A 72,089-nucleotide genomic window follows, 5' to 3' on the forward strand; every position below is an offset into this window, starting at 1 on the left:
GGTTAGATCTAACCCTGCACGGAAAATGTTAGTAACCTGCAAACCAGAGTTAGACCACAACAGATATATTAGAAGGTTAAGTTTGACAGTCATCGAACTGTCCGGTTCTGACTTTGGATTTCCAACCGGAAGCCCTAGGTCGAACCGACGCCTACTGTTCCCTCTTCCGGGGAACGCGTCCTCACCTACTCCGCTCAGGAGAAGTTACCTTTTGCCAATTCGGTCCTCCAGACCGACTGGACCTTTGCTTGGCGCCCGAATCTTCTGGTCTTCATGCTGGATGCCCGTTCCATGACTCGTCTAGACTTCCACCTGGTTCGCGACACCAGGATTTCCACCTAGGGTTTCCGCCCCCTAGGATTTTTGCCCGAAGCTCTGATCCGCCAAGACTTTCCGCATAGGGTTACCGCCCCCTATGACCTAGGGTTACCACCCCCTAGGGTTTTCCACCTGCCTAACCGCAGCTAGGACTTTTGCCTAAGTACGCTTAGGTGATCTTTTCCTACAAACTCATTCTAACTATTTAGATAACAAATAATCTTAACTTTGAACCCTTTGCCATTATCAAAACTCGGGTTTGATCGTCGAATGCTTCCTGCACCAACAGTTTAACCTGGAAGCCAATCTTTGAAATAAATATTTAATTAACTTCTATAATATGGTTTAACTTAGGAGGATCACATCGGTTAAACTTGGAGTAAAAATGTTAAGTATCGTTTCCAATCCAAGTTTAACTTCTGAAGAGCAACTTGGATTAATAATGTTAAGCATCGTTTGCAATCCAAGTTTAACTTCAGTAGAGCACATGGGTAGCTAGGTTAAGTTCTGTGCTTGTACAAATTTTTGTACAGGGAAACTAAAATGATATTTCGAGTAACAACCAACACTAGCTGTGCCACTTGTTGTTTATGTTGGTTAGTCCTAGGAAGATCGTACCTGTTCTACTGTATAAAAATTTTGTACAAGTGTTGAACCTGTCCTAAATAACCTATTGTGTTCTTTAGAAGTTAAATTAGGAATCGCAGACGGAACTTAACATCATTGATTCCAAATTTAACTTATTTGTTCTTAATGGTTTAGATTTGGATCGTAAGCGGAAGTTAACACTATTGATCCAAATCCACCTATGTTATAAATTTAATTTTATAAATTTAATTAAATATTAATTTTCAAAATTAGCTTCCAGGACTGCATGGCGAGGCACATGGCCTTCTTGGGTATAGTGTGATGACCCCACCCTCCTCCTACTGGTCTGTGGGAGTGTGGTCGTTACTTGACTATTAACTTTACTTAACTAATCTTGCTCACATGTTGATAGTTATACTTATAACTCTTTTACAAACTTGAAACATGCGATAAGTAACAGCTGAAAACATAAATAACTCATCTATACATTCTACTCAAGCATTTGTTCTCAACTAAAACTATATATCAATCTGAACATGCATGAAACAATAATACAACTCAAATAATTGAACTAATGTGCATAGCAATTTAAGCGGCAAAATTCTAAATACAAAATCTTAATGAATTCTTAAGCAAAATCCCAAGGCTTCCATAGTCCAGATATTACACATCCATCCACACCTCCTTGTCGCCTCTCTTCACTATAACTTTCCTTTTCCTTTATCTGCAGTAAGAGGAAAATGCAACTATAAGCAGAATGCTTAGTAAGCGCTATCTAACTCACAAAACTCGAATATGCGGGTGTATAAAAAGGAATCTAGGAACTGAATGCTTTAAAAGAAAACTTCTCATGTTCATCTAATAGCAAAGGAATTAAACACACTGAAATGCTAAACATGTAAAGATGCTCAACTAATAGCAGTAAGAACAATCTAAACAACATGCTAGCATAAAAAAAAAAAACTAAACTTGCTGATTTTTAAACTTATGTGAAACTTATTTCACTTGTTAAAAAACTTATACTTTTATACTTCAAAATAATAATAAACTCTCTCTTGGGCCCAGGCGTAGTACCAAAGCGCGCTCCCTAATAGAAACTGAGGTGGCGAGCCACCAGTCCTACGAGGGTAAAGACCTTGGTCTTACCAGGGCCGAGACCTCAGAAACGGTCACCTGGATTTATTTAACAACAACCTCGGAAGTCGGGTACTAGCCTCTTCAAGTAAAATATTTATTACTTGTTAATACTTCTAATAAAAGAATGCCTCGGCAAAACTGCAATACTTAAACAAATTATAAACCGTCACGCTTAAACAATTCTAAAATTGTAATACTTAACAAAATTTGCACTATGATACTTAACAAAATCTGCACTGTAAGCTTAACAAAATCTGCACTATAATACTTAACAAAATCTGCACTGTAAGCTTGACAAAAATCTGCACTATAAGCTTAACAAAAATCTGCACTATAAGCTCTAAAGGGGTTGTTCGTGCCCCCTTTACAGCACAAAATAAAATTGAAACTTGTTGGAATTAAAGCCTATGTGAAGCTTGTTGGAATTTCAAACAAAACCCACAACATAGCACAAAACCGAATTACACAGAAAACTCAAAAGAAAGCTACTCGTGCCCTTTCACAGCACAAAAATCGGATTGCACAGAAAACTCAAAGGAAAGCTACTCGTGCCCTTTCACAGCACAAAAATCCAAATTGCACATAAAGGTCTAAAATCTCATGCTTGAGTCAAACAAAAAGATTTAAACTGAAATACTAAAACTATAAGCACAAACTGAAAACTAGGGTTCGGATTATAACACTTGGAGCAATCAATCACACACACATGCTAGGGTTCCACGGCTACCACAACCTTTGCAACATCAAGGAAAAAAACAATCTCAGAACTACTCTTACTGTAGGTGAGAGCACTTACCTTCTTCTTGGACTTACAACCGAACAAAAAGGGACTTCTAGGGTTTCGGAGATTGCAAGTTTCGGCCTCTTCTTCGTGCCCTCAGGTTCTCCTTGACGAGAGAATCGTGAGGATGTGAAGAACTCACGAAATCAAACCTTGGCCGGCCACCGGAGAGGAACCCTAGTTCCGGCTTGTTTCCGCCCGAGCAGAGACACCGTCGCACGCGAGAGAGGAGAGGAAATTTAGGTCTCGGCAATTAAAAGCCTAAGCTGCTCTCTTATCTCCCTTTATAATACCTAGATATTTCTGTTATCTATTACTGCTTAAATTAATTTCGCCCGATATTTGCTCAGCATGGCCCGCTTGGCCGCTTGGCCATCGTGCTTCGCTTAAGTCTTGGACCGGGTCGGAGGTCGCGGGTTCGAACCTCGGCAGAAACTATTTTTACCTAAGTATTTTTTGTTATTTATTACTGCTTAAGTTTATTTCGCTATCTATTTGATCAGCACGACCCTGTTGGGTTCCTGGTCATCCCAAACAATTTAAGACTTTGTTTAACTAGAGGTCTCCGGTTCGATCCTCGGTCGAACCTCTTTATTTTTTACAACTTCTTTCTTGTGGTAAAAATACCAAACGAACTCCGAAAATTACATAAAAATATTCTAAAAATCTCTAGAATATTTCTAAAGCATTTCTAATTATTTATAAGTACTATTAGGACTCGTAATGAGAAATTTGGGTTGTTACATATAGGAGCAACCACTACCGCCTAGATAAAACCTTTTAAGGAAAGCTAATATTTAATTTCCTTATATAACTCTAGGTTTAACCAAAAAGAACAATCGAATCACAAATTTGAAAAATAAAGAAAACACAAACATGAATTACTAATTCGAAAAACTAGATCTAATGCCTCTTGTGTTTGGAATTTATACAAAGAAAAATAACTAGTATGATACGGAAGAAAATTACTAGTTATACCTTCTCTTTGTATGCTAATGACCTCAAGATCTTCGACCGTATTTCTCGCCTCACCTTGGATGTCGTGTGGGTGACGATCCTCCAAGATGAACACCACCCAAAGAGTTTTCTTCTTCCTCCTCTAATATTCGGCCACCACCACCACCAAGGAGCAAAAGAGAGCAAAGGGAAAAGAGAAGGAGAGAGGGGGCCGGCCACCAAGAGGAACTCCACCAAGGGAATAAGAATTGTTATCTTATGAGGCCTCCCCACCCTTTCTTTTATATTACTTGCTCAAGGTAAATAAGGAAAGACTTTTTATAAAAATTAAAATCTTCCTTAAGTTTTTCCTTTTCCCTTTTAATTTTTCCTTTTCTTTCCTCTTGATTGAATCAATCACCAATCAAGGATCAATTTGATTGGATTTAATTTAGCCGGCCCCTTGCTTGGGCACCAAGCAAGGGTGACCGACCACTATAAGGAAAGAAATAAATCTCTTGTAAAAATTTTAAAAGCATAGAAGGAATGCTCTTATAAAATTTTACAAGCTCTCTTTTGATTTCCTAAAGTGGATGTTAAAAAAGAAAAATTTTAAAAATTAAAACCAAGTTTTAAAATTTAAAACATCTCTTCTAAAAGTTTCCTTTTTTAACATGGTAACAAAAAAAAGGAAAGTTTCAAAGATTAGAACCAAGTTTTAAAATTTAAAACTTCTCTTCTAAAATTTCCTTTTTTAACATGGTAACAAAAAAAGGAAAATTTTAAAGATTAGAACCAAGTTTTAAAATTTAAAACTTCTCTTATAAAATTTTCTTTTTAAACATGGTTACAAAAATTGAAAATTTAAATTAAAACTTCTCTTCCTTTTTTTCTTAAAACCATGAGGATGGTTAAAAAAGGAAAGTTTTAAAACTTTTAAACTTTCTATTAAACCATGTGGCCTAATTCAAATAAGGAAAGTTTTTAAATTTAAAATCTCTCTTTTAAAACTTGTAGTTTTCTATAAAGAGAAGATTTTAAAAATTCAAAACACCCCTCCTTGTTTGAATTAATATGGTCGGCCCCCTCTGTTGGGACTAAATATGTAGCTAGAGGGGGGGGGGGTGAATAGCTCGGTGCGCTCGTCGTGCTCTTCATTGCTTGTTTCTTCAAAGATATGCAGCGGAAAATACAAAGAAGACAAACACAACGCTAACACTAAGGATTTACTTGGTATCCACCTCAAGAAGAGGTGACTAATCCAAGGATTCACACACTCACGCACCCTCCACTAATAAAAACCCTCCTTTACGGTAACTACCGAAGGCGGAGAAGCCCTACAAGTTGACACTACAAGAAGAAAGGGAAATGAAACAAAATACAAGCAAAAGCTTACAAGTTTGCATAAGAAAATCCTAACCTTAGCTTTCTTCTTCTTATTGTAGATCCGCCTCTTGACTTGGAAAAACCTCCAAGAACTTCAAGAATTGGCGGTGAGAACTCTATCGAGTGGCTGTGGAAGCGCTGTGAAGATCTGAGATGAAAATCGTGAGCTCTGCCGAAGGAATCGCACGCCAACGGCTAAAAACGACGCCAACGGTCGAATCCCAATCGATTGGATTGCTGCCAATCGATTGTGGAGGCTTTGGATCGATCAACCGATTGATCCAGAGTGCCTCTGTGCTCTCGGGAAAACACCTGGATTGATCGGCTGATCGATCCAGGGCTTATCGCGTAGAATCGCACCTCCCAATCGATCACCCGATTGATTGGAGGCTCCCAATCGATCGGCTGATCGATTGGGAGGCTTTCTGTTCGCGCGACACTTCTCCCCAATCAATCCACTAATCGATTGGGAGGAGACTTGTCGCGGGGACTCACCCAATCGATCAGCCGATCGATTGGGCATGAGGCAATCGATCGGCTGATCAATCCAGCTTAGGTTTTTTGTCCAAAACCAAGTCCAAAGTCCCCTAAACCAACATCCGGTCAACCATGACCTGTTGGTACATCATTCCTAGCATCCGGTCACCCTTGACCTGCTAGGACTCCCTCACCAAGTGTCCGGTTAATCCCTTTGACCCACTTAGACTTCCACCAGATGTCTGGTCAACCTTGACCCATCTGGATTTCCTCGTGCCAAGTATCCAGTCAATCCCTTTAACCTACTTGGACTTCTCAACACCAGATGTCCGATCAGCCTTGATCCATCTGGATTTCCTGTACCTGGCTTCACTCACCAGGTCTTTCCATTGTCCGGCTTCACTCATCGGGACTTTCCCCTGCCTGGCTTCACTCACCAGGACTTCCCTTCTGCCCAGCTTCACTCAGTAGGACTTCTCATTTGTCTGGCTTCACTCACCAGGACTTTCCTCCTGCCTAGCTTCACTCACTAGGACTTTCACCTGGCTTCACTCACCAAGATTTTCTTCCTGCCTAGCTTCACTCACTAGGACTTTCACCTGGCTTCACTCACCAGGAATTTCTTCTTACCTAGCTTCACTCACTAGGTCTTTCACCTCTGCCTAGCTTCACTCACTAGGACTTTCACATCAAGTATCCAGTCAGCCTTGACCTACTTGACAACACTCTTCCCACATGAACAATTGCACTTGCAATCTCCATGTATTGTCTTCATATATTGTCAAACATCGAAACCCAAACATCAAGACTCGAGCTTGACTCAATTCAAGCTCAGTCAACTAGGTCAACCTTGACCTAGGGAATATTGCACCAACACCCTCTTGCTTGGGCACCAAGCAAGGGGTCGACCCCTTAAGAGGACAATGTGCCCAGCCCTTGCTTGGTCACCAAGCATTGGGTCGGCCCCTTTCTTGGACACCAAGATGGGCTTATATTTGGATGGACTTGAGGCTTTAATGAGGCTACGATAGGGACCTAGAGGAGAAATTGTTTTGGCCTTCCGATGAGCTCAAGTATCCCGTGTTCACCCCGAACACACAACTCAAGTTCATCGATAATAACTCATTCCACTAGAGAGTTACTATCGCACTACCGCACCAATCCCAAATTACATTATGGGCTCCTTCTTATCATGAGTGTGTTAGTCTCCCTGTGTTTAAGATTACGAATGTCCATTAATTTAATGAGTTACTAACAATTTATTTTAATTAATATCTATCTCCGAGAGTAGTACCACTCAACTTTATCGTCATGTTGGACTAAGTCCACCTGCAGGGTTTAACATGACAATCCTTATGAGCCCCTCTTGGGGACATTCTCAACCTAGATAACTAGGACACAGTTTCCCTCTATAATAAACAACACACACTATAAGTAATAGCATTTCCTAACTTATCGGACCTATTGATTTATTGAGCTAAATCTCACCCTTTGATAAGTCAAAGAAATAAATATTAAATATATGTGTTTGTTATTATATTAGGATTAAGAGCACACACTTCCTTAATAACTAAGGTCTAGTTCTTTTATTAAGTCAGTATAAAAAGAACTTTCCTTAGATGATCCTGCTCAATACACTCAGAGTGTACTAGTGTAATTTATTAGTCAAGATAAACTAATACCTAATTACACTACGACTATTCCAATGGTTTGTTCCTTTCCATCTTAGTCGTGAGCTACTGTTTATAATTTATAAAGAAATGATAACATGATCTTCTGTGTGTGACACCACACACCATGTTATCTACTATATAAATTAATTGAACAATTATATTTAACAAATAAATACAGATATTGACCATTGTGATTCTTTATTTCTAAATAAATGTTTATACAAAAGCTAGGTTTTTAGTATACACTCTAACAATCTTCCACTTATACTAAAAGACTATGCTGCCATATATCCTGCCATACATCTGATTCCCTACCTTTCTGTTGGAGTGTATACTGAAAGCCTAAGCTTTTGTAAACAATTGTTTTAAATAAAGAATCACATTTGGTCAAATTATCTACATTTGTTTGTAGTTGTTCAATTAATTTATATTGTAGATAACATAGTATGTGGTGTCACATACAGAAGATGATGTTATCAGTACCTTATAAATTATAAACAGTAGCTCACAACCAAAATGGAAAGGAACAAACCATTGGAAGGTCGTAGTGTAATTAGGAATTAGTTTATCTTAACTATTTAATTACACTAGTACACTTAGAGTGTATTGAGTAGGACCATTAGAGGTCGTTTCTTTTATACTGACTTTATAAAGAAATAAAGACCTCAGTTATTATGGAAGTGTGTGCTCTTAATCCTAATATAATAACAAGCACATATATTTGATATTTATTTCTTTAATTTATCAATGGGTGAGATTTAGTTCGATAAATCAATAAGCCCGATAAGTTGGGAAATGATATCACTTATAGTGTGTGTTGTTGATTATAGAAGGAAACTGTGTCCTAGTTATCTAGGTTGATAATGTCCCCAAGATGAGCTCATAAAGATTGTCATGTTAAACCCTGCAGGTGGACTTAGTCCGACATGATGATAAGGTTGAGTGGTACTATTCTTGGACTAAGATATTAATTAAATGAGTTGTAAGTAACTCACTTAATTAGTGGACATTCAATATCTTAAACACAGGGAGACTAACACACTCATAATAAGAAGGAGCCCAAAAATGTAATTTGGGATTGGTGCGATAGTTCAATGATAGTTCTCTAGTGGAATGAATTATCATTGATAAAATTAAGTTGTGTGTTCGGGGCGAACACGAGATGCTTAATTTTATCGGGAGACCAAAACCAATTCCTCTTCTCGGTCCTTATCGTAGCCTCTTATTTATAGAGTACTATACCCACCTATACCCACCTTCTATACCCACCTAATGTGGTCAGCCAAGATAGCTTGGGAATCAAGCTAGGGCCGGCCTAAGCATGGCTTGTGGGTGGCCGGCCCTAGCTTGAACCCAAGCTAGAGGGGCCGGCCATATTTAATTAAAAAGAAATTTTAATTTTAATTTTTATTATGTGGAAGATATAATTTATTAAAGAGAATTAAAATTAAAATGTCTTTCTTAAAAGGATCTACAAAAGATTAAAAGAAAGAGATTAGATCACTTTCCTTATTTGTAGATTGGAGAGAGATTTTATTTTCTCTTTAAAAATTATTCACATGTTGAGAAATTAAAATTATGGAAATTTCTTTTGATCAACCATGAAGGAATTATTATGGAAAAATTTTATTTTAACTTTTTCCGGAAGCAAATAAGGAAACTTTAATTTTTCTTGTGGAAAAAAATTTCCTTATTTGCTCTATTGATGTGGCCGGCCATAACATCTTTATTAAGGAAAGTTTGTTTAATTTTTCTTAATTAATTGTTGTCAAGGAAAATTAAGGAAATTTTATTGTGATTAAATTTCCTAATTTACCAAGACTAAGGAATATAAAAGAGGGGGTTGTGGTGCCTTCATGAGATATAACCTCTATTATTTTTCCTCCCTCTCTTATTCCTTGTTGTGGTCGGCCATCATCATCTTCCCCTCTCTTCCTCTTTGTGGTGGCCGAAACCCTCTATTGCTTGGAGCTTTTGTGGAGGCCGAATACCACTTGAAGAAGAAGAAGAAGAAGGAGAGATAGTCTTCATCCCTTGAAGCTTGGTTGGTGTTTTTCTTCTTCCTTGGTGAAGCTCTCTTGTTTTGGCCGAACCTAGCTAGGAGGAGAAGAAGGTGGTTGGTGGTTTCTCATCTCGGAAGATCGTTGCCCACACAACGTCCGAGGTTAGAAGAGGAATACGGTAGAAGATCAAGAGGTCTTTCTAAAAGGTATAACTAGTAATTTACTTTTCCGCATCATGCTAGTTATTTTTGGAAATAATACCAAATACAAGAGGCTTACGATTCTAGTATTTCGAATATATTTTTCGATGTTGTGTTCTTTTGTTTTATTTTTTCCTTGTGATTTGATTGTTCCTTTCGGTTAACCTAAAGTTATTTTAGGAAATTAAATATTAGCTTTCCATAAGAGGTTTTGTCTAGTCGGTGGTGGTTGCTCCCATATCCAAGAAGGTCATGTGCCTCGCCACGTATGTACTGGGAACCAATTATGGAAATTAATATTTAACGGAATTAATAACTTAGGTGATTTGGATCAAACGTGTTAAGTTCCGCAGGAGATCCAAGTCTAAACCTAAAAGAACAAATAGATTAAGTTTTGGATCAAACGTGTTAAGTTCCGCAGGCGATCCAAAATTTAATTTAAAAGAACACATGGTAGCTAGGAAAAGGTTCATACCTTTGTACAAAATTTTTGTACAGTGGAACCTCTAGGTTTTCCAAGTAGCAACCAACAATTGGTATCAGAGCTAGGGTTTTGCCTCTGTGTATTTGGTATTTAGAATTATTATGCACATGTCATACATAATTTAGGCAGGTTAATAGTAGGATGTGCTAACTTTGTGGATGCAGGATCCAACTATTATGGCTTTTAGTTATTATGTGTGTGATTGGACCCTTGGACATGTCAAGGGCATTTATATGTGTGTGCATGATTGTATTATAAAATACAGCAGGAGCTGTATTTAGTTTTATTAGGATTTTATTTTGATCTAGATACATGTACATTCCTTTTATGGAATATAGGATCAAAATTGTAAAATTCTATTTATGTCGCGGATCGAATCTTGTAAAGCGTGGAACCTTCGAAGGACCAGAGACACAGCGGAATAAGGAGCAAGATAGATGCGACAGCTAGACCCGGTGGTGGTGGCCAAATATGGCAGCAGCTTGGGATGACAACACACGGAGGACAACCAAAGATAAAAGCCATAATAGTTGAAAATTAGTGCATGGTTCTGTGGCCGAAAGGTCCAGGGGTCGATCCCTGGGGTGTCACTGCCTGGGGTTAACGTCTCCGCCATGCACTTTCCACCTGCATTTACCTCCCTCCATATCCATGGGACCGGCTCTAGGGGGGTCGCTGATGTGGCGGTTCCACATAATAGTTGAAAATTAGATTTTTCTATTTATTGCTTTTATATTGTGATGTGTGTGCATGTTAGTATACTTGTTTAGTAGGCTAGCATAGTTAAAATTCCTCATTTATAAATAACTAAGTGGGAGAGGGATTTTTGAATAAATCCCATGGTCTCCATTACTGGTTTGTAAGTGATGCAAACAAGCTTGCGCTTGGCTCTGAGTGCCTTCCTCCATATCGGAGGAGCTTGTTTATGGATCACTAGAACAGACTTCCATTTTGGATGACTATAGGAAGTTAATTAAGAGCGTGTGTTCTTCCCCAACGGAAGGGGCATAATCTTATTAATGAACTTAGTGTCAAGTAATGGTATACACTTAGACACATCTAATAGTTTCCTCCCCATCGGAGCCACTGCTATTATTTGTGTGACCAAAAGACACCAACTATTAATTTTATTTGTCAAAAAGTTAGGTTGACAAGATAATAAAATTAATGGGTTTAAACCCTCCTTTTACAAATGTTGAATTTGTATACGTCCACACTAACGTGACATACAAAATTCACGGTGTTTTGAGGTGTTGGTTAATTTAAAATAGTATTGTTTGAGGAATCAATATTATTCTAAATTTAGAGTCCTGACCAAAAGTTATTTGTGATTCTTAGGATGACTTTCAACCCACTGTCCATCATACTACAACAGAATAGACTTACTGGTCCTAACTACATAGATTGGAAAAGAAACCTAGATATTATTCTTACTGCTGAAAGCTATAAATTTGTACTGACTGAGACTTGCCCTGATGCACCCAATGGTGAATCTACCCAAGAGGAGATTGAATATCATAAGAAATGGGTAAAAGCAGATGAGATGGCGCGGTGTTACATTTTGGCTTCAATGTCAAATGTATTGCAACATCAGCATCAAGATTTACCAACAACTTATGATATCATGAACAATCTCAAGGAACTCTTTGGTCATCATGACAGGGCTTCTAGGCAAGAAGCCATGAGAAAGATAATGACAGCCACCATGCAAGAGGGTACTCCTATGAGGGATCATATCCTAAAGATGATGGCTTATCTGAACGAAATACAAATCCTTGGAGGTGAAATTGATGGGGAAACCTAGATCAATATGATCCTCCAAACACTACCGAGAAGTTTTGAGCAGTTCCGCCTGAACTATAATATGAATAAGAGGATATATTCATTAGCGGAACTACTGACAGAACTCCAGGCAGTAGAAGGATTATTTCGTCATAATTCTCAGATTCACTATGCTGAAAATGGTTCTACTTCTAAACCGAAAGGAAAGAAGAAGAAGAAACAAGTTGGCTCAGCAAAGAAGGTGAATAAATCTCAGAGTATAGGATTTAAAGCTGGAGTGAAGAAGCTGAAGGGCAAGTGCTTCATCTGCAAGCAGTCAGGACATTGGAAGGCGGACTGTCTTCGTAGGAATCAAAACAAAGGTATATCTCATGCTCTAGTTGTTGAAACATGTTTAGCGGTGTTATCTACCAGCACCTGGTGTGTAGATACGGGAGCCACTGATCATGTCTGCAATTCCTTGCAGGGGTTCCAGGAAACCCGACGACTATCTGAAGGAGACATTACCGTCCATATGGGCAATGCTACTAAAGTGGCAGCTGTTGCAGTGGGAGACGTCTACTTATCTTTTAGTAGAAATAGAAATTTGGTTTTAAGAAATTGTCTTTATGTACCCAGTTTTAGAAAGAATTTAATTTCAGTTCTAAACTATTTTTAGATGGATATTCAGTTTCTTTTAGTAACGATGTAGTTATTAAAAGAAATAAAGTGATTATCTGTTATGGTGCATTAGTTGGAAATTTGTATACATTAAATCTAATTTCTCCCACAAAGCAAAATAAGGAAATTTATAACTCATCTTCTAATTCAAATAAGAGAAAAGAACCTTCAGAAATGAATCAAGCATATCTTTGGCATCTAAGGCTAGGTCATATTAACTTAAGCAGGATTCAGAGGCTTATAGCCGATGGACATTTGGGTTCATTAGAGTTGGAAAATTTTCCAACTTGTGAATCTTGCTTGGAAGGTAAAATGACTAAGAGGTCGTTCAAGGCCAAGGGGTATAGAGCCAAAGAAGTGTTAGAATTGGTTCATTCTGATTTGTGTGGTCCTATGTCTATCCAGGCAAGAGGTGGTTTTGAATATTTCGTCTCTTTTATAGATGATTATTCAAGATACGGATACATTTACCTAATGCGCCGCAAGTCCGAGTGCTTTGATAAGTTCAAAGAATACAAGGCTGATGTGGAGAAACGACTAGGTAAAAGTATCAAGACACTACGGTCTGATCGTGGTGGCGAATACCTCTTAGGAGAGTTTAGGAATTACTTATCAGAGGTCAGGATTCAATCCCAATTATCTGCACCTGGAACACCCCAACAGAATGGTGTGGCAGAACGAAGGAATAGGCCTCTTATGGAGATGGTTAGATCGATGATGAGTTATTCAGAATTACCAAATTGCTTTGGCTATATGCTCCAGCAACGCACATTCCGAACTTAGTACCTTCTAAATCGCTTTCTACTCCCATGCAATGTGGAATGAGCGAAAATCCGCCTAAGACATATTCGATTTGGTAGTCCAACATGTGCGAAACCAGATCTCGATAAGTTAGAATCTCATCAGAAGTTCTGTTTGCAGGATATCCCAAAGGAACGAAAGGTGGTTTATTTTATAGTCCTAAAGACCGAAGGTCATTGTTAGCACCAATGCCCAGCTTTTTAGAAGAAGACTATATAATGGATCACAAGCCCAAGAGCAAAGTTGTTTTAGAAGAACTAAGAGAGGACACGCCTACCTTAGTACCAACAAGACAAGATGAAGTACCACAAGAGACCGCAACACGTGTCACACATGATACACAACCACGGACTGTGCCTCGTCAGAGTGGGAGGGTTGTAAGGCAACTGATAGATTCATGTTTTTGGGAGAGTCTTGGACTTGGTCCTGGTAAACATGAACTTGATCCCGATCATATGATGAAGCACTCCAAGATATAGATCGAGATCTTGGCAAAAGGCGATGAATACTGAAATAGAGTCTATGTACTCTAATAAGGTCCGAGCTTGTAGAACCACCGATGGTGTAAAAGCCTTGGATGCAAGTGGATTTACAAAAGGAAAAGAGGGATGATGGAAGGTAGAAACCTCAAAGCTAGGCTTGTTGCGAAAGGGTATACTCGTAAAGAGGGAATCGATTATGAGGAAACATTTTCACCCAGTAGCTATGCTTAAGTCTATCCGATACTCTTATCCATTTGCTCATATGGATTATGAGATTTGGCAAATGGATGTCAAGACCTTTCCTTAATGGAAGTCTTGAAGAGAACATCGATATGAAGCAACCGTAAGGGTTCATTGAAAAGGCAAAGAGCATCTAGTGTGCAAGCTCAATCGGTCCATTTATGGATCAAGCAAGCTTCAAGATCTTGGAACATCCGGTTTAATGAAGTGATCCAGTTATGGATTTATTCAAAGTCCGGATGAGTCTTGTATATATAGAAGTGTAATGTAAACGTGGTGGTATTTCTTGTACTATACGATGATATTTTGTTAATTGGCAACAATGTCAAGGTATTATCGACGTAAGGGTATGGTTGTCCAAACAATTTGATATAAAGGACATAGGAGAGTGTGCACATTCTTGGGATCAAAGTAATAAGGGATCGCAAGAAAAGAATGTTGTGTCTGTCCCAAGCTTTGTATATAGATACAATCCTTGCTCGTTTGCAGGATTCCAAGAAAGATTTCTTACCTTTTAGGCATGGAATAGCTCTATCTAAAGAGATGTCTCCAAAGACATCAAAGGAGATAGAAGACATGAAAGCAGTTCCTTATGCTTCATCGTAGGAAGCCTTATGTATGCAATGCTATGTACGAGACCCGATAGTTGTTTTGTCGTAGGCATGGTCACAGATATCGAGTAACCTCGGACAAAGACATTGACATGTAAAACATATAAAAGTACCCGAGAAGGACTAGAGATTATATGCTAGTTTGCCATGCATTGATTTACTCCCTGGGTTACACGATCTGATTTCCAATCGATAGGGACAACAGAAGTCTACATCAAGCTATGTGTTTACTTTAGGAGGTGGAGCCATTTCATGGAGGAGTGTTAAGCGAAATGCTTTCGGACTCAACCATGGAAGTCGAGTATGTAGCAGCCTCGAGGCGCCTAGAAGCAGTATGGCTCAGAAACTTTCTAATGGACTTAGATGTGATTCCTGGTTTGCCCAAAATCATCACAATTTATTGTGATAATAGCGGTGCAGTTGCAAACTCGAAGGAACCACGAGCTCATAAGGCAAGTAAAGATATAGAGCGCAAGTACCACCTGATACGAGATATCGTGAAGCGAGGAGAAGTTGTCATCGCCAAGATTGCATCAGCTGATAACCTGGCAGATCCTTTCACTAAGGCCCTTCCGGCGAAAGCTTTCGATCGGCATGTGGAGGGAATGGGAATCAGATGTATGGCAGAAGATATGGCAGCTTAGTCATTAGTATAAGTGGGAGATTGTTGGAGTGTATACTGAAAGCCTAAGCTTTTGTAAACATTAATTTGTTTTAAATAAAGAATCAAATTTGGTCAAATTATCTACATTTGTTTGTAGTTATTCAATTAATTTATATTGTAGATAACATAGTATGTGGTGTCACATACAAAAGATGATGTTATCAGTACCTTATAAATTATAAACAGTAGCTCACGACCAAAATGGAAAGGAACAAACCATTGGAAGGTCGTAGTGTAATTAGGAATTAGTTTATCTTAACTATTTAATTACACTAGTACACTTAGAGTATATTGAGTAGGACCATTAGAGGTCGTTTCTTTTATATTGACTTTATAAAGAAACAAAGACCTCAGTTATTATGGAAGTGTGTGCTCTTAATCCTAATATAATAACAAGCACATATATTTGATATTTATTTCTTTAATTTATCAATGGGTGAGATTTAGTTCGATAAATCAATAAGCCCGATAAGTTGGGAAATGATATCACTTATAGTGTGTGTTGTTGATTATAGAAGGAAATTATGCACTACAACAAAAACCCTCATAGACATCGGTTTTCCACCGGTGTCTATTTCATTTTCGACCGATGTCTATGAAGCCGATGTAAAAGGTCTGTCATTTTAGACATCGGGTTAAAACCGGTGTAGTATCACTTAACGACATCGGTCTTCGAATCGGTTATTAACCGGTGTAGTATCACTTAACGACACCGTTTCATCAACGGTGTAAAACCGATGTAATATTGTATGTTAACAACACCAGTTTTGGCAGCGGTAAATGACCAATGTAATATTAGTTAATAACACCGATTTTGCAACGGTTGAAAATTGATGTAATATCAGTATTTTTTAACAGCGCAAATTTGATTTTCGAAACAATGAAAAACCGACAGTAACAAAAAAAATACACAAATATTCACAAATTACACAAATATTCTTCATTCAACAGTATTCATAAAATACACAAATATTCACAAATTACATAAATATTTTTCTTACAACATTATCCATAAAATACACAAATATTCTTTTTACATCAAAAGCTAATAGATATCAGAATCAAGGTAGAACATTGTTTTAACAACACATCAAGGTAGACATCGTGAGTCAAAAATCAAGCTGAGGCTACATTAAATTATGAGAATCAGAATATGTTCAACTTGCTATCCTGCTCCATTCTTCTTGCGCCTTTCATTTCCCTAATCTCGCCGCTTTTCACCTTCAAATGCCTAGTTTTCTAAGTTAAAACATCCACTACTGTTCTAATCTGTCAAACAAAAGTATCATTTGGTCTACTTAACTACAGCAAAAAACAAAAACAAAAGAATTATACATGCTGCAGAGTAAGGCCATATTGATAACAGGTAGTCAAAGATTGTAAACCTCAAATTTCATTCCCATGCTCTGATGAATCAAGGTATAGCAAGATTTTAAGATTTACGAATTACTAAACAAAAATATCATGAGGAAGAATCTATAGAAGTACCTGGACAACATGGGAAAATTCATTAAGGAATACATTTTGTGTGGCTAGGGACAGATGACTGCAAGCCAAAACCTCCAGCATATGCTTGATAGCCAAATCAAGAACTCCAATAAAAGAATACCACGTAAGTAAATGGAAGGAGATAAGGTCAAAAGCATCAAAGATAAATACACAAATATACAAACAAAGTATAGAGAACCTTCCAACATTGTAGTGAACATGATCAGATATATAACTCCAACCATTTTCTCTGTAAACAAAGAGTGCATTCCTGTAAGCTCGAATCACATGTTGTCTCTAGATTTTACAGAATGAATGTTTTACAATTAGCACATAAAACTTTGAACATGCTTTAAATATCTGAGACCGGTTTCAATATGAAGATGAATTTGACATGCAATCGAGTACCTGATCAGAAATGTAGTAACGATTTCCAGACAAAACAAGATGAAAACCATACTTGCGTAACATTGGTGGAATGGAAAGCAAATAGCAGTAGGATGCTTGTTCAAGCATCACAGCTGCATGCAGAGAAGGCTCCTGATGAAATATGTATATTAGTTGCACGCTTAGACACTCAGGTTTAGTTAATTTTATTTACACGCTTATAAGATACTGGTTGAGAAAGACAATGGGAACCATATGACATTATAAGAAATGAACTAGGATTTACCTATTCTAGACTCTAGCTGAATCACTTATTGTTCTAACTTCTAACTATGGCTCATTTATGAAAATAGATATTAATGTAATGTGTTTTTTTTTTAAATATTATTATGATGTAGATATGAATAATTGGCATAATTTGCTTTTAGAAAATACTATTCTGATATACTGATGATGTATAAAGGAATTAAATGGACCAAAAGAACAAGTGTAATCAAATATAATTTTTTTTTTTAAGCAATAGGATAGTGTTTAACTATGAGGCATTGAAATGACAACCAAACCCGATAAATTCAACATGTGGGAATCAAATTATCATTAGCAGGATAATAATATCATAAGGAACATTACATGAACACTTTTTTGACACATCCGAAGGCTAAAAGAATCATGTTTACGGATCTTTCACACAAGTATATCAAATTGTTTGATTTTACAAGCAAGATACTCTCAGTTTAAAGTAGAAAATATACCAAAACTATGTAATATCAGATCTTAATATATTACAGAACATGGAAAAAAAATTAAGAACCCAGACTTCTAGAAAATCAACATAAATACCTCATTAGAAGGTACTTTTAAGCATGCCCGCAATGTTGGATTCTCCAATTTCTGAAGTAATACCCCAAGAGAAGGAAATCCTAATTTTGCCAAAAAAAAATAAAAAAATCTAACTGTCATTTATAAAAAAATATGATACACACACGCACATCAATACTAGAGGTGCAAACGAATCAAGCCAATTCGCGAGTTTTCCAAGCTAGCTCACAAAATATTTGATTCGTATTCGAAATTATTGAATTCGAGCAGAACTCGAACATGTTCAATAATTTTTTCGGGCCAAATTCGAACCCATAATATTTTGTTAGATTGTTCACGAGCTGCTCGCGAGCTGAACTCGAATTGAATTCTAATTATTTTAACATTATTTTAACTTAAATATATTCAAATTAAGATTTGAATAATTGGAACAAAATTCGAATTTAAGTCATTTCGAATTATAGTTCGAATATGCTCAAATCAAGGTTCGATCAATTCAAATCGAACTCGAGCTCGAATTTTATTTTGAATCGAGCTCGAGACAAAATTATTTGTATTTTCAAGCTTCGAATATCATATATATTTTTTGAGTTTGAACTCAAATATCAATATTTTCATATTATTCGGCTCGATTTGATTCATTTGCACCCCTAATCTATACATGCATTTATTAAAGTGAATAACTCCAATATGATGTGAGAAGCAAAAAAAAAAAACCTATATTACCTTAAATAACATACAAAGAATTAATTAAACAACCAAACTGACAAAGGTATAAATTTAAATCTTTATGAAGACACAAGTCATAATCATGCCAAGTGGACCCAGGTAGTCTAACTAGCATACTTACAGCTTGATCAGAATAGCCATAGGTATCAGAGGTATTGCATTCTCTATATCAATTAGCTAGGAACTCTAATCAAACTAGTGGAAAACATTAGATAATTATATCTAACAATCATTCTGAACTAGATCTATCAAAATAGAATCTTTCAGATGTCAGCTTACCAGTATACTTCCCATTTCTTTCATAATCATCAAGAAAATGAGAAACCACAGTGGTTGGAATAACATATCCAATATTTTCAGTGTCTTCGGATCTGAAAACCTAAATGAAATATCTAGTGAGATATGAAAGAAGGTAGAATGCTAATTTAGGTGCAAAAGCAGTACTCAGATGCATTTCCATTAAACATTATTCTGGGACAAAATTAATCTATAAAAGATTTTTGAAAAGTTTGGAATAGATAAAGTAGGGAAAATAAAAGGCAGATTTAGCAGAAGGAATACCTGGAATGCCACACCAATACACTCACCATGATCATTGAAGGCAGGACCACCACTGTTTCCTGCAAAACAAGTATGTTTCTTTGACAACATTAATATGCTTTTACAAGAATATATCTGTACCTTGCCAGAGAAAGTGGTGCAATAACATCCAACTATCTAAAAAATAAAATGCTAGCTTTCTAGCAAGGAAACTAGGTTGAGTTACCAACCAGGGTTTATTGCAGCATTAATCTGAATACCAAGCAGATCAGAGGATCCATGAGCATACTAACCTGAAACAGAAGCAAAAAAAAAAAGGTGATTAATATTAAAAAACTCATTTGGACACCATGTTCTAAAATTTTCAACCAACTTAAAATTGATAACACTTAAGTCAACAATTTATCATCTATAAAACAATCTCAGCAAGAATATAAAATTCACCAAAAAAATACTAAAAGCTTATGATCACAATTTCATGAAATCAAACCTCAATTCGTGATACCACACCCTTTGTCACAGAGATTGTAACTCCACCAAGTGGATATCCTACAACAGTTACTGAATCCTGTGTATCATATAACTTGTTAGTTTGATGAATTTTGGAAGAACAACTAGATTAAATAACCCTATAGAAAAGAGAACCTTAGAAAATGTGAAGTGCTTTAACTTTGTGAAGCACTTGGGGGGCGGTACATGGACCGACTGACGAGGGCCCTCAGATCGTCCGCCTTCTGTGGCAGCAGTAGCTCGCACACGTCTCTCTTCTCTTTTGCAGACATCACCCTCAACTGCTCCAGCGACATGCAGATTCCAGCGGTGAGAATCGCCACGCGCTCCACCGACTCCGCCTCCATCTCCGCCAGGCGGAACGCCATGAACCCGCCGTAGCTGATCCCCATCACGGAGTACCGGGCGACCCCGAGGAGGCGCATCGCCTCCACGACGCACCGCGCCTGGTAGCCCACGGAACGGTCGGCGTAGGAGGAACGGGATCTGCCGAAGAAGAGGAGGTCCGGGATATAGAGATCGAAGGAGCGGGATAGGGCCCCGATCTGGCGCTCCCATTGCCACTTTGAGTTGCCGCCGAAGCCGTGAATGAGGAGGAGGGCAGGCTTCCGGCTGGCGCGGTGGGGGTTGGGGCCCCAGATGTGCAGCGACGCGTGGCCGAGGTCGAGCGTGACGGGTCAGAGACCGCAGCGGAGGAAGGAGAGGTGGAGCAACAACTCGCGTAGGGAGACGAAGGAGAGCAGGCGTTGGGCGGCGGCGACGACTCGGCGGAAGAGGGAGAGGAGGGCGACGGCGAGGAGCAGAAGCAGGTGGCGAAAGGATTTCGTGGATGCCATCGTGATAGAGATCGATGGGAATGGATTTAGGTTTGGGGGGAGAGGAAGGTAGGACGAGAGGCGTTGTGTGGCAGACGGTTCGAGTCGCGGTTACGCCAGACTGCCACTGCCTGCCCGCTTCACATTAATAAAACCTGCTTACCATATTGGTTTAGGTTTGGAGATAACTTTGTGAAGTGTTATAAATTTAGGTTGGTGGAAAAATTAAATTAGTATTTTTGGTTCATTAACATCGGTTTTTAAAAACCGCTGTTAAAATCGGTGTCTATTAACAAAAAAAAAGACGCTCATAGACATCAGCTAAAAAACCGATATCTATGAGTGAAAATCTACGCTCATAGACATTGGTTTTTGGAAAAACCGGTGTAAAATACTCAAAGACATCGGTTTTTGCTTAAAATTGTTGTTGTTCCACCGATGTCTATGAGGGTTTTTCTTGTAGTGGTGTCCTAGTTATCTAGGTTGATAATGTCCCCAAGATGAGCTCATAAAGATTGTCATGTTAAACCCTACAGGTGGGCTTAGTCCGACATGATGATAAGGTTGAGTGGTACTATTCTTGGACTAAGATATTAATTAAATGAGTTGTCAGTAACTCACTTAATTAGTGGACATTCGATATCTTAAACACAGGGAGACTAACACACTCATAATAAGAAGGAGCCCAAAAATGTAATTTGGGATTGGTGCGGTAGTTCAATGATAGTTCTCTAGTGGAATGAATTATCATTGATAAAATTAAGTTGTGTGTTCGGGGCGAACACGGGATGCTTAATTTTATCGGGAGACCAAAACCAATTCCTCCTCTCGGTCCCTATCGTAGCCTCTTATTTATAGAGTACTATACCCACCTTTTATACCCACCTAATGTGGTCGGCCAAGCTATCTTGGGAATCAAGCTAGGGCCGGCCTAAGCATGGCTTGTGGGTGGCCGGCCCTAGCTTGAACCCAAGCTAGAGGGGCCGGCCATATTTAATTAAAAAAAAATTTTAATTTTAATTTTTATTATGTGGAAGATATAATTTATTAAATAGAATTAAAATTAAAATGTCTCTCTTAAAAGGATCTACAAAAGATTAAAAGAAAGAGATTAGGTCACTTTCCTTATTTGTAGATTGGAGAGAGATTTTATTTTCTCTTTAAAAATTATTCACATGTTGAGAAATTAAAATTATGGAAATTTCTTTTGATCAACCATGAAGGAATTATTATGGAAAAATTTTATTTTAAATTTTTCCGGAAGCAAATAAGGAAACTTTAATTTTTCTTGTGGAAAAAAATTTCCTTATTTGCTCTATTGATGTGGCCGGCCATAACATCTTTATTAAGGAAAGTTTGTTTAATTTTTCTTAATTAATTGTTGTCAAGGAAAATTAAGGAAATTTTATTGTGATTAAATTTCCTAATTTACCAAGACTAAGGAATATAAAAGAGGGGGTTGGGGTGCCTTCATAAGATACAACCTCTATTATTTTTCCTCCCTCTCTTATTCCTTGTTGTGGTCGGCCATCGTCATCTTCCCCTCTCTTCCTCTTTGTGGTGGCCGAAACCCTCTATTGCTTGGAGCTTTTGTGGAGGCCGAATACCACTTGAAGAAGAAGAAGAAGAAGGAGAGATAGTCTTCATCCCTTGAAGCTTGGTTGGTGTTTTTCTTCTTCCTTGGTGAAGCTCTCTTGTTTTGGCCGAACCTAGCTAGGAGGAGAAGAAGGTGGTTGGTGGTTTCTCATCTTGGAAGATCGTTGTCCACACAACGTCCGAGGTTAGAAGAGGAATACGGTAGAAGATCAAGAGGTCTTTCTAAAAGGTATAACTAGTAATTTACTTTTCCGCATCATGCTAGTTATTTTTGGAAATAATACCAAATACAAGAGGCTTACGATTCTAGTATTTCGAATATATTTTTCGATGTTGTGTTCTTTTGTTTTATTTTTTCCTTGTGATTTGATTGTTCCTTTCGGTTAACCTAAAGTTATTTTAGGAAATTAAATATTATCTTTCCATAAGAAGTTTTGTCTAGTCGGTGATGGTTGCTCCCATATCCAAGAAGGTCATGTGCCTCGCCACGTAAGTACTGGGAACCAATTATGGAAATTAATATTTAATGGAATTAATAACTTAGGTGATTTGGATCAAACGTGTTAAGTTCCGCAGGAGATCCAAGTCTAAACCTAAAAGAACAAATAGATTAAGTTTTGGATCAAACGTGTTAAGTTCCGCAGGCGATCCAAAATTTAATTTAAAAGAATACATGGTAGCTAGGAAAAGGTTCAGACCTTTGTACAAAATTTTTGTACAGTGGAACCTCTAGGTTTTCCGAGTAGCAACCAACAATTTCAACATGCCCATCAAAAGTTCTTACCTTAAGGGCCTTAGTGAAAAGATCTTCCAGGTTATTACTTCATGAAATCTAGGCGGCAACAACTTCTCCTCGTTTATACGATTTCTCGTATTGGGTAGTACTTGTGCTCTATTGTGTTTACTTGCCTTATGGACTTATGGTTTCTTCGAGTTTGCTACTGCACCACTATTATTACAATAAACTATAATAATTTTGGACAAATCAGAAATCATGTCTAAGTCCAACATGAAGTTTCTGAGCCATATAACTTCTATAGCTACCTCAGAGGCTGCCACATACTCAGCTTCTATGGTGGAGTCCGAAAAGCATCTATGCTTAACACTCCTCCATTGTTATGGCTTCACTTCCTAAAGTAAACATAAAACCTCGAGGTCGACTTACTATTGTCCCTATGTGATTAGAAATCAAAAAATCCGTGTAACCCACAGGGATCAAATTATCTACCTTGTATAACTAGCATATAATCTCTAGTCCCTCTAAGGTATATGCTTTACGGCAGTCTAGTGTCCCGGTTCTGAGTTAATTCGATATCTACTAACTATGCCCTGGGTAAAACAGATATCCGGTCTTGTTCACAACATAGCATACATTAGGCTTCCGACAGCCGAAGTATAAGGAACTATCTTTATGTCCTCTATCTCCTTTGATGTCTTCAGAAACATCTCTTTAGATAAAGATACTCCATACCTAAAAGGTAGAAAACCTTTCTTGGAGTCTTGTATGCTAAAATGAACTAGGATTGTATCGATTTATGAAGCTTGGGATAAATACAACATTCTTTTCTTGTGATCCCTTATTACTTTGATCGCAAGAATATGTGCGCATTCTCCCAAGTGCTTCATATTGAATTTGTTTGGACAACCATACCCTTACTTCCGATAACACTTTGATATTGTTTCCAACTACCAAAAATGTTATCTACGTATAGTACAAGAAATACCACCACGTTTTCATCACACTTCTTGTATACACAAGACTCATCTGGTTATTAAATAAATCCATAGGTCTGGATTACTTTACTAAACCTGATGTTCCAAGACCTTGAAGCTTTGCTTCAGTCCATAGACTGATTGAGCTTACACACAAGATGTTCTTTGCCCTTTGTAATGAACCCTTCTGGCTGCTTTATATGGATATTTTCTTCAAGACTTCCATTAAGGAAAGATGTCTTGATATCCTCTTGCCGAATCTAATAGTCCATATGAGCAGCAATAGATAAAAGAATTCGGATAGACTTAAGCATGGCTACCGGTGAAAAAGTTTCCTTTTTCAACAAGCCTTGCTTTGAAAGTTTCCACCTTCCCGTCTATCCCTCTTTTCCTATTGTAGACCTATTTAGACCCAATGGCTTTTACACCATCTGGTGGTTCTACAAGCTCCCAGACTTTATTAGAATACATATATTCTGTATTCATTATCTTTTGCAAAGATGCTGCATCTTTATCTTGGAGTGCTTCGTCATATGTTCAGGAATAAGGTTCATGTTTACCAAGGATCTAGTCCAAAGACTTTCCTAAAACATGAATCTTTTAGGTTGCCTAACAACCCTCCCACTACGACGAGGCACTTTCTGCAATTATGTATTATTTATGATACGTGTTGCAGTTTCTTATGATATTTCATCTTGTACAGTTGGTACTAGATTAGACGTGTCCTTTATTATTTCCTTAAGAACAAATTTACTTATGGGCTTGTGGTTTATATTATCGGGCATTGGTGCTAACAATAACCTTCTTATTTTAAGGACTATAAACCTGCTTTCGTTTCTCTAGGATAATCCACAAACAAGTGAACTCCTATTCCAACTTATCAGTGTCTCCCTTCAGCACATGTGCTAGACTACCCCAAATCTGAATATGCTTTAGACTAGGCTTACGCCCATTCTATAATTCTATGGGAGTAGAGGGTTCTGACTTAGAAGGTACTATGTTCACTTCTGTTTCTAATGTATATCCTCAAAATGAATTTGGTAATTCTAAATAACTCATCATTGATCTAACTATTTCTATAAGAGTCTTTTTCCTTCGTTCCACTACACCATTCTATTGGGGTGTACCAGGTGCAGTCAGTTGAGTTTGAATCCCGACTTTTGATAAGTGACTCCTAAACTCTCTTAAAAGGTACTCGTCACTACGATCTCGCCGTAGTGACTTGATACTTTTACTTTGATGTTTCTCCGCATCAACCTCGTACTCTTTGAACTAATCAAAGCACTTAGACTTGCGGCGCATCAAGTAAATGTATCTGTATCTCGAATAGTTATCTATAAAATAGATAAAATATTCGAAACTACCTCTTGTCTGGATAGTCATAGGATCATACAAATCAGAATGAACTAATTTCAATATATCTTTGGCTCTATACCCCTTAGACTTAAAAGCTTCTTGGTTATATTTTCTTCCAAGTAAGACTCGCAGGTTGGAAAGATTTCCACTACCAATGAACCCAAAAGTTTATCGGCTATTATCCTTTGAATCCTACTCAAGTTAATATAACCTAGCTTTAGACTCTCAAAGATGTGATTGATTCATTTCTGAAGGTTGCTTTCTCTTATTAAAGTTAGAAGATGTGTTATTAATTTTCATTTTTTCATCGTGGGAGTTATTGGATTATAAATTATCAACCAACGTACCAGAACAGATAACTTTCCTCTTTTTCTTGATAACAACTTTGTTATCAAAAGAGATAAAATATCAAGTTCCTTGAATAGTTTAGAAACTGAAAACTAGTTCTTTCTAAACTTGGTATGTAAAGATAATTTTTCTAAATTCATGTTTTATTCCTATCGGAGGATAAACATCTCCCACTGCAACAGCTGCTACTTTTGTAGATGGTATTTTCCCTTTCATATAGTTGTCAGGTTTCCTGAAATCCCTGCAACGAATTGCAGACATGATCAGTAGCTTCCGTATCTACATACCAGGTACTGGTAAATAACACCACTAAACATGTTTCAACAACTAATAAATTAAACACTCCTATATTATTCTTGGTTCTGAAAAGATAGTCCGATCCATCTTAGAGTCCAAGCTTTGTTTCCTATCATAATTGAGACTACTAAGTCTGTTCTATAGTATAATAGCTAGGGGATTGACAAACATTTGAAATCCTAAGAATCATAAAAATATTTGGTCAAGACCAACACCTTTAAAAAATCCCCGTGAATTTTGTATGCCACGTTAGTGTGGTCGTATACAAATTCAAAGAGGAGATTTTATCCATTAATTTTATTATCTCGTCAACCTTATTTTATGACAAATAAAATTAATAGTTGGTCTGTCTTTGGTCTAATATTTGGTCAAAAACTTTGAATTTAAAATAATATTGATTCCTCAAACAATATTATTTAAATTCACGAACACCTCAAATACCGGGAATTATGCATGCCACGTTAGTGTGGACGTATACAAATTCAAACATTCGTAAGAGGAGGGTCTTACCCATTAATTATCTTGTCAACTTTAAATTACCTTATATACCATGAATTTGGTATGTCACGTTAGTGTGGACGTATACAAATTCAATTGTTTGTAAGAGGAGGTATAACCCATTTTATTTTGTTAACCTAACTTTATGACAAATAAAATTACCTCAAACACTGTGAATTTTGTATGCCACGTTAGTGTGGACGTATACAAATTCAAACATTTGTAAGAGGAGGGTTTTACCTTGCTTTATGATAAATTAATAGCTGGTATTACTTTGGTCACGCAAAACAATAGCAGTGACTCCATTGGGGAGGATACTATTGAATGCGTCTAAGTATATATCATTACTTGATACTTAGTCCATTAAATAGGATTGTGCCCCTTCAGTTGGAGAAGATCACACGCTCCTAAATAATTTTCTATAACCATCCATAAAGGAAGTTTGATCTAGTGATCCGCAACAAACTCATCCGTTGTGGAGGGAGGCACTCAGAGCCAACACGCAAGCTTATTGCATCACTTACAAACCAGTAATGGAGACCATGGAATTTATTTAAAAATCCCTCTCCTAATTAATTATTTAAGGTGAGGAATTTTAACCTATGCTAGCATTCATCACATGCACACACACACATCACAGTAAATAAAAGCAATAAATTTGGAAATTAATTTTCCAACTATTATGGCATTTTCCGTCACTGTTCTCCGTGTGCTCCAACCCAAGCTGTTGCCATCTTTAGCCACTGCCATCGGGTCTAGTCGTCGCATCTATCTTGCGTATTATTCCACTGCGTCTCTGGTCCTCCAATAGTACTACACCTCGCAAAGATACGATCCGCGATAAAAATAGAATTTTACATATATCGATCCTATATTCCACGAAGGAATGTACATGTAATATAGATCGAAAATAAAATTCTAAAATCCTAGGGCTAATATAGCTCCTACTGTATTAGTTACATACAATCATGCACACACAAAATAATGCCTTTGACATGTCCAAGGGTCCAATCACACACAACATCTATAAGCCATAATAATTGGAGCATACAACCAAAAAGTTAGCACATCCTACTATTATCCTTCCTAAATTATGTATGACATGTGCATAACATATTTAAATTCTAAACACACAGAGGCAAACCCTAGCTCTGATACCACTTGTTGGTTAGTCCTAGGAAGATCGTACCGATTCCACAGTACAAAAATTTTGTACAAGTGTCGAACCTTTCCTAAATAACCTATTGTGTTCTTTAGAAGTTAAATTAGGAATCGCAGACGGAACTTAACATCATTGATTCCAAATTTAACTTATCTGTTCTTAATGGTTTAGATTTGGATCGCAAGCGGAACTTAACACTATTGATCCAAATCCACCTATGTTATAAATTCAATTAAATATTAATTTCCAAAATTAGCTTCCAGGATTGCATGGCGAGGCACATGGCCTTCTTGGGTATAGGAGCAACCACCACCGCCTAGACAAAGCCTTTTAAGGAAAGCTAATATTTAATTTCCTTATATAACTCTAGGTTTAACCAAAAAGAACAATCGAATCAAAAATTCGAAAAACAAAGAAAACACAAACATGAATTACTAATTCAAAAAACTAGATCTAATGCCTCTTGTGTTTGGAATTTATACAAAGAAAAAAAACTAGTATGATACGGAAGAAAATTACTAGTTATACCTTCTCTTTGTATGCTAATGATCTCGAGATCTTCGACCGTATTTCTCGCCTCACCTTGGACATCGTGTGGGTGACGATCCTTCAAGATGAACACCACCCAAAGAGTTTTCTTCTTCCTCCTCTAATATTCAGCCACCACCACCACCAAGGAGCAAAAGAGAGCAAAGGGAAAAGAGAGGAAGAGAGGGGGCCGGCCACCAAGAGGAACTCCACCAAGGGAATAAGAATTGTTATCTTATGAGGCCTCCCCTCCCCTTCTTTTATATTACTTGCTCAAGATAAATAAGGAAAGACTTTTTATAAAAATTAAAATCTTCCTTAAGTTTTTCCTTTTCCCTTTTAATTTTTCCTTTTCTTTCCTCTTGATTGAATCAATCACCAATCAAGGATCAATTTGATTGGATTTAATTTAGCCGGCCCCTTGCTTGGGCACCAAGCAAGGGTGACCGACCACTATAAGGAAAGAAATAAATCTCTTGTAAAAATTTTAAAAGCATAGAAGGAATGCTCTTATAAAATTTTACAAGCTCTCTTTTGATTTCCTAAAGTGGATGTTAAAAAAGGAAAGTTTTAAAATTTAAAACATCTCTTCTAAAAGTTTCCTTTTTTAACATGGTAACAAAAAAAAAAAGAAAGTTTCAAAGATTAGAACCAAGTTTTAAAATTTAAAACTTCTCTTTTAAAATTTCCTTTTTTAACATGGTAACAAAAAAAAGGAAAATTTTAAAGATTAGAACCAAGTTTTGAAATTTAAAACTTCTCTTCTAAAATTTCCTTTTTTAATATGGTTACAAAAATTGAAAATTTAAATTAAAACTTCTCTTCCTTTTTTTCTTAAAACCATGAGGATGGTTAAAAAAAGAAAGTTTTAAAATTTAAAATCTCTCTTTTAAAACTTGTAGTTTTCTATAAAGAGAAGATTTTAAAAATTCAAAACACCCCTCCTTATTTGAATTAATTTGGCCCGCCCCCTATTGCTTGGGCACCAAGCAAGGGGCCGACCCCTTAAGAGGATAATGTGACCGGCCCTTGCTTGGTCACCAAGCATTGGGTCGGCCCCTTTCTTGGACACCAAGATGAGCTTATATTTGGATGGAATTGAGGCTTTAATGAGGCTACGACAGGGACCTAGAGGAGAAATTGGTTTTGGCCTTCCGATGAGCTCAAGTATTCCGTGTTCACCCCGAACACACAATTCAAGTTCATCGATAATAACTCATTCCACTAGAGAGTTACTATCGCACTACCGCACCAATCCCAAATTACATTATGGGCTCCTTCTTATCATGAGTGTGTTAGTCTCCCTGTGTTTAAGATTATGAATGTCTATTAATTTAATGAGTTATTGACAACTCATTTTAATTAATATCTATCTTCGTGAGTAGTACCACTCAACTTTATCATCATGTCGGACTAAATCCACCTACAGGGTTTAACATGACAATCCTTATGAGCTCTTCTTGGGGACATTCTCAACCTAGATAACTAGGATACAGTTTTCCTCTATAATCAACAACACACACTATAAGCAATATCATTTTCCAACTTATCGGGCCTATTGATTTATCGAGCTAAATCTCACCCTTTGATAAGTCAAAGAAATAAATATTAAATATATATGTTTGTTATTATATTAGGATTAAGAGCACACACTTCTATAATAACTAAGGTCTAGTTCTTTTATTAAGTCAGTATAAAAAGAACTTTCCTTAAATGGTCCAGCTCAATACACTCAGAGTGTAATAGTATAATTTATTAGTCAAGATAAACTAATACCTAATTATATTACGATTATTCTAATGGTTTGTTCCTTTCCATCTTAGTCGTGAGCTACTGTTTATAATTTATAAAGAACCGATAACATGATCTTCTGTGTGTGACACCACACACCATGTTATCTACTATATAAATTAATTGAATAATTACATTTAACAAATAAATGCAGATATTGACCATTGTAATTCTTTATTTCAAAATAAATGTTTATACAAAAGTTGGGCTTTTAGTATACACTATAACAGTTTGGTCCTCATAGAGACCCCTACTGATGCAGCCCCCTCATTGATCTGTGGTATTTTGCTGCTGATTATATCAGTTTGGAGCTGCCCAAAATCTCTAACAGCAGCCACCGTGAGGTCAAAAATTTCATGGGTTGTATCAGTTTGAGGATCAATATCTGTTCCAAGGACTCATCTACTGTCTAAGGTGGTTTTACTGGTGGATAGTGGTCCCATAAGAATGCCTGAGACTGCCCTCACAGTTTTTGGAACCATTACTGAGCTAGGTTCAAAACTTGAGATTGAAACATCTGCTATTATTGTTTTTGAATCCAGAACAGATTCAAAGCCACAATCTGAGGTTGGGCTTGAATGTATCCTCGTTTTGGTGAGGTTAGTTGTCCTTTGCATTTTGTTACCTGATTCTGGGCTGAGAGGAGTATCTGATACAAGTAGGGGGGAAACTGAAATCAGGCTTGCAGGTACAAACCCAGCAGCTGCTGAAATAGGTTTCAATGTAACACTAACCAAATCAGAAAGTGGGTTTGGAGCAGCTACTGTTGCTGAGAGTTCATCTAAGTTGGTTTTGCTAGTTGCTTTGATCCCTGGCCTTAAGGATATTAGACACCTCAGTGAGTAGGGATGAGTCTGAAACCGAAGGACTAGTAAGCTGTTAGGACCGTTGGCGATCGGTTAGAGGGGGGATGAATATTCCCTGCACAAATTAAGTAAACAAAAATATTTCTCGAACAAATGACTTAATTAAAATAACACTTGCAGGTTGTTAATCCAGACAGATGAAGTCTCACTATTTTCTCCTTCAAGCGGAGAAGCCTTTTTTACAACAATGAAAGCACAGAAAGATGAAGCTAAATATAAAAGGAAGTGTGTATAAGTGTTGCTTGGATATTTCTTATTTTTCTTAGCCTCTGGGAGTATGGTTGTTTATATGGTCATGCTCGGGGCATCTGGAAGGGTTCTAGGCGCCTGGAATAGAATAATATTTTATCCCTGATGTAACGGTACGTGCCACGTTCAATTTGGCTAAGAATTGGGTTCCGGGCGTCTTGGACTTGTCCGGGCGCCCCAGATCGGTCCAGGCGCCCCGAGCACAAGAAATCAGCTTTTACTGATTTTTGGTCCCGGTCTCCTGTTCTGATTCGGCTCACATCGATCCGGGTCTTCCGCTTTGGCTCCACTCACTTGGATGATTTCGGTCATCCGAAATATGATTCATCCGAACCCAACTTCCGACCTTCTGGAGCAAACTTTCACTCTGACTTCTCGTTCCTCGGAATCGCTGCTTGCTTCCTTCTCGTCTGCCAGCATACTCTTCCACAGCTTTTTGTCACTCGGGCAACTGCGTCTTTTGCTCCTTGAGCAATCTTCTGCTCCGGGTTCTCATCCCTCGGAAACACCGCACGCTCCCTTCTCGTCCACTAGTATACTCTACCATAGCATCTCGTCTCTCAGACACACTGAACCCGTCAGCTCTCTCCTGTGTCATTCTTCTTGATAGCTGCGCCTTTTACTCGATATCCTATACTCCTAAATTCCTGCACACTTAGACATAGGGTTAAATACAATAAGACTTAACTTAACTTATTTGATTATATCAAAACTATCTTAAGGTATCAACATAAGCTGTGTCAAGATTGTGTTTGGTAAAATAGTCTGGGTTGTGCTTGATTCCTTAGGCCTTTTGAGTTGTCTTGAGTTTGTGCACCTGTAGCTGACCTACCAGGGGTTTCTAGTTGCCTTATTGAGGCCTTTCCTTGTATGCCCGCCGAACCTGATGCAAACCCAGAGGTTGCTAGAACAGCAGCCAAAACTGAAACTGGGGTTGGATTTTCGGCTTCTGGAATTTAGTGGCCTATAACTGTGTGACCTTGGTTTGATGGCTGCCTTTCCCTTTGCTGCCCATGAACTCTAGGTTACGATTGTCCAGCCCGTAGCTCCGTTATTTGTTGTGATTCTCTATAGGTCAGCACCTTTGGGTCTGAAAATGTCTGAAACCGTTTCTGGAATTTGTTGGCCCGAAACTGTGTCGGTTTTGATGATTGTCTTTCCCTTTGCTGCATGTGGCCTTCAGTTTGCAATTGTCCAGCCCCTAGCTCAGTACCTTTGGGTCTGAAATATTTAATGAAAGCAAGGGAGCAGTGTCCGAAACTATTTCTATCTGCAATGTGGTGTTTGTATCAGTGCCCTTAACACACCATGTCTTTTGGTTTGACTGACCATTGGATTTGGGTGATTGTTGTTTTTGATAGTGTCTAGGCATCCCTACCCTCTTTGTAGGGGTCCGGAATATGTTTTGGACACTGCCCATGCTTGAAAATGCCTTGTTGGCTTTGTGTCAGGCTGGTGCAGCAGTGCCCATTTTACCTGCAATTTGAAATTCAGCATTTGCCCCTTGACTTGTAGCTCTTGGTTGTTTCCCTGCATGTTCTGCCACTCCTAAATTCATGCGTGCTTGCTCAATTTCTGAAAATGAAATTGAACCTAACCCGGACGGATTTGAAACTGAAATTGGTAACCCTGCACTTGCTGCTGTTTCCTTACTATTTGCATGTCTGCCCTAGAGGAGATAACTGAATTTGTTTATGAATTGCTGGATTCCATCTAAATCATCACCAGGGGTTGAACCCATAATTTATATTGGTTTGGCTGTGTTTGAAACTAGAATTGAAACCATGAGGCACTGCTCATCAATTGGTTCCATTTTTCCATGCCCTTGTAGCCTGGTTTTTCTCCCTTCCGCTAGTTGCACCTCTGACACCCTGTTTGGAAACAACTTAAGTGAAGAAATTGAATTAAATTCCATTAGGAATTGAATTCTGACAGGAATTGAATTCAATTCCTATATTTGGAATGGATTAGTGAATAATAGAATTGAATTGAATTCCTTAATTTGGAATCTATTTGAATTGAATTCCATTCCTATACATTTACCATTTTATCCTCATAACTAACCATTTATAATCAAGTTAAGTATTAGAGAATAGGAAGAAGGTGGCACACGGAAAGAAGGTGGCCGACAGCAGTATGAAGAAGGTGGCGCATGGGAGAAACGGTGCAAGGAGAAGTTTTCGGCGCAAGGAGAAATGGCGCACAGGAGAAAGGCAGGAGAAAACAAGAGAGTCGGCAGATGGAAAAAAGAGTTTTAAGTTAAAAGGACAATTAAGTAATTTTAGTTGTTCATGGTAATTCCCTATTCAAATCTGACCATTTGAGGTCTGATTTACTATTCACGTTTTTAATGGAATTGGAATTGAATTCCATATCAAATCCGTCTCTAAAATTCATTCCAAACTATGAAATTGAATTCCAATTACCATAGGAATTCAATTCCATAGGATTCCAAACAGGGTGTGATTCTAGATTGGTATCAGGTTTGATACTGCAGTGTCAGAATTTCTGACAGCTGTATTGAGCTTTGTACCCCTTGTCGAATTGGTTGCCTGACTGATCATCTTAGTTGTGGATTGGTTTTGCCCATAGGTATGTGCCTCACCTTCCCTTGAAGGGCTCTTATAGCTAACGATAGGCCCTGCTCAACCCTGCAATTGGAATCCCAGGGTTGTATCAGGATTCCACTGTGCTGTGCCTGTTTGATCATATACCTGAAATTCAGTTCCTTTCTCATTGTCTTGTGCCTTCGTGTGACTCTCCAAGTTAGTTACTTTGGTTTGAGCGAATCCTTGTGCAGTGGAGGAAACCAAAGGGCAGTGAGTAAGGTAGTGCCCCAACTGCCTGCAACCTAAACAGAATCTTAGGATAGATTCAAACTTCAATTGGAGTTCCATCTCTTTCCCATCAGGGACTGTAGCTGGGATACTTGCAGGCAATTGTTTCGTGACATCTATTGCCACCAACACCCATGCAAAGTTGACCCTCTATGTAGTCTTAGTGAATATATCTGTAAATAGTGGGTACCTATTTGGGAAGTGGCCTTGCTTAAACCTGAGGTTGACCAACAATCTATAGGTAACCCATAGATTTGCATCCACTCTCCCAATTAATCAGGAACATGATTGCAACAATCATTTCTCTCTTTTATCTTTAATAAACTATTTAAGTATGGGTGAATAGACCCTACATCCCCACACTTTTTGATGATTGATTAAGCTAAAAGTGCCTAAATCAAACAAATTAAAATTTAACCTCGGAACATTTAATTGCGTATTTATTGATATAGGATATCGTATCATTTTCAATTCTTTCAAATAGTGCTTTTGCACAATTTAATATTAGTAACACATCATAAATAGTACATGAAGGTACAATTATCTGTTTCAGAAACTATGGTGCTATAGTAGAATATCTAGATTGTCATCAAAATACCCGTGGTTCGATCCCAACTATGGCATATTTATAAAAAAATTTCCTCCAAATGGATCGCGCAACCAAAGAATGCTAGACTCTTGGACTACCAGTCACGTGTGCTTCTTGATTTACCCTAATGGTTAATGGAAAAATTTTGTGGAATATTGATGAGGGTATTGTAAAGTATCTCAAATATATAGTGTGCGGAATAAGTGGAATAGATTTGCAACTTCTTATAGAGGATGTTTCAAGTTGGACAATATAAAATAATATATATATATATATATATATATATACACAGAATTGATCTGCTGCGGACAAAGCCCGTGCGGACCGCTGCGGACATGTTCCTGATCAGTCTGGTGACCGATCAGGAACATGTCTGCAGCGATTCGCACGGGGTTTGTCCGCAGCAGATCAATTCTATATATATATATATATATATATTTTGAGATGTCTCGACATATTCACTAGATGCATATATAATACCATTAAGCAATTGAGGTGCAACTTCTTTTGACTATATGAATTGAAGAAGAATTGTAAGGATTTGCTTAATAAAAGTCTTGCCTAAAGACCAACTATATTGCTTGTCTAAGGAGATGAGTCGAAAACCCAATGCATGAATCACATAGTGGTAACTTAGCTTACTGACTAGGGATCTCAAGATCATGACTCAAGAAAACTAGGTTATCCTTCTAATCACTTGTATAAGTGTGAAGTGAGAATCATTTTGAATTGTAAGCACTTGTGAATTCTAAAGCTTTGTAAGGATCAAAATTTGAGATGTACAATCAACTGAGAAATGAGATGTTGGTTGGGAATGAAAGACTGAAAAAATAGTCTTCAACCGAATAAATTCAATTCTTACCTCGACCTTAATAACAAAATATCGATTGAACATGAAAAAAAAAACTTCTAACATCTCAAAATCAGGATTGAGAAATCTCATGCCAATGCAAGAATAGTTTGATAAGAATAGTGAATAAATCTCAGACTGATCAAGTCAGATTGTACTGATTTCCCTAATTTCTAATGGTTGTACAATGACATCTTGATGCTGCTACCCATCTCACACAACATAGAGAGGATCATGTTTCTCTTACCAACTGAGCCATTGTTCTCCAATACACTGCTCACTAAGCTAAAACCCACACCATTTTGTAAACTATTCTTATTCATCATCTCCCTTAACTTCGCTACATCATCCCATTTGCCTTGTGCCGCATATATATTAGATAACAGCACATATGGTCCAATCTCTTGAGACTTCATTTCGATCAACTTCTTGCCGATAATCTCCCCGAGCTTCCAGTTGCAGTGAGTGCTGCAAGCTGACATCAGAGCCCCCAACAAGGCTGGCACTGGCTCAATCAGTAGTCCATCAACTAGTTTCTTTGAGACGCTCAAGAAGCCCGCTCGACCGAGAAGATCCAGCATGCAACCAAAATGATCTGGTCTAGGTTGAATCTTATAAATGCGAACCATACGATCGAAGCACCACCATCCTTCCATTATCATTCCCCCATGGGCACATGCACTCAGAATGCACACAAAGGTAGTCTCATTGAGATCTTGCCCCGCCTTCTCCATTTCGATGAACAACTCGAGAGCCTTCTCACCATTGCCATGCAAACCGTAACCAATAATCATAGAGTTCCATGTGGCTACGCTTCGCTCTTCCATCGAATCAAAGACTTCAGCAGCCGAACTCATATCTCCACACTTGGAATACATATTTACGAGTGCAGTTGAGAGTAAAACATCAGGCCTGATTGTTTCTGATCTGTCCATGATCAACGAATGAATCCACTTTCCCCGAACAAGATCGTCTAAATGTGCACAGGCTGTGAGGACACTGACCAAAGTGGCATTGTCGGGCTTCGCATCTTCAATGGCAATCATACTATCAAACAACTTCAAACATTCTCGATAATCTTTGATACGAGAACAAAGAGCCAACATGATATTCCAAGACACCAAATTCTTGATAGGCATCTTATCAAAAAGCTGCCTTGCAGATGCAATTTCCCCCTTCCTGGCATATCCATCAAGCAAAGTGTTCCATGTAACAGAATCCCTCTCAGGCATTTTTACAAAGAGATGATCTGCTGCATCCATTTCTCCAACCCCGGTATGACCTGCAATCATCACATTCCAGGTGACCAAATCCGTCTCAGGCATATGATCGAACAGGCTACGAGCATAGTCAACCATCCCATTCTTGATGTACCCATCGATCATGGAATTCCAGGTGACAATATCTGAATCGAGGTCTAAATCGAAGAGCTTTCTGGCGGAGTCGACATCGCCCAGAGAGGAGTACATGTGGATGAAAGAGTTTCGAACGTACAAATCGAACTCAAAACCCAGTCTGGAAGCCAGGGCATGGATGCACGGCCCTTCTCGAGCAAGTCCAAGCTCCGCGAGTAGTTTTGCGAGGAGTGGAAAAGTGAAGTGGTTGGGAGGAACTGAGGAAGGAAGCGCGTAGCGGCGGAAGAAATCGAGAGCTTGGTGGGGCTGGTCGAAGTTGATATAGGCGCGGAGGATGATGTTGGAGAGGAAGGCGTCAGGGTCGTCCACGCCGGAGAAGAGAGCCACGGCGAGGGGGATGGAGGACGGGGAGGCGCAAAGGGGCTTGACGAGGCGGCCAGCAGCGAGGCGGTGGCGAGAGAGACCTGATATGACGATCCGCGCCAGGGTCTGAGAGAATCGAGGCGTGGAGGCGGGGCCAGATGCTTCGAGCGCGCGGAGGAGAGGGTGGCTGAGCTTGAGAGGAGGAGGCGGTTGAGAGTCATCGCCTACGGGGATGGCGGCGGCGGCAGCCGCGGCGACGGAGGAGGAGGGAGGTTGGGGGAGATGATGGCGGTCGTCATCGGGCCATATGCGGGCGGGGAGACGGCTTCGGTTGCGGAGGGAGAGGAGGAGGTGGTCGAGATAGCGAGACGATGTTCGGGCCGCAGTTTTGGGTTTAACAGCCATTTTTCCTTTTTTGACCGAAAGATGGCATTTTTATTAGATTTGTGGAACGAGAGGGCACGGCGGAGGAGATCAGAGACCTGTTCACCGGAAGCAATCCCAAGGGAGAGGGGTAAAGCCATCATTCAGGGGCATCTGCATGGGCAAAACTGGCAGGTGCTCTCCGGCCAAACTATGTCCGGTGGGCTGGTGGCTGGAGAGCGGAGCGACTGATGCAGCCAAGCAGCGACTCTCAGAGGAAAAATTGCTCTCATGTAGTTTTTATTACAACAGGATTGAGATGAGTAGGACAATATTGTTATGGTGCTAATAATCTCATAGTATCTTTATTTTCTTGCTTGATAATTAGCAATGATTTTGGTGGTTTTACTTAGTTGATTTTATTAATTTATAATAATATTGAAGTTGTAGTAGTTTTATTACTCTAAGTTATATTTTACAAGAGAAGTATTCAATTTGAATAATCCTCTTTTCAAGTATTCCCTCCTACGTTGTCTTTATTTTTGGTATGTATAACCTTATCAACCACGAATATCAAGAACATGTCATAAATCGATGAGCATTAGCTTTATAGTCCTTCTTAGATCTTAATAAATTGCCCAAATAGAGCTCTTGCAATTTAGAGATGGGTACATGTGCATCTTATTACTCTCATGTTGATCCACTAGCTAGTCATCTAAGGTGTTAACCAAATTATATTTGAGCACCACCATGATGAGTATGATGAGATTTCACACTTCAATTACAATGACATGTCACATTTCAATTATGAGCGAGTTTGTCTATGAGCGAGTTTGTCTGGTGAGATTTACATTCTTAAATAAAATACTATCTTGTATTCCCAGCACTTAAAGTCAATTATCTACATAAGGAGTGAGATTCGCTCGAACTTAGATTTCACACGCTTAAATTCTTAACCACCCTTTTAGTTGTTAAGGCATTCTTTTAAGCAGTACATGTACCCTTTTCAGGGCCGGCTTAAAATTCTACAGGGCCCTAGGTGAAGAAAAAAAAAGCTTTTAATAATATTTTTTTTTAAAAAAAATTTATCCTTTTTTTTATTTAGACTTGGGATTGACAACGGCGTAATTTTTTAAATAATTATATTTTAAAATTCACATTATGTAATTTTAATTTGATAATATTTCAAACTTCGACTATTACTGACACAAATGTATAAGAAAATTCTCATACAATTACTAATAATATAGATTTGGGTTCATAGTTCATTCATTCCATAATTTATTTATACAGAACAATAAAGAATATTTTGAGGAAAAGAAAGCGAAAAAAATATTATCAAGTGAGATAGGAAAAAGATGTCTTCTTAGAGAACTAATGATAAAAGAGGAAAAAATACATGGATACTAATGAGATAATGAATAGATGATGAACTAATTATAAAATGAGATAAAAAAAAAGAAATTAAATGTAAGGTCTTAAATAGTTATATTGTAGCTCTAGATATAATTTTAGCATCATAATATAATAATTATAATTAATATGTAATTAAATGTAATTATCATTGGAATTAATTGAAGTGCACTATAAAAATAGAAACAACAAAATCTGAAATAAAATCGATTGCATTAGAAGCTAGCAAAATTTAAAGAGCACTGGAACGAAGCAAACCCAATTAGAGCAAAATCTGCATGCATGCATAATGCAACCTTGGAACTAGACAATATAACTGTTAAATGTAAATATTAAATAATAAATCTATTCTTTAATTAATAATGGGCCCTAATAAAATTGGAATTTTAGGCATAGGTCTTAATGGTCTATGCCTTGAGTCGGGCCTAACCCTTTTACTATTATCATTGTCATAATTAGTAATTGAATCACTTATAAGATGTTGATATAATTCGGGTCAACTTATAGATAAAATATTTAAGGTTGAGACAAAGTTAAAAAAGATATTGCCCTCTCTTAGGTAGGGGTAAACAATTGGTTAATAATCAAATTTATCGAACTATTTAAATTGAAATTGAATAAATTAACTAATAACTTTTGCCTCAAAATAATACCCCTCTAAATTTTAAGTCTCCATGAATCTTGAAATTTTAAAAAATGAAAAAAAAAATAGAAATCACAATAAACTAAATCCATATACATTAACTTATAAGTGAGACTTTCAACATTGGCATTTATCTTTATTTATTGTTAGGGGACTGGCATTGATAAGTAAAAATCCCAACCTAGCTATAAGGTCTAGGTGTGGAATACCAGCAAAGTTATGAAGGGCATTGAAATAGAAGTAAGAATATCTATTTAATGGAATTGGAATAGCAATAAAAGGAAGTTATACGTGATCAATTGGATACGGTAATAAAATAAAATAAAGAGAATTTGGGATAAGAAAAAAAATGGGAAGACTTGGGATGAGAAAGATAGAAAAATACAATAAATGTTTACTGGGTCAATGTTATTTTCCCCAACTAAAAGGTTCTTAATGATTATGGAATTGGAATCTTTCGCTATAAGAAAATTGTCAATTTACAATAGAATTTTAAGGACTGAAAAAAATTGATTACTATCATTAAAAATTTTTGTTGCAAATTAATAAATGAACAAAGCCATTCTGTCGCCGTTTTTTCCTATTTTAATTTTCTTTAACATTGACGATAGATTTTTAATATCAATTGTTATTTTATGGCCGATTTAAAATCAATCCCAAAATAATGATTGATAGAAATTTAGATGGTTGATTTTTCACCTTATTTCAATTTATGATATAATTAATGACTACAATAAAATTTAATCATTAAATAAAGAAAATATAAAATTAGTAAAATATTTTATCAGCTATTTTTTCTTTTATTTTAATTTTACTTTTGTATGGTTAGTGATCTATTTTTAAATCCTATTTTGTAATCAGTTTTTACCATCTCATGTAAAATCGATGACATTTAACTATAAATTAATTCCAAATCTTATAAATAAATCAGTAAAATAAATTCCAAACCATCTAATTGTAAACTCAATCAGCTCCTCAGTCTCCTCCTAAATAAATAAATTAGAATAATTAAAAGTCTTTTTAAATCTATTCAATTTATCCCAGTAAAATATCCCTAAATTCATTTTAAATTTAAAAAATTATATAATAAACTATATATATTTATATAAAATTATTTTATTTTTAATTATTTTATTATTATTATTCTAAATAAATTTATTTAAATCAAATTTAATAATTTTAACTATTTATATTATATATATAATATAATACATATTTAAATTATTATAGAATATTAATATGTTAACTATGAAATCTTAACCTATTTTCCATTTTGGCTTAAGTAGAGGATCTCATCATCCTCATCATTCACTATAGGAGGAGCTCCGGTCGTTACTTTTGGCGTAGAAAGAGGAGCCTCATCTGTAGACTCGGTCACTGTTGGAAGGGCTCCTTTTGTTACTTTCAACTTAAAGGACAAGCAAATTAAAAAAATGAATAAAGACATTCTATCGCTATTTTTTTCTATTTTAATTTTTTTTTATCATTGATGATAGATTTTTAATATCAATTATTATTTTATGACTGATTTAAAATCGGTTCCAAAATAATGACTAAATAAAAATTCCCATAGTTAATTTTTCATCTTATTTTAATTTATGATATAATTAATGACTAAAATTTGATCATTAAATAAAAAATAAAATTAGCAAAATATTTCATCGCTATTTTTTTCTTTCATTTCAATTTTATTTTTTTTATAGTTAGTGGTCTATTTTTTAATCCTATTTTATAATCAATTTTTACAATCACATATAAAATAACAATTGATATTAAAAATTTATCATTGACAATTGAATTCTTTATTCATTTATTAATTAGGTTGCTCCTCCTTATGAGTTGGAAGTAACCCCTCTACAGTCTGCAGATAAGGCTCCTTCTTTTGCATCAAAGCAATAACGGAAGCCCCTCCGACAATGAATGATGAGGGTGATGAGTCAACCGTACCATTGGGATAGGCCCTCCACTTAAGCCAAAATGAGAAATAGGTTGTTTCATAGGTAACCTATTAATATTATATAATAATTTAAATATGTATTATATATATATATAGTTAAAATTATTGTATTTGATTTCATTAAATTTATTTAGGAGAATAATAATAAAATAATTAATAAGAAAATAATTTTATATAAGTATATATAATTTATTATATAGTTTTTTTAATTTAAAATGAATTTAGGGATATTTTACCGGGATAGATTGAATAGATTTAAAAAGCCTTTAAATTATTCTACTTTATTTACGTTAGGAGACTGATGAATTGACTGGGTTTATGATTATAAGATTTGTATTTGATTTATAGTGAACTGTAATCGATTTTTACATGCATGATCAATTTAAAATCGGTCACAAAATAATGATGGATTATAAACTTCCATAGTTAATTATTAGCCTTATTTCAATTTATGATATAATTAATGACTAAAATAAAATTTGATCATTAACTTCATGCCATCTACGAATTTAGCCAGAAATAGAAAAAATAATCTTATGATAGATTTTCTTATAGCCTAATGCGTAAGTTTCACGTGCCATTTTATTATTCCCACCTTTTTAAAATAATATTCCTAGCCGTTGAACTTTCCATAATAGGGATGAGCTTCCTCCAAATAAATCTAGGCTAGATTTCCGCAAGATATGATTCTCATAAATCTAACCACCAAGATTCCACAGATCTTTGCTAGATCTCTGAAGACTCAAATCCAGAAGAATCAGCATGTCTAACTTCACTCGATGCGCGGCTTGCAGATATCTTCGAAGGCGATGCTGCGAAGATTGCACGTTGGCTCCCTTCTTCCCCTCGACGAACCCCACACGATTTGAGTTAATTCGATCCTGTCTGTACAGGTACTGCTCCAACCTCTCACATTGGGATGGTGAAACTCATACTTAAGTAGTGGATCTCACCACCTCATTGTGAGAAGTTGGGGCAGTGCCTGTACAGGCAGGATGAAATTTACCCACAATTTGCATACGTCCACCGTGTCCTTGGGGCTAGCAACGTCGCTTGAATGCTACAGGTAGTTTTATTGATTCGAGCCATGCACCGGACTCGCATGCTTTGCTTTTCTACCAAACTTAATTAGTCGTGAGCCTATTGGACAGCAAATTCCGGCCGAGTAGCGAAGGCAAGTGGCCAATGCCATCGCTCTAGAGGCGTATTGGAGAGTGCAAGACCCGGTGTACAGGAGTGTCGGTGTGATATCGAGGCTTCAGCAAGAGATCAACGCGGCTCAGCGTGAGCTAACCGAGATGCAGGCGCACATCACACTCTATGCGGCTCGAGCCCAATCACCGACCACTCAGTTTGATCCGTCTATAAGAGACAATAGAACACCTAAGAATTGAACACGTTAGTGTAGCCTGTATTAATAGCTAGTAACTATCTATGATTTATATTTTTTATATTAATCTAGTATCAATCGTTATTTTATGACAGATTTAAAATCGGTCCCAAAATAATGACCAATTAGAAATTTTCATAGTTGATTTTTCGCCTTATTTCAATTTATGATATAATTAATGATTCACTGAAGAAAAATTAAAATTAGCAAAATATTTCATCGCAATTTTTTTCCTAATTTTTTTTTCTTATTAATTATTTTATTATTATTCTCCTAAATAAACTTAATGAAATCAAATTTAATAATTTTAACTATTTATATTTTATATATAATATAATACATATTTAAATTATTATATAATATTAATAGGTTAACTATGAAACCTTAATCTATTTCTCATTTTAGCCTAAGCGGAGGACTTATTCCAACGACACGGTTGACTCATCATCCTCGTGATTCACTGTCAGAGGGGCTCTGGTTATTACTTTTGGTACAAAAGGAGGAGTCTCATATGTAGACTCATCGGTCACTGTCGAATTAATTTCTTTCATTTCAATTTTATTTTTTATCTGTTAGTGATCTATTTTTAAATCCTCGTAATCAATTTTTATAATCACATGTAGAAATAGATTACATTTTACTATAAATCAATTACAAATATTATAATTATAAACTCAATAGCTCCTCAATCTCATAACGTAAATAAAATAGAATAATTAAAAGGTTTTTTAAATCTATTCAATTTATCCCGATAAAATATCCCTAAATTCATTTTAAATTTAAAAATATATAATAAATTATATATATTTATATAAAATTATTACCTATAAAACCTTAGCCCATTTTCCATTTTGGCCTAAGCGGAAGACTTATCCCAATGGCATGGCTGACTCATCATTCATTGTCGGAAGAACTCATCATTACTTTTGGCGCATAAGGAGAAGCCTCATCTGTTGCCTCATTGGTCACTGACAGAGGGTCTCCTTTCGTTACTTCCAACTTGGAAGGAGGAGCTGATTCACATGAGTCAATGCCGAAGACTCATCAATCAATGCTGGAGGAGCTAAAAACTGATCAGAAGGAGGAATCGACTCCTCCCTCACTGTCGATTCCATGGTCAATGTTAGAGGAGCAAGCTCATCTGTAGACCCGTCAGTCAATGTCGGAGACTCATTAGTCAAGCTCCTCCTGGCTCCTTCATCAATGTCGTTTCTGCCGCCACTGCTTGAGGAGGCTCTTCCTTCCGTCATTGCACCGTCCATCGTCTACATAGAAGAAATTCTTATCTGCTAGGCTCATCAAATGCAACATGGGGAGGCTCATCAATATCGACATCTATCAGGTGTGGAAGACCAGAAAAGTTAGACATTAAAACAGGGCCGGTCCTGACATTTTGGGGCCCTTGGCGAAAAGAGAAAAAGAGGCATTATAATTTTTTTTTACTAACACAATTTGAATAGAGTTTAATAATAAAACTTAAAAAAATAATATATTTTATTTAAAATATGTCGAACTCCATACAAAATATATTTCTCAAGGTTCTCCAAAAAATACAACACCATACAAAATATATTTCTCAAGTCTCTCCAAAAAGTGTAGTCCCCTACAAATACAAAAACAAAACAAGTATCAAATAATCATTGAAAAAATCTAGATCTTCTAGCATTTTGGGAAGCAAAATCATCAATAAGGTCTTCTAAATCAAGTTTTTCTAACACTTCATTTTCAATGCATAAAATTGTCAAGTCATTTAATCTGTCTCGAGACATAGTTGAACGCAAGTGCGATTTTATCAATTTCAGTTTAGAAAAACTTCTTTCTGCTGATGCTACAGTAATGAGTATAGTTAACAAAACTCTATAAGCAATGGAAATATTAGGAAAACAATATAAGACTTTTACAAACTCAAGAACTTCAAAAGCTGACTTTGTTTCTGTTGGTAAACACATTTGTAGCACTTGCAATTCAGAAAATAAATCATCAGCATCAATATCAGACTTGTCATTATATTTTAGAGCAACATGAAGATTATTACAACACTCATACAATCTATTATCATTCATTGAAAGAAATTTTTTAGGATTGAATAAAAAAACTAAAAATGTTTTCAAAGATTTCTAATTGTTCAAATCTACTTTTTAAAGAGGAAATAGCAATATTAATGACAATAATAAAATAATTAATCCTAAAAGATTCTTCAGTAGATTGTGAAATCTCTTTGTGATAATTTTCATCGAATTGTTTCTTTCTATGAATTTTACGTTTTTGAGGAAAAATAGGATCAATTTCCATTTTAGATGCAATCTCTTTCGCTAATGTCATAGCAGATTGGAAACCTTCCTCCCTATATCTTTCAAAATAAGAAATCAATCCTCTCAAAATCTTTATTGCAATATCAATTTGCCTATCTTTAGATTGCAACTTTTTACTAATCAATTCAATTTTTTTTTCAAAATGTTATGTCATATAGTCATGCCCAACAAAAATTCAAAACATTCAAGCTCATGTTTTACTAAAGATTCAGCCTCACTCCTAGTCTTAGTATCTTCACTAACTTTCGATAATTCATATAAAGCTTCTCTTATCTCATTTAGCTGAGTTATTATGGTTGTGATACTATTAACATGACTTTCCCATCTTGTTGTTGACAATGACTTTAGAGTTAATTGATGAACATGATCTTGTAAAATCTTCCACCTTTTCGTAGAACTAGAAAATAAAGTATACATGCGTTGCACAACTCCAAAAAATGACACAGCCTTAACACAAGAATTTGTCATATCACAAATTGTTAAATTAAGAGAATGACAAGCACATGACATATAAAATACTTTTGGATTTATTTCAAGAAATCTCTTTTGTACACATTGATTTTTACCTTTCATATTATAACCATTATCATAACCTTGTCCCCTCACATTATCAATATCAAGTCCGAGGGTTTCTAAAACAGATTGTAATTCATTAAAAAGTCCTAATCCAGATGTATCATTCACTTTTAAAAACTCTATAAAATACTCATTTACCTTTATAGGACAAGCTAAGACATCCACACATCGAATTATCAAAGTCATTTGCTCATGGTGACTTACATCTGAAGTACAATCAAGTATCACTGAAAAATATTTTGCCTCTTTTATTTTTTCAATTATAGTACTTCTGACTTTAGAACCTAATATAAAAATCAACTTATTTTGAATCTTATGACTAAGGTAATGATAATGAATCTCATTATTTTGAATGCGTCTAAAATGCTCTTGCATTACCAAATCAAATTCTGCAATTAATTCAAGTAGCCCTAAAAAGTTACCATTACTACTTTGGTAAAATTTTTTCATTATCCCCATGAAAAGCCAAATTACGTTTAGCAAGACATTTCACAACAGAAATAATCCTAGCTAAAATAAGTTTCCAATGTTCTTTCTCTTTCTTAATTTGCACTTGGATCTCTTTGTCAATTGTTTCATTCTTTTTCAATCTAATTTCCAAATCAATCCAAGTTCTCATGTTAGTAATATGCTCAATACCATTCTCATGTTGTCTAAGTCTATCACTTAAATGTTTCCAATCATTTAGACCTTCATTTGCCAGCAAACTTTTATTTTTCACTGATTTAAACAATTTGCAACAAAAACAATATACTTTGTTTGCATCTTTCGAGTATACAAGCCATTTTCTATCTTGATTCTCTCCATTTGGTAATTTTCTTGTGTAATAAGAATATGAAAAATGTCTCGAAAACTCATCTACAGTGAACTTAAGATTACTTTCTCTTATAGTACCTTTCTCTACCAAAAGATCTCTTGTTTTATTATCAATGTTATCCCAAGATCTTGGATCATATATATCCAAAACATGACCAGTTTTCTCTAACTCATTTTCATTCTCAATTATATTACCCGTTGGAGTGTATACTGAAAGCCTAAGCTTTTGTAAACATTTGCTTTAAATAAAGAATCACATTTGGTCAAATAATCTACATTTGTTTGTAGTTGTTCAATTAATTTATATTGTAGATAACATAGTATGTGGTGTCACATACAGAAGATGATGTTATCAGTACCTTATAAATTATAAACAGTAGCTCATGACCAAAATGGAAAGGAACAAACTATTGGAAGGTCGTAGTGTAATTAGGAAATAGTTTATCTTAACTATTTAATTACACTAGTACACTTACAGTGTATTGAGTAGGACCATTAGAGGTCGTTTCTTTTATACTGACTTTATAAAGAAATAATGACCTCAGTTATTATGGAAGTATGTGCTCTTAATCCTAATATAATAACAAGCACGTATATTTGATATTTATTTCTTTAATTTATCAATGGGTGAGATTTAGTTCGATGAATCAATAAGCCCGATAAGTTGGGAAATGATATCACTTATAGTGTGTGTTGTTGATTATAGAAGGAAACTGTGTCCTAGAGATACTAGGTTGATAATGTCCCCAAGATGAGCTCATAAAGATTGTCATGTTAAACCCTGCAGGTGGACTTAGTCCGACATGATGATAAGGTTGAGTGGTACTATTCTTGGACAAAGATATTAATTAAATGAGTTGTCGGTAACTCACTTAATATTAGTGGACATTCGATATCTTAAACACAGGGAGACTAACACACTCATAATAAGAAGGAGCCCAAAAATGTAATTTGGGATTGATGCGGTAGTTCAATGATAGTTCTCTAGTGGAATGAATTATCATTGATAAAATTAAGTTGTGTGTTCGGGGCGAACACGGGATGCTTAATTTTATCGGGAGACCAAAACCAATTCCTCCTCTCGGTCCCTATCGTAGCCTCTTATTTATAGAGTACTATACCCACCTATATCCACCTTCTATACCCACCAATATGGGGCCGGCCAAGCTAGCTTGGGAACCAAGCTAGGGCCGGCCTAGGTATAAAATTGGGTGGCCGACCCTAGCTTGAACCCAAGCTAGAGGGGCCGGCCAAATTAAATTAAAAAGGGATTTTAATTTTAATTTTTATTATGTGGAAGATATAATTTATTAAAGAGAATTAAAATTAAATTATCTCTCTTGTAAAAGATCTACAAAAGAATTAAAGGAGAGAGAATATATCACTTTCCTAATTTGTAGATTGGAGAGAGTTTTTATTTTCTCTTTAAAAATTATTCACATGATAAGAAATTAAAATTATGGAAATTTCTTTTGATCAACCATGAAAAGATTAATATGAAAAATTTTATTTTTAAAATTTTTCCGGAAGCAAATAAGGAAAGTTTAATTTTTCTTGTGGAAAAATTTTTCCTTAATTGCTCCATGAAGTGGCCGGCCATACACATTGATTAAGAAAAGTTTATTTAATTTTTCTTAATTAATTGTTGTCAAGGAAATTAAGGAAATTTTTATTGTAATTAAATTTCCTAATTTGCTTAGGCCAAGGAATATAAAAGAAGGGGTGAGGGTGCCTTCATGAGATACAACCTCTATTATTTTCTCTCCCTCTTTTGTTCCTTGGTGTGGCCGGCCATCCTCTCCCTCTCTTCCTCTTGTGGTGGCCGAACCCCTCTCTTTCCTTGGAGCTCTTGTGGTGGCCGGATACTACTTGGAGAAGAAGAAGAAGAAGGAGAGAAAGCTAGCATCTCTTGGAGCTTGGTTAGTGTTTTGATTTTCTTCCTTGGTGAAGCTTCTTTCTTTGTGGCCGAACCTAGCTAGGAGGAGAAGAAGGTGGTTGGTGGTTTCTCATCTCGGAAGATCGTTGCCCACGCAATGTTCGAGGTTAGAAGAGGAATACGGTAGAAGATCAAGAGGTCTTTTTACAAGGTATAACTAGTATTTTCCTTTTCCGCGTCATACTAGTTATTTATGGAAATAATATCAAATACAAGAGGCATACGATTTAGTATTTCGAATATGTTATTTCGATGTTGTGTTCTTTTGTTTTATTTTATCCTTGTGATTTGATTGTTCTTTTCGATTAACCTAAAGTTATTTTAGGAAATTAAATATTAGATTTCTATAAAAGGTTTTGTCTAGTCGGTGGTGGTTGCTCCCATATCCAAGAAGGCCATGTGCCTCGCCACGTCAGTACTGGGAACCAATTATGGAAATTAATATTTAATGGAATTAATAACTTAAGGTGATTTGGGTCGAACGTGTTAAGTTCCGCAGGAGATCCAAGTCTAAACCTAAAAGAACAAATAGATTAAGTTTTGGATCAAACGTGTTAAGTTCCGTAGGCGATCCAAAATTTAATTTAAAAGAACACATGGTAGCTAGGAAAAGGTTCAGACCTATGTACAAAATTTTTGTACAGTGGAACCTCTAGGTTTTCCGAGTAGCAACCAACATTACCAACTTCTACATTCAAATCATTATCATCATTTTCTTTCAATTCTTCTTGGTCATTCATTGCATGATTATTATCATCATTTTCTATCAATTCTTTCTGCTAATTGATTGTATGATTATTAAGTTCTTCTTAATTACTCAGTTGTTGCTCATTTGTTGCATAATCATTTAGTTCTTCTTGATTACTTAGTTGTTGCTCATCTATTGCATAATCATTTAGTTCTTGATTTTCTTCTTGTAATTCATTAACTGAATCTCCAATTGAAGAGTTAGTTTTAAAAAATTTATGAAGAGCACATTTCTGAGTTTTAATAATCTCTTCTACTCTTTTTCTTTTGTTTATTTTCTGACTCCCAGATATATATTTCTTTGAAAACATGCTTATAATACAAATTTTAAGTGTAAAAATAAAACATACAAAACTAGCAACAAAGCTAGCAAGTAGCAACGAAATAAAGACAAGTAGTGAAAATAATAGTAAAAGAGCAATAAAACCTGGTTTGTGCTTGAATCAATCGATAGATGTCACTTTTGCAATAATTTCCAGCTGAACAATAGATCTAAGGCAAGGATCATCGAGAAATGGAACTCGCAACATTTTTACTCTTCGAGCATAAATCTAAACACTTCTTCCCTAGAGGAACTCAAACATGAGTCACTTACTCGACCATCCAGAAACCAAAGTCAAAAGCTATGAAAGGGAGAAAGAAAATCAGTAAATCACCTCCACTGTGGCTGAAAATTCTCAAAAATAGTCTCTAAATCCTATTGACACTTGACAGTGATCAGATTCAAAAGCTGACAGTTTTTACTTTTCAAAGACAAATTCAAACTGATTTTTCTCAGATGAAATTGTGTTCGGTAACTCTCCTCCTTCAAAATCAACAACTTTCTTGATCAAGAAGATCTCTGACTCCTACAGGCTACAAACTGCAGCGTGCGGACCTGCAGTTGCGAGAATAAAATCAAATGACCATGATCGATCAAGAAGATAGAAAGAAAATTTTTGCAAAACAATAGTACAAAAAGGATAAAAGAAAAAAAGGAAACGAGAGAGACAGTACCGGAGCTTCCTTCGTTTTTTTTCACTGCACCTTTATTGCTACTTCAAAGGTGCAAAGCAAGGATCAAAGTTGTTGTTTCAAAGGTTCAAAGCAAGGATCAAAGGTCAAAGGTGCTGCTTCAAAGGTTCAAAGCAAGGATGAAAAGGTGTTTGCTTCAAAGGTTCAAAGTAAAAGACGTTCAATATTCCTGTGCTACCTTGGAAAGGAAAATTTTCCTGGGAAAGGAAACATGCTACCCATTCCTTTTTTTCCTTTCATTTTTTTTTGAAAGTATTTTCTTAAATTTTAATAATATATATTCAACGTTTATTAAAAAGATTCAACTATATATATATATATATATATATATATATATATATATATATATATATATATATATATATATATATATATATGTTTTTCGAATTTGGGGCCCGATTTATATATATATGTTTTTCGAATTTGGGGCCCCCAAAAATCGGGGGTCCTAGGCCGTCGCCCTCGGTGACATGCCTCAGGGTCGGCCCTGGGCACAAGACAATGAAAAAGGAACTGAATTTCAAGTATCTGATCAAACAGGCACAACACAGTGGAAGCCTGATACAACCCTGGGATTCCAAATGCAGGGTTGAGCAGGGCCTATCGTTTAGCCCTTCAAAGGAAGGTGAGGCACATACCTATGGGCAAAACCAATCCACAACTAAGATGATCAGTCAGGCAACCAATTCGACAGGCGGTACAAAGCTCAATACAACTGTCAGAAATTCTGACACTGCAGTATCAAACCTGATACCAATCTAGAATTAGAGGTGCAACCAGCGGAAGGGAGAAAAACCAGGCTACAAGGGCATGGAAAAATGAAACCAATTGATGAGCAGTGCCTCATGGTTTCAATTCCAGTTTCAAACACAGCCAAACCAATATCAATTATGGGTTCAACCCCTGGTGATGGTTCAGATGGAATCCAGCAACATGAAAAAATTCAGTTATCTCCTCTAGGGCAGACAGGCAAACAGTTAAGGAAACAGCAGTAAGCAGGGTTACCCATTTCAGTTTCAGATCCGTCCGGGTTAGGTTTAGTTTCATTTTCAGAAATTGAGCAAGCACGCATGAATTTAGGAGTGGCAGAACATGCAGGGAAACAACCAAGAGCTACAAGTCAAGGGGCAAATGCTGAATTTCAAATGGCAGGTAAAATGGGCACTGCTGCACCAGCCTGACACAAAGCCAACAAGGCATTTTCAAGCATGGGTAGTGTCCAAAACATATTCCGGATCCCTACAAAGAGGGTAGGGATGCCTAGACACTATCACAAACAACACTCACCTAAATCCAATGGCCAGTCAAACCAAAAGACATGGTGTGTTAAGGGCACTGATACAAACATGACATTGCAGACAGAAACAGTTTCGGACACTGTTCCCTTGCTTTCAGTAAATATTTCAGACCCAAAGGTACTGAGCTAGGGGCTGGACAATTGCAAACTAAAGTCCACATGCAGCAATGGGAAAGGCAATCATCAAAACCGACACAGTTTCAGGCCAACAAATTCCAGAAATAATTTTAGACTTACATTTTCAGACCCAAAGGTGCTGACCTATGGATCACAACAAATAACGGAGCTAGGGGCTGGACAATCGCAACCTAGAGTTCATGGGTAGCAAAGGGAAAGGTAGCCATCAAATCAAGGTCACACAATTACAGGCCAGTAAATTCCAGAAGCCAAAAATCCAACCCAGTTTCAATTTTGGCTGTTGTTCTAGCAACCTCTGGGTTTGCATTAGGTTCGGCGGGTAATCAAGGAAAGGCCCCCAATAAGGTAGCTGGAAACCCCTGGTAGGTCAGCTACACGTGCACAAACTCAAGACAACTCAAAAGGCCTAAGGAATCAAGCACAACCCAACACTATTTTACCAAACACAGTCTTGACACAGCTTATGTTGGTACTCTAAGATAGTTTTGATATGATCAAATAAGTTAAGTTAGGTCCTGTTGTGTTTGACCCTGTGTCTAAGTGTGCAGGAACTTAAGAGCACAGGATGTCGAGCAAAAGACGCAACTAGCGAGAGGGATGATACGGGAGAGAGCCGACAAACTCAGTGTGTCTAAAAGATGAGATGCTGTGGAAAAGTATACCGGCGGACGAGAAGGGAGCGTGCGGTGTTTCCGAGGGACGAGAAGCTGGAGCGGAAGATTGCTCGAGGAGCAAAAAACGCAGCTGCCCGAGGGACGAAAAGTTGTGGAAGAGTATGCTAGCGAACGAGAAGGAAGCAAACAACGATTCCGAGGAACGAGAAGTCAGTGCGCAAGTTTTCTCCAGAAGATAGGAAGTTGGATTCGGGTGAGCCCTATTCTGGATGGCCGAAATCACCCAAGCTAGCGGAGCCGGAGCGAAAGACTTGGACCGATGCGAGCAAAACCAGAGCAGGAGACCGGGATAAAAAATTAGCAAAAGCTGATTTCTGGTGCTCAGGGCGCCCGGACCAAGTCAGGGCGCCCGGACCAGTCTAGGGCGCCCGGACCAGTCTAGGGCACCCGGACCAGTCTAGGGCGCCTGGACCAGTCCAAGGCGCCCAAAACCTAATTCTTAGCCAAATTCGACGTGGCACGTACTGTTACGTTGGGGATAAAATATTATCCCATTCCAGACGCCTAGAACCTTTCCAGGCACTCCGATCATGACTATATAAACAACCTTGCTCTTATAAACTAAGAAGAACAAGAAATATCCAAGCAACTTGTACACACTTCCTTTTCTATTTAGCTTCGTCTTTTCTGTGCTTTCATTACTGTAAAGAGGCTTCTCCGCCTGAAGGAGAAAATAGTGCGACTTCATCTGCCAGGATTAACAACATTCTCGGTTGTAACCAAGTAAATCTGTATGCCTCTGTCTTTTAGTCTTTTTAGTATTTCTTATATGCAAGTGTTATTTTAATTAAGTCATTTGTTCGAGAAAGGTTTTTGTTTGCTTAATTTGTGTAGGGGCTATTCATCCCTCCTCTTACAGGTCGTCAATGGTTCTAATAGCTTACTGGTCCTTCGGTTTCAGACTCATCCCTACTCACTGAGGTGTCCAATATCCATCCTACCTTAAGGCCAGGGATCAAAGTAACTAGCAAAACCAGCTTAGATGAACTCTCAGCAATAGTAGCTGCTCCAGACCCACTTTCTGATGTGGTTATTGTTACATTGAAACCTATTTCAGCAGCTGCTAGGCTTGTACCTGCAAACCTGATTTCAGTTTCCCCTACTTGTATCAGATAATCCTCTCAGCCCAGAATCAGGTAACAAAATGCAAAGGACAACTAACCTCACCAAAAGGAGCATACATTCAAGCCCAGCCTCAGATTGTGGCTTTGAATCTGTCCTAGATTCAAAAACAGCAATAGCAGATGTTTCAGTTTCAAGTTTTGAACCTAGCTCAGTAATGGTTCTAGAAACTGTGAGGGTAGTCTCAGGCAGGCTTATGGGACCACTATCCACCAGGAAAACCACCTTATATAGCAGATGAGTCCTTGGAACAGATATTGATCCTCAAATTGATACAACCCATGAAATTTTTAACCTCACGGTGGCTGCTGTTAGAGATTCTGGGCAGCTCCAAACTGATATAATTAGCAGCAAAATACCACAGATCAGTGAGGGGGCTGCATCAGTAGGGGTCTCTACGAGGACCAAACAACAGGTGGCACGACTAGGATATGGAATACACAGCTCCAACACGTTTGATTTCAGGCACTGACCCAACCCCAGTTTCTGACCTGCACACAACTCCTGACCCAGAACTGTTCAAGAGGACATTGCTGAACCAATACAAATCAGAGCAAGGAGTAAAAGAGGGCACAATCAAAACCCAGCTATACTTATAGGAATAATTTCAGAAATGGACTCAGACCCAGAGCTAGACACAGATTTGGATTCTGAACATGCTGTGTATGACTTAGACTCAGATTTGGAGCAACCTTCAGCAGGATCAGACACAGACACAGAAGCAGAATCAAAGGATACTCGTGGGGAAATACAATTTGATATCTCAGTGAGCAGAACTAACAGCAACTAACACCAACTGGTAATCTGATTTCAAAGGCTGAAGTTGAGCAACAACCCTCCAAGGACTCTAAAACATAGGGAAAACATAAGGGAAGGGATCTATACATGCCTTCATTTGGATGAGGGTAGTCTAGGTAAAATCCAAACAAGAGCAAGAGTTTAAAGGAGGAAATTAGCAATGGCAACACAAACACAGGCCAACTCCATGCAGAACATGCAGATTCCTCAGGCCCTAGGAACTTACTGTTGGTGCGGTTAGCACTAACGGTCTAACTCAGGTTTTGATGAATGATAAATTAGGTTAAGTTAGGTTTGTCGTTGTCTAGCACTCTGATCGAGTGTGTAGGCTAAGTCTAGACAGGTCGACGGGCTGACCGGATGTCTAGCACGAAGTCCAAGCGGGTCGACGGGCTGACTGGACGCTTGGCGAGAAGTCCAGCTAGGTCGACGGGCTAACCGGATAGCTGGCAAGAAGTCCAAGCGGGTCGACGGGCTGACCGGACGCTTGGCGAGTGTTGGTTAGTCCTAGGAAAACGTACCGATTCCACTGTACAAAATTTTTTTTGTACAAGTGTTGAACCTTTCCTTAAATAACCTATTGTGTTCTTTAGAAGTTAAATTAGGAATCGTAAACGGAACTTAACATCATTGATTCCAAATTTAACTTATCTGTTCTTAATGGTTTAGATTTGAATCGCAAGTGGAACTTAACACTATTGATTCAAATCAACCTAAGTTATTAATTTCATAAATATTAATTTCCAAAATTGGCTTCCACACTACATGGCGAGGCACATGACCTTCTTGGATATGAGAGCAACCACCACCGCCTAGGCAAAGCCTTTTAAGGAAAGCTAATATTTATTTCCTTAAATAACTTTAGGTTAACCAAAAAGAACAATCAAATCACAAATTCGAAAAAGAAGAAAACACAAACTCGAAAAATAAATTCGATAGACTAGATCTAATTGCCTCTTGTATTTAGAATTCTTACAAAAAAAAATAACTAGCATGATGCGGAAAACAATTGCTAATTATACATTCTCTTTGTAAACTAATGACCTCGAGATCTTCTACCGTATTCCTCACCTCGTCTTGGACGTCGTGTGGGCGATGATCCTCCAAGATGAACACCACCCAAAAGAGAGCTTATCCTCCTTGCAATATTCGGCCACCACCACCTCAATAGAAAAGAGAGCAAAGGGAGAGAAGAGAAGGGAGAGGGTCGGCCACCAACAAATCTCCAAGCACAAGAATAAGAGTTGTGTCTCATGAAACCCCCTCAGCCCTTCTTTTATATTACTTGTCCAAGGCAAATAAAGAAATAATTAAACTCATCCAAGAGTTTTTTCCTTTTCCCTTTTAATTTTTTTTTCTTTCCTCTTGATTGAATCAATCATCAATCAATGGTTGTGATCAATCCTATTTGGTTTAGGATTGTGTTTTGGCTGGCCCCTTGCTTGGGCACCAAGCAAGGTGGTCGGCCACCTCATCAAGGGGAAAAAGGAATTTTATTTTTATAAAATTTTACAAGAAAAATTCTTATAAAATTTTACAAGCTCTCTTTCCTAAAGTAGGAGTTAAAAAATGAATGTTTCTAAAAATTAAAACCGTGTTTTAAAATTTAAAAACTATCTTATAAAATTTCCTTTTTTAACATGATGATAGAAAATTTTAATTTTAAAACTTATCTCCTTTTTTTTCCTTAAACCATGAGGATGGTTAAAAAGGAAAGTTTTAAAACTTTTAAAACTCTCTATTAAAACATGTGGCCAAATTCAAATAAGGAAAGTTTTTTAAAATTAAAATCTCTCTTTTAAAATTTATAATTTTCTACAAAGAGAAGATTTTAAAAATTCAAAAATAACCCTCCTTGTTTGAATATTGTGGCCGACCCCTTCATGCTTGGTCACCAAGCAAAGGGCCGACCCCTTTAAAGAGGATGTGGTCGGCCCTTGCTTGGTCACCAAGCATTGGACCGGCCCATTTCTTGGACACCAAGAAGAGTCTTACATTTGGATGTACTTGAGGCTATAATGAGGCTATGACAGGGACCTAGAGGAGAAATTGGTTTTGGCCTTCCGATGAGCTTGAGTATCCCGTGTTCGCCCCGAACACACAACTCAAGTTCATCGATAATAACTCATTCCACTAGAGAGTTATTACCGCACTACCGCACCAATCCCAAATTACATTATAAAATACCAGAAAATAGGCAAATATTAATAAGGGAATTTTCTGGAATTTTTGAAAATTTTTCGGGAATTTTTCGGAGCTCGTACGGACGAGTTTACGGGGATAAAAATGGGGCCCGGAAAAGCCTGTTTTGGCTATCCTGATTTAACGAGGAAATGTTGATTTTTCTTTATTCCTTTTTCTTTTCTTTTGTTTTTATTTCCTCTTTTTGTTTTATTTTTTTCCCCGTGTCCGAGTTCTTCCCCAAACCCCCCAAAGCCGATCCTCTTCGAAGCCGTGTGTCGAGCCCTAACCGCCGGCCTCAGCGGTTTCTTCCTCGCCGGCACTTGATCAAGAGCCCTAACCTCCTTCCTTGATTCCGAGCGGTTACCCCTTCTCCTCTCAACTCCTTCTTCTTCTCCACAGCAGTGACGCCGACTCCACAGCTTTAGCGTCGGCCACCGGTGCCCTAGCCACAGCCGACGCTGCTCTCTTCCCTCTTGCGCCGAGTGGCCGACTCCTCCTTGCGCTCACGAGATGCCGCCGGTCACTGGAAACCAGCGCCGTCGCCGTGCCCTAGCCAGCCGACTCCATTTCCTTGCCTCTGCTGTGGCCTCGTTGTCGTAGAGATTTCAGCCCCGGTTCTCCACTGTCGAGCCCTCTTCCCCATCTTTTCCTCTCGTCCGGCAGAGCAGAACCGACAACTCCTTGTTCTTGAGCCGTGCCTTAGCACAGTAGCCGGATCCTTGATCACCTCCGACCAGTGGAAAGGAAGAGGTAAGATGATTAGGTTGATGCATTCATGATCACTAGCTTGATCTCACCTTGAACTGAACTGTAGGGACAGATTTCAACAGGAATTGTGTACTGTGGGGAGTTTATGGTTTCGGCAGCAACTCATCCACCATTTCCTTGTTCCAGCAGCAATCATTTTTTTTTGCTGGTAGCCACCGTCGGGGTGTGGATCAACAAGCACGGCCACGAGTTGGGTAAGGAAAATTAGGTAATTACTGAATTGTGATGTCCTCATTTTAATTGGACAGTGGAAAGAATTTCTAATAAGATTTATTGTGGTTTCCTTGATTCAGCAATTTAGTTTGTCGCTAGCGGCGACAAGTCGATCTCCAGTTGTGCTGTTGACAGAAGCTTTAGAGTTGAGAGGTAAGGATTTGGTGTATTTGAAAACTTGTTTTCGAATTGGAGGATTTGGATAGATAATCATGTGGATCTTGGTAAGGAACATGATTATGATACCTGAAATTAAGGTTTTGTCCTAATTTAGGGTTAGAGAATTTATTTAGCTATTTATAGGAATTTAGCTAAATAATCGTATATCTATTGGATACAGGACATTGACGCGAGATGAGTATCTCGATTATCGGATTGGACCATTTCTTATTGGAGGCGGGTACTTTGACTTATGTCTTTTGATATGCATAATAAAGTGTTTAACAAATAGAAATGATTGTGTTTTCTATTTGTTTCGGTTGGTCACTACATGATCTATTACATGTTTGCTTGTTTACTTGTTATGCACTGCATATTATTATTTACCTGATCATACATGCTTTAGGTAGTGACCCAACAATATGATACATTATGTTCAGGACCTAGGGTTTATTTGATACCCTATCTATTTGTGTACTTTCCATTTGGTTCATTACCCTGTAGTACACATTTTATATTTATGTATGGAGCATGCTATGTTATTTGTGATATTGTCATGTTTAGTGTCATGCATCATCTTGCATGATTGCATGCTGAGCGTTTGTCTGCTCCATTATTGTCGAGCACATCGCCAGTTACATGTATCTGTACACACCACCACTCATGGGTTAGTGGTATATCAGACAGGTGTGTGGCAGTTCTGTTGTTAGGCTCCACTAGTCTGGTGACTTAGCGTGGTAGCAGCAGACGGTTCTGCTCTGTTTGGCTCCGCTGGTTTATTCATCCGCGTAGTAGCCGGCAGGCAGTTGGACTTTGTTTGGCTCCGTTGGTCCACTCATGGGTAGTGTGATGCAGCGTGGTAGCCGGCAAAGATTTCCTCCCCCGTCATCGTTGTAACGGCCCACCTTCTACCTACTGAGCTGTAAGGCAGATCGCTACGAGATTGCTGTGCTAAACTAATTCCTGACCAACATTAATACTGGTTGCGGAAGCTGTGCTAATTAAAATTTTGCTAAACTATTATCTTCCCTGCATTCTACAGGTGCTAAGGGGTGTAATCTGACCTTTTCATGTCATTATTACCTCCCCCTATGGTCAAGGATCCTAACCGAAGGTTTCTGGTTGCTGTCATATGTTCCAATCGATCCACGGATCGATCGGAATGGTTGGATCGATCCAGCCTGCCTCTGTTCTGTGAGCTTGGGTTGGATCGATCCAGTGATCGATCCAGTACAACACTGTGCTCGGGCGATACCCTGGATCGATCGGCTGATCGATCCAGGTCATTTAATCGATCCAGTGATCGATCCCGAACCCTTCTGTTCGCGAGGAAAAGCTTGGATCGATCGACCGATCGATCCAGAGGCTTACTGTGAGAACAGAAGGTGACTGGATCGATCGGCTGATCGATCCAGAGACACACTGTTCGCGGAGTCAGCCCTCAATCGATTCATGAATCGATCCAGGACCTCCAATCGATCCATGGATCGATCGGAGTTTCTGATTTCGCACTGGAACTCTGATTTCAACACTTGATCGTGCCAAAATCTTTACACAACACTATAAAAGCTAAGGGAAACCTTCTACTAGGTAATGACTAACATACTGAACATGATTAAGGCATAGAATACTAATTCATGGCATGCAAACACATGGAAACCAAAACTAACAAGGTTTTTAAACTGTTCTCTTGCTAACTAACAGAAACATAAGGTAGCGCTTGCTATAAGTACTAATGCATCATGAAGTAAAACTAGATCCCCTAAGGATCTTTTATTCCAGTTTCTGCCACACACATCTTGATCTGCATTGACCTCCAGCCTCCACTGCTAATCTATTTTCCTTTTACCTGTATCTGCAGTATAAGGAAAATAATATCTGTAAGCTAAAAAACTTAGTAAGAAACCATCTACCCCACTAAAACATGCATACGATGCAAATATGATTTTAAATCATGCTGTTTGAAAGGATATGCAAAGTATACTGAAAAACTAAACATGGCATGGCATATAAGCATACAATAATGACATATCTAAAACTGAACATGATATCAATGAAGATAACTGAACTGAGCATATAATAAGCTAAACTGTAGCTAAACTGATACTGAATTCAAACTCAACTATCAAGACTAATTTTGAGCTTTGAAAACTAATTCATAATAAGTGAAAATATATAATCATGCTGTTTGGGCCCGACAACTGTACTTGCTGTGCACGCATCCCTAGCTAGACCCGGGTTTGCAAGTCCCGAATTTAGTAGAGTTACTAGGTTATCTAAACCTAGGGACGACTGTGGGAGTCCAACCCAATGGATATCTGATCCAGTACAGTGCCACTGAAAATAAAATACTGAATATATCTAACTGTTTTAACTTGTCGTTTCTAGGTTATCTGAACCTAGAGCTAGGTTGTCTGAACCTAGAGGCGACTGTGGGAGCCCACCCATTGGACATCTAGTCTCATAAAGCTGAAATAAACTGATCATGCTAATTAACATGTTCTATGGCATTTAACTAAATGCCCACTGTATCATACGGCTGTGCTAGGCATTTTGTCGAGCATTTGGCGTTCTCTAACTCTCCTCTCGATCAGGGAGACCATCTCTAGGCACCCAGCAACGTCTAAACCCCTATCTACAGAGGATACATGTGCTCAACCCATCTAGAGATGCTCACTAATCCCAAAATCTGTGAGAAGAATTAAAATACCCACTGTACGCTGACAAAATTCAATAAAACTATCTAATGCATAAAAGAAAACATGCGGGAGCTACTTATACTGCAGGTGGGGGGTTTCTTACATCGTACGCTAGTTTTCTTACAATTCCTTTCGCTAGAGTTTCCGGTGGAGACGACTTCTCGACGATCTTCTTGCGTCTATGCGTTCCCCTCGCGACGGAGAGCGTCCTCGTGTCGAAGATCTCGCCGGAAGAAGTTCCCTTGGCCCTTGGGGCTCGGTGTGCCGTGCGTGAGGAAGAGGAGAAGAAGGGAGAGGCGGCGTGGCTAAGGTCTCGGTGAGGGTTTGGAGAGGGAGAGTTGCCGAACCAAATAATGAACCAACCCACTTATTAATTTCTATTTATACTAAGTAATTAATTCGGCCAAACCAATTATAAATATAATTGATTCCCTTTCCTTTCAGCACGGCCCTGCTGGGTTCAACTGGTTACTAGCATTATCCATTAAACCATAGGTCTCGGGTTCAATTCCCGCCTAGGCCGTTTTTCGTTTTCTAATTATTTTTGCTGCTTCCGCTACTCAGAAAATTCTGGAAAAATATCTAAAAATTCCAGAAAAATCATAGAATATTTCTAATGCAAGTTTGAGAATTTTCGGACGTTACAATTCCCCATACCTTATAAAAAGTTCGTCCTCAAACTTAGAATAACTCTGGGTACTTCTGTCTCATGCTGGCTTCTGTTTCCCATGTTGCCTCTTCTGCTGTATGACTGTGCCAAGTGACGTTGACTAATGGTACTTCCTTGTTCCGTAATTTCTTAACTGCTCGGTTTATTATCTGAATAGGCCGACTATCATAGCTGAGATCTTCGCGGACTTGTACCGACTAGGGCTCAATCACCTGGGTGGCATCTGGGATATGCTTCTTCAGCATAGAGACATGAAATACGTTGTGGACAGCTGACATTTCCTGGGGTAGCTCTAACTCGTATGCTACCTTGCCCACTCTTCTACTGATAAGGTATGGTCCCACATATCTGGGACTTAGCTTGCCCTTCTTCCCAAAACGCATTACTCCCTTCATGGGAGCTACTCTAAGGAACACTGTATCCCCGACTGAAAACTCTAAGGGTACGTTTGGTTCAAGTCATCATGTATAACCTTAGTTATGTGATTACCAGGTAATCACATAACCAAGGTTATAGGGAATAAAACATAACCAAATATTGTTTGGTTCAACTTAGGTAATGAAACAAAAACTTGTTTGTTTGAAGGTTTTAATGAATATCCTAGTTTAATATTTTACCGTATTACCCTCAGTTACAAAACCAACTATACATAATAATAATAATATTATTATTATTATTATTTATTTATTTTCAATGTTTTTTTATTTTTATTTTTCCGGTATATTTTTTTACTTTTTTGTGTTTTTTTATTTTTTAATGTTTTTATATTTTTATATTATTTATATTTATATTTTTTTACATTTTTTAAAATTTAATTTTTATTTATTTATTTTATTTTTTTTTTATTTTTAAAATTTTTTAAAATTTTTAAATTTTTAAAAAAAATTTAAATTTTTATTTTTTAAATTTTTTTTTTATTTTTAAATTTTTTTAACATTTTTAAAATTTGTATTTTTTATTTTTTTAAATTAATTATTTTTTAAAAAAATAAAATTTTAAATTTTTTTAAACATTTTTTTTTACATTTTTTAATATATTTTTACATTTTTTCTCTTTTTTTCATGTTTTTTCGTATCGAAGGGTATTTTTGGTAAAAAAAATTCGTTAACCCCGGAATCAACAAAAACCTTAGTTTTATGAGGTTTTCCGATTCCGGGCTACATGACCCTTTTGCTGACGTGTCGGGCATGGAATATTAATTGGGAATCATCGAATACCTAAACCAAACAAGATTTTTGTTGATAACCTTGAATGGATAACCAAGGTTATCAAGAATAACCCCGAACCAAACGCACCCTAAGGGTCTGCGCCGTGTATCAGCATAGCTTTTCTGGCGGCTCTGCGCTGTCTCTATCCTCTGGCGGATCTGCTGTATAGCTGCTGTGGTATCTGCTACTAGATCTGTCTGGAGTTCTAGTTCTGTCTGTTCACCACTCTCATACCAACAGATTGGAGATCTACACCTCCGGCCATAGAGAGCCTCATAAGGTGCCATGCCGATAGTGGCCTGATAGCTGTTGTTGTATGCAAATTCTGCTAAGCTCAGATATTTGCACCAACTTCCCTTGAAATCTAGGGCACATGCTTGGAGCATATCTTCGAGTACCTGATTTACTCGCTCCGTCTGTCCATCTGTCTGAGGATGGAAAGCTGTGCTGAATTTTAACTTCGTGCCCAACGCTGCCTGTACACACTCCCAGAAGTGTGATGTGAATCTGCTGTCTCTGTCTGAAATGATGGTTCGTGGGACTCCATGTAGTCGGACGATCTCCTGGAGATACAACTGGGCTAGCTTCTCCATGGAGTAGGATATCTTGATAGCTAAGAAGTGAGCGGATTTAGTCAACCTGTCGACAATTACCCAGATGGCGTCAAAACCATTCGTGGTTCTGGGCAGTCCCACTATGAAATCCATAGAGATATCCTCCCACTTCCATTCTGGAATCTGTATAGGCTGCAAAACTCCACCTGGTCGCTGATGTTCTGCCTTGACCCTCTGACAGGTGAGGCAGATGCTAACATATCTGGCGATGTCTCGCTTCATCCCGGACCACCAAAAATGTTTCTTCAGGTCTTGATACATTTTGGTGGAACCTGGATGCATCGCATAGGGAGTCTTGTGAGCCTCATCTAACATCTGTCTCCGTAGCTCCTCCTGATCTGGAACACAGAGTCTGTCACCAAAATACAACACCCCGCTATCGGACACTCTGAATTCTCTACTTTCTGATTCTGCTAGCCCTTGCTTGATTTTCTGAATTTCAGGGTCCTGCTCCTGAGATGACTGAATATCACCAAGCAAGGTAGACTCTAAGGTCGTAGTAGAGAGCTGTCCAACGATGAGTTCGAGACCGTAATCTACGAGCTCCTTCTGTAGGGGCGGTGCCATGGCTGCTAGTGATAATAAGGTAGCACTGGATTTTCTGCTAAGTGCGTCTGCTACCTTATTGGCTTTCCCTGGGTGGTAGAGGATGTCTATATCGTAGTCCTTGACCAATTCTAGTCACCTGCGCTGTCACATATTCAGATCCTTCTGAGTGAAGAAGTACTTCAGACTCTGATGATCTGTATACACTCTGCACTGAGCTCCATATAAGTAATGTCTCTAAATTTTTAGAGCGAACACCACTGCTGCAAGCTCGAGGTCATGAGTAGGGTAATTCTTCTCATAATCCTTGAGTTGTCTGGAGGCATAGGCGATTACCTTGCCGTCCTGCATCAGCACCGCTCCTAGTCCCAACTTAGAGGCATCACTATATATATCAAAGCTATCTACGTTCTCTGGTAGAGTCAGGACAGGTGCACTGGTCAATCTTCGTTTTAGCTCGCTGAAACTGTTCTCGCAGTCCTCGGTCCACTGAAACTTTCTGTTTTTCCTAGTAAGAGCTGTCAGTGGAGAGACTATCCTGGAGAAGTCCTCTACGAATTTTCTGTAATACCCTGCTAATCCCAGAAAGCTTCTGATTTCACTGGCATTCTTAAGCCTTTTCCAGCTACTCACAGCTTCTATTTTGCTGGGGTCTACCATGATACCATCCTTTGAGATGATGTGACCCAGGAAGGACACCTGATCTAACCAAAATTCACATTTCGTGAATTTGGCGTATAGCTGGTTCTGCTGAAGGGTCTGCAATACTATTCTCAGGTGCTCTGCGTGTTCTTCCTGAGTCCCTGAATAGATAAGAATGTCATCAATGAATACGACGACAAATTTATCTAAGTATTCTCTGAATACTCTGTTCATGAGATCCATGAATGTAGCTGGAGCATTGGTCACGCCCAAGGGCATGACTACGAATTCGTAGTGTCCATATCTGGTTCTGAATGTTCTCTTGGGTATATCCCCTTCTTTAACCTTCACCTGATGATAACCTGATCTGAGATCTATCTTAGAGAACACTGCTGCTCCCTTCAGCTGGTCGAACAGGTCATCGATTCTGGGAAGGGGATACCTATTCTTGATCGTGACTTGGTTCAGTGATCTGTAGTCTATGCACAGTCGCATGCTTCCATCATTCTTCTTCACGAACAATACAGGCGCTCCCCATGGTGAGTGACTCGGGCGTATGAAACCCTTGTCAAGCAGCTCCTGTAGTTGCTCCCCAGTTCCTTCTGGAGCCATGCGATAAGGCGCTTGGAGATAGGATTTGTACCGGAATGAGCTCTATCTCAAAGTCAATCTCCGTCTGGTGCTAAGCCCGGTAATTCTTCAGGGAAGACTACTGGTAGTCACATACGACTCGGACCCCGCTAGTCGCTGGTCCTTGTCCCGGCCGGTACCGACTCACGTGCTAAGAATCAGACATCCCGAATCCAAGAGCTTCGTGCTTTCATAGCTGAGAGAAACTTCTTGGCCTTTCTCTTTGGTTCCCAACAGATTCAAATTGCATCGCCGCTTGAGTTGGAAGATGACTTTCTGCTTACTGACTCTATGGTAGCACCAGATCCGATCGTAAAGTCCATTCCAAAGATGACGTCATAGTCGGTCATCTCTAGCACTATCGATCACAAAAGAGCTCTCTGCGCTATGATGACCGGCACCGCCTCGAGCCGTGGATGCCATGATCTCTCCGAAGGTAGTGCCGCTAAAACCGACCACCGAGTACCTCCGAGGGTGTTTCTAACTTTCGAGAACATCCCGATATATGAATGGGTTGCCCGAGTATCAAATAGACACTATACTGTAAAATGCTAATCTGACTGTGACGACGGCCGAGGCATTGGCTACGCCCTCTCTGAGTGAGTAGATCCTCGCATTCGCCATAGCCGGAGGGGCTTCTAATCTGCTCTGGCTGATGTGTGGACCTTCTAGTGCGGCCTGCATCTGATGTAGCTGGCTGGACTGCATACTGAATCTGCTGTGGCCGAGGAAGACCGGTCTTGTTCGGGCACTGCTTGGCCATGTGCCCTTCTTGTCCACATTCAAAGCATCGTGTGCCCTTGCGACAAACCCCTGGGTGGAATTTCCCAAAGTAGCACACTTTGGATGACTGGGTAGCTTGCTAGATGGCCTCCTTTGGGTCACTCCGATTTGCGCTGGAGTTCCCTTCCAGCTAGAGCCGTGGCCTTCTGCTTTTGAGTGTGAGAGTTTCTGGCCTTGGACTCGAGGAGACTTGCTTCGCGCTTTATGCTGTCTCGTAATGCTCGTGGTCGTGGCACCGCCACTAACTCCTCCGTGGTTTGTGGCCTATGTATGCCCCAGCCACGCTCATTGCTATCTCGGCCTCGGCATCTTGAGCATCAACCGGATTCGCCTTCTCCGGCCGACTAGCTCGGGCATAAACGAGCCAACTGTTGAATTTCCTCACGGCCTCCACCGAAAGGTTGCCTCGAAATTCGAACTCGTCGAAGCGGTCTCAGGATGTGAAAGAATTCTCAAGAATTCTTTCGTTAACCCATGACATCTCGATTCACCGGGCGCTTCGCTCTGATTCTCTCCCACCACATACTGGCGTCTCCTGTTAGGCAAAAGGAGGCACACTTCACCTTCTTCTGTTCCGGCCAGTCCAAAAGCTCCATTGTCCTCTCCAGTGTTCTGAACCATGCTTGAGCATCCCATGGTTCGCCAGCGCCTGAGAAATTCTCGGGCTTAACTCTCTGCCACCGGATTAGGTAAGCTTCCCTCTTTGCCTCTGCTACTGGGACTGCTGGCACTGCAGGCTGGACTGGTGGGACCTTTATAAATGCTGGGGTTGCTAAATTTGGTTCCGGGGTGACGGTAGGAGTATTCTGCTGGTTAGCCTTTAAGGTGGCTATCTCCTGTTGCTGTTCAGCTAGTTGCTGCTGTAACTGAGCCACTAATGCTGTAAGGTCTGGAGGAGGCACTGAACTGCCTGCCTCATGCTGGGGCTCAGTAGCTGGTGCCCTTTTAGCTGGGCGTCCTCGTGCCATTTCTAAAGACATAGAGGACAAACATAACTAAGGCAATCCTAATTGTACAACTATTGCTATTATGTTATATACTATCACATACTAATATGCATCAGATATCTATAAACATGAGCTATAACAAGAAAGCAAGAAACATAAATAAAGTAGAAGTAATCTTACTTGGAAGCTGCAGGTTCAATGCGGATGTGTGTGTAGGAAGTATGGAACACTGCTCTGATACCACTCTGTAACGGCCCACCTTCTACCTACTGAGCTGTAAGGCAGATCGCTACGAGATTGCTATGCTAAACTAATCCCTGACCAACATTAATACTGGTTGCGGAAGCTGTGCTAATTAAAATTTTGCTAAACTATTATCTTCCCTGCATTCTACAGGTGCTAAGGGGTGTAATCTGACCTTTTCATGTCATTATTACCTCCCCCTATGGTCAAGGATCCTAACCGAAGGTTTCTAGTTGCTGTCATATGTTCCAATCGATCCACTGATCGATCGGAATGGTTGGATCAATCCAGCCTGCCTCTGTTCTGTGAGCTTGGGTTGGATCGATCCAGTGATCGATCCAGTACAACACTGTGCTCGGGTGATACCCTGGATCGATCGACTGATCGATCCAGGTCATTTAATCGATCCCGAACCCTTCTGTTCGCGAGGAAAAGCTTGGATCGATCGACCGATCGATCCAGAGGCTTACTGTGAGAACAGAAGGTGACTGGATCGATCGGCTGATCGATCCAGAGACACACTGTTCGCGGAGTCAGCCCTCAATCGATTCATGAATCGATCCAGGACCTCCAATCGATCCATGGATCGATCGGAGTTTCTGATTTCGCACTGGAACTCTGATTTCAACACTTGATCGTGCCAAAATCTTTACACAACACTATAAAAGCTAAGGGAAACCTTCTACTAGGTAATGACTAACATACTGAACATGATTAAGGCATAGAATACTAATTCATGGCATGCAAACACATGGAAACCAAAACTAACAAGGTTTTTAAACTGTTCTCTTGCTAACTAACAGAAACATAAGGTAGCGCTTGCTATAAGTACTAATGCATCATGAAGTAAAACTAGATCCCCTAAGGATCTTTTATTCCAGTTTCTGCCACACACATCTTGATCTGCATTGACCTCCAGCCTCCACTGCTAATCCATTTTCCTTTTACCTGTATCTGCAGTATAAGGAAAATAGTATCTGTAAGCTAAAAAACTTAGTAAGAAACCATCTACCCCACTAAAACATGCATACGATGCAAATATGATTTTAAATCATGCTGTTTGAAAGGATATGCAAAGTATACTGAAAAACTAAACATGGCATGGCATATAAGCATACAATCATGACATATCTAAAACTGAACATGATATCAATGAAGATAACTGAACTGAGCATATAATAAGCTAAACTGTAGTTAAACTGATACTGAATTCAAACTCAACTATCAAGACTAATTTTGAGCTTTGAAAACTAATTCATAATAAGTGAAAATACATAATCATGCTGTTTGGGCCCGACAACTGTACTTGCTGTGCACGCATCCCTAGCTAGACCCGGGTTTGCAAGTCCCGAATTTAGTAGAGTTACTAGGTTATCTAAACCTAGGGACGACTGTGGGAGTCCAACCCAATAGATATCTGATCCAGTACAGTGCCACTGAAAATAAAATACTGAATATATCTAACTGTTTTAACTTGTCGTTTCTAGGTTATCTGAACCTAGAGCTAGGTTGTCTGAACCTAGAGGCGACTGTGGGAGCCCACCCATTGGACATCTAGTCTCATAAAGCTGAAATAAACTGATCATGCTAATTAACATGTTCTATGGCATTTAACTAAATGCCCACTGTATCATACGGCTGTGCTAGGCATTTTGTCGAGCATTTGGCGTTCTCTAACTCTCCTCTCGATCAGGGAGACCATCTCTAGGCACCCAGCAACGTCTAAACCCCTATCTACAGAGGATACATGTGCTCAACCCATCTAGAGATGCTCACTAATCCCAAAATCTGTGAGAAGAATTAAAATACCCACTGTACGCTGACAAAATTCAATAAAACTATCTAATGCATAAAAGAAAACATGCGGGAGCTACTTATACTGCAGGTGGGGGGGGGGGGGGGGGGGGGTTTCTTACATCGTACGCTAGTTTTCTTACAATTCCTTTCGCTAGAGTTTCCGGTGGAGACGACTTCTCGACGATCTTCTCGCGTCTATGCGTTCCCCTCGCGACGGAGAGCGTCCTCGTGTCGAAGATCTCGCCGGAAGAAGTTCCCTTGGCCCTTGGGGCTCGGTGTGCCGTGCGTGAGGAAGAGGAGAAGAAGGGAGAGGCGGCGTGGCTAAGGTCTCGGTGAGGGTTTGGAGAGGGAGAGTTGCCGAACCAAATAATGAACCAACCCACTTATTAATTTCTATTTATACTAAGTAATTAATTCGGCCAAACCAATTATAAATATAATTGATTCCCTTTCCTTTCAGCACGGCCCTGCTGGGTTCAACTGGTTACTAGCATTATCCATTAAACCATAGGTCTCGGGTTCAATTCCCGCCTAGGCCGTTTTTCGTTTTCTAATTATTTTTGCTGCTTCCGCTACTCAGAAAATTCTGGAAAAATATCTAAAAATTCCAGAAAAATCATAGAATATTTCTAATGCAAGTTTGAGAATTTTCGGACGTTACAATTCCCCATACCTTATAAAAAGTTCGTCCTCAAACTTAGAATAACTCTGGGTACTTCTGTCTCATGCTGGCTTCTGTTTCCCATGTTGCCTCTTCTGCTGTATGACTGTGCCAAGTGACGTTGACTAATGGTACTTCCTTGTTCCGCAATTTCTTAACTGCTCGGTCTATTATCTGAATAGGCCGACTATCATAGCTGAGATCTTCGCGGACTTGTACCGACTAGGGCTCAATCACCTGGGTGGCATCTGGGATATGCTTCTTCAGCATAGAGACATGAAATACGTTATGGACAGCTGACATTTCCTGGGGTAGCTCTAACTCGTATGCTACCTTGCCCACTCTTCTACTGATAAGGTATGGTCCCACATATCTGGGACTTAGCTTGCCCTTCTTCCCAAAACGCATTACTCCCTTCATGGGAGCTACTCTAAGGAACACTGTATCCCCGACTGAAAACTCTAAGGGTCTGCGCCGTGTATCAGCATAGCTTTTCTGGCGGCTCTGCTGTATTGCTGCTGTGGTATCTGCTACTAGATCTGTCTGGAGTTCTAGTTCCGTCTGCTCACCACTCTCATACCAGCAGATTGGAGATCTACACCTCCGGCCATAGAGAGCCTCATAAGGTGCCATGCCGATAGTGGCACGATAGCTGTTGTTAATTCTGCTAAGCTCGATATTTGCACCAACTTCCTTGAAATCTAGGGCACATGCTTGGAGCATATCTTCGAGTACTGATTTACTCGCCTCCGTCCATCTGCGTCGAGGATGGAAAGTCAGGTCAATTTTAACTTCGTGCCTAACGCCGCTCGTATACACCCTAAGTGTGATGAATCATTGCCTCGTCTGAAATGATGGTTCGTGGGACTCCATGTAGTCGGACGATCTCCTGGAGATACAACTGGGCTAGCTTCTCCATGGAGTAGGATATCTTGATAGCTAAGAAGTGAGCGGATTTAGTCAACCTGTCAACAATTACCCAGATGGCGTCAAAACCATTCGTGGTTCTGGGCAGTCCCACTATGAAATCCATAGAGATATCCTCCCACTTCCATTCTGGAATCTGTATAGGCTGCAAAACTCCTGGTCGCTGATGTTCTGCCTTGACCCTCTGACAGGTGAGGCAGATGCTAACATATCTGGCGATGTCTCGCTTCATCCCGGACCACCAAAAATGTTTCTTCAGGTCTTGATACATTTTGGTGGAACCTGGATGCATCGCATAGGGAGTCTTGTGAGCCTCATCTAACATCTGTCTCCGTAGCTCCTCCTGATCTGGAAGAAAGAGTCTGTCACCAAAATACAACACCCCGCTATCGAACACTCTACTTTCTGATTCTGCTAGCCCTTGCTTGATTTTCTGAATTTCAGGGTCCTGCTCCTGAGATGACTGAATATCACCAAGCAAGGTAGACTCTAAGGTCGTAGTAGAGAGCTGTCCAACGATGAGTTCGAGACCGTAATCTACGAGCTCCTTCTGTAGGGGCGGTGCCATGGCTGCTAGTGATAATAAGGTAGCACTGGATTTTCTGCTAAGTGCGTCTGCTACCTTATTGGCTTTCCCTGGGTGGTAGAGGATGTCTATATCGTAGTCCTTGACCAATTCTAGTCACCTGCGCTGTCGCATATTCAGATCCTTCTGAGTGAAGAAGTACTTCAGACTCTGATGATCTGTATACACTCTGCACTGAGCTCCATATAAGTAATGTCTCTAAATTTTTAGAGCGAACACCACTGCTGCAAGCTCGAGGTCATGAGTAGGGTAATTCTTCTCATAATCCTTGAGTTGTCTGGAGGCATAGGCGATTACCTTGCCGTCCTGCATCAGCACTGCTCCTAGTCCCAACTTAGAGGCATCACTATATATATCAAAGCTATCTACGTTCTCTGGTAGAGTCAGGACAGGTGCACTGGTCAATCTTCGTTTTAGCTCGCTGAAACTGTTCTCACAGTCCTCGGTCCACTGAAACTTTCTGTTTTTCCTAGTAAGAGCTGTCAGTGGAGAGGCTATCCTGGAGAAGTCCTCTACGAATTTTCTGTAATACCCTGCTAATCCCAGAAAGCTTCTGATTTCACTGGCATTCTTGAGCCTTTTCCAGCTACTCACGGCTTCTATTTTGCTGGGGTCTACCATGATACCATCCTTTGAGATGATGTGACCCAGGAAGGACACCTGATCTAACCAAAATTCACATTTCGTGAATTTGGCGTATAGCTGGTTCTGCTGAAGGGTCTGCAATACTATTCTCAGGTGCTCTGCGTGTTCTTCCTGAGTCCCTGAATAGATAAGAATGTCATCAATGAATACGACGACAAATTTATCTAAGTATTCTCTGAATACTCTGTTCATGAGATCCATGAATGTAGCTGGAGCATTGGTCACGCCCAAGGGCATGACTACGAATTCGTAGTGTCCATATCTGGTTCTGAATGTTCTCTTGGGTATATCCCCTTCTTTAACCTTCACCTGATGATAACCTGATCTGAGATCTATCTTAGAGAACACTGCTGCTCCCTTCAGCTGGTCGAACAGGTCATCGATTCTGGGAAGGGGATACCTATTCTTGATCGTGACTTGGTTCAGTGATCTGTAGTCTATGCACAGTCGCATGCTTCCATCATTCTTCTTCACGAACAATACAGGCGCTCCCCATGGTGAGTGACTCGGCGTATGAAACCCTTGTCAAGCAGCTCCTGAAGTTCCTTCAGTTCTGCTTGAGCCATGCGATAAGGCGCTGGAGATAGGATTTGTACCGGAATGAGCTCTATCTCAAAGTCAATCTCCGTCTGGTGCTAAGCCTGGTAATTCTTCACTGGGTAGTCACATACGACTCGGACCCCCGCTAGCTGCTGGTCCTTGTCCCGGCCGGTAATCGACTACGTGTGCTAAGAATCAGACATCCCGAATCCAAGAGCTTCGTGCTTTCATGAGAGAAACTTCTTGGCCTTTCTTGGTTCCCAGATTCAAATTGCACCGCTCAGTTGGAAGATGACTTGACTCTATGGTAGCACCGATCGATCGTAAAGTCCATTCCAAAGAACACGTCATAGTCGGTCATCTCTAGCACCATCGGATCACAAAAGAGCTCTCTGCTATGATGACCGCACCGCCCGAGCCGGTGCCGTGGATGCCATGATCTCTCCAAGGTAGTGCTAAAACCGACCACCGAGTACCTGAGGGTGTTTCTAACTTTCGGAGAACATCCGGCGATATATGAAT

The 72,089-nt window shown here is 38.6% G+C and overlaps 1 protein-coding gene, 1 long non-coding RNA gene and 1 pseudogene across 2 annotated transcripts; all 3 read right to left on the bottom strand.

Moving 5' to 3' along the window:
* Positions 1 to 17,935: 17,935 nt before the first annotated feature.
* Positions 17,936 to 19,240, bottom strand: LOC122053560. Its single transcript, XR_006132238.1, has 3 exons — positions 19,208 to 19,240; positions 18,926 to 19,025; positions 17,936 to 18,018 (listed from the first exon to the last, which is right to left on the bottom strand). It is a non-coding gene; the product is annotated as an uncharacterized LOC122053560 (long non-coding RNA).
* A 611-nt stretch (positions 19,241 to 19,851) lies between these two features.
* Positions 19,852 to 20,532, bottom strand: LOC122050192 (annotated as a pseudogene).
* Positions 20,533 to 35,270: 14,738 nt separating this feature from the next.
* Positions 35,271 to 37,562, bottom strand: LOC122051162 (putative pentatricopeptide repeat-containing protein At5g37570). The gene has a single exon (XM_042612136.1). It carries the CDS (start codon positions 37,312 to 37,314, stop codon positions 35,365 to 35,367), a length of 1,950 nt encoding a protein of 649 aa, XP_042468070.1. The 5' UTR covers positions 37,315 to 37,562; the 3' UTR covers positions 35,271 to 35,364.
* Between the last annotated feature and the right edge of the window lie 34,527 nt (positions 37,563 to 72,089).

This window comes from Zingiber officinale, chromosome 3A, assembly GCF_018446385.1.
Source record: "Zingiber officinale cultivar Zhangliang chromosome 3A, Zo_v1.1, whole genome shotgun sequence".
NCBI classification, from domain to species: Eukaryota; Viridiplantae; Streptophyta; class Magnoliopsida; order Zingiberales; family Zingiberaceae; genus Zingiber; species Zingiber officinale.

Bases quoted from the DNA above. Each gene is read 5' to 3' on its own strand.
- LOC122051162 (XM_042612136.1), bottom strand. From the start codon at position 37,314: ATGGCTGTTAAACCCAAAACTGCGGCCCGAACATCGTCTCGCTATCTC.